Below are 72,089 nucleotides of genomic sequence, written 5' to 3' on the forward strand. Positions count from 1 at the left end.
TGATGACTCTCGATTTTAAAAAAAATTAAGGTGATGGGCGCGAATAGCACACTATTTACACAGACAGTCATCACCATGACAATGATGCACCAAAAAAATAACAAAAAAAGGAAGCGAAATGAGAATAAGTAAATGATATGTGAGTAGGCAAGCATAGTACACGTCTTAACTGCTACTTACAGAGCAGTAGAGCACACGCAGCCTGGTGTTGTCGTATGACAGGAGAGTATGGTCAAGTTAGCTAAATTTCCAGTCCGAAACGCCAATGCAGCCAGAGTTTGCCTGGCACGAGATACTCCCCCGGTGAAGGCTTCATTTGGAATCACATCTCTGGAACTGGCAAGTGTCAATGTTTATCCTTGCTCTTCTGCCAACTGTATTGTTACGTTTGGCAACGCTGTCGAGCGTCTCCTCACAGATTTGAGTAATTTCATAAGCGGTGGGCTTTGTTGTTAAATGGTTGGTTAGCTGGACAACTTAGAGGACATACTGTGTACCTGTAAGATGGGCAGAAATATGCACTAGTAAAAGAGTGTAGCGGTGTTTCGGATACTTCCCTACAGTGTGAGCATCTATTCGCTCAAAAAATTAATTGAAAACGGATAGATCACTTCCTAAAACAGTTGGGTACTACTAACATGGAATTGAAGTCTTCGAGCCAAAAATCAGCTCAAAGAAACAAACGTCAAGCAAAAGTGTTGGAGGAGAACTTCTGGGATTGTTCCGTGTGCACTTACAGAAATACCGCGGAGGCATTTAAGTGTCTAATGTGCGACGTTCGTAAGGGCACCACTACCAGAAAACCGAGGATAAATCCGCAGCTTGTAGCCCAGCAAGTTGCACAACAATACACGTCGACGGCGCCAAAAGTCGCGAAAAAGGAGGGAGGGACAAAAGAAGGAGGCACGAAGGACCCACCTCCCAAAGAAAAAACGGAGAAGAAATCCGGGACCCCAGAGAAAGCCTCCAGGAAAAGCGTGCCACGGATCAAAAATATTGACAGGACTACTGGCGTGACAAGTGAGGTCACTGTGAACGATGTTACAGTATTTATAACAGAGTACAAAGCAAAAAAGCCCCCAGAACACTGTAGTCAGTCAAGTACCGCGTCCTCGGAACTGGGAAGCCACTCAGAATCCAGCAATGACGCTCGGAGTAGTGATGCAGGTACGTTCAGCACTGCCCTCATTCCCCTTTCACTATTCTCTTAACTGTGATCATTACACTGTAATAATACATTTGTTCCATTTCTGAGTTGTGCCCACAAGTATTGTAAAATAAATTTTACTTTATTAATTGTTCTTTTAATCCCTAAAAATTACTGCCCTCAAATAAGATGACACCACCAATGTTCAATGACAGTTTACATTTATTCTTTTAATACTTTTAATTTTAAATTTTGCAGAAAGAAACTGCTTATAGCTACACTGAAACCATTGTTCCTTTCCTCTATCAATGCAACACCCATCTAAATTGTGTGTGTGGGGTGGGAGGGGATTGTAGTAATGAAATACTGATGTATTCCAGGTAACAAGAAAGTTTTCTGTGCATTAATTCAGCCTGACAATTTGGTAACCCAGCTTTTAAGAGTCAAGAGGTTTTAATTATCAAAAGAAGCTAGTATACTGAAGGCTTAGCAACGTTTTTATTGAACTTTGATGTGTGAGAGACAATTGTACATACCTGGCTACATGATATTCACCCAAGAAAATATTCTAATGTACACTGAATTGCAGAACATGGCTTAAGGCTAGGTACACAGAGAAAACACCACATATTGTGTAGACAGTTAAGTGAAAGTCCTCCCCCCCATCCCCCCTCCCCCTTGCATTTTTCAGTATTGCACAGATTTGCTACCAGTCAAATGTTATTACAATCAGATTTTGTGCTTTCACATTCACCAAATTCGCTGACTCACAACTAGATTGTTACCTTTCATCGTAACCTAGGCCTCAGACTGCACTACAGATCAGTCTGTCATCACAACCAAAATTTTCAGGGGTTTCGGTCCATATGTAACTTTAGCTGACAGTTCTGAAATAACAATATTTGCTCTCATGAAATACGTTTGAACCAAGAGACAGTTAAACTAGACATGAAAATAATTTCCATAAGCTATCATATATCTTTAAATAAAGTTCAGAGAATTGTGATGCAGAATTGGAGACAGTTAAGTGGAAAGACTCTTAATGCATTCGGAAAGATGGTTATCCTTTTGTAATGAGTCTCCAGTTGGTTTCTTTGTGCAGCCTTTAAAAGTGCCATAGGCCTACATATGTCACTGGAATTTGTTTACATACAGATGCTATGTATGCAGTGTTGCGGACAAACAGTAGTGAAACATATCATGGGAAGTAGCGGACTGAGACGCTTATTTTTTTGTCCTGCTTATTACAGACTAATAAATTCCCCTGATTGACACTGACAATAGTCGTTTAACTTTTCCTACAGAGTTTATAAATTTTGTTGTCATAACTTCGTAAGTAGACAGTCATGAATAGACAGACTGGTAACATATATTTAAGACTGCAGCTGTAATGTGATGGTCAATGCAGATCCTTTAAAATAGTGTAATTATTCATTTCACTCTGTCTCACTGCAGATACTGGTAATACACTTTGCTTGGTAATTGCCTACATTTATCACTATTTTACCTGTTTTACATCTCCTTCCATAAACAACTACACTGAGAGCAATGAACAGTATTTGATGATATAGTGGCCTACATAATATGCTGTAGGGTACTATCAAGAAGATATCTAGCTTCTCAGTCATCTAGAACTTTGTGTACGTGTCTTCTACCCAAATTGCACAATACAAAAGACAAAATACAGCATGAGGGCCCACAGTTGATAATCTACTGGCATAAAACCAGTGCTATTCAAAAGTGTGGTACTACTAGCATGTATGTCTTTGTTAAATTCACATTTCTGGTTGACTGGTTCCACTCCAAAGTTTTAAAATTATGTACATTGTTATAATGTTCATAGTTGCATCGTAGCTGGCTGTTGAATGAACATGCTGCTGTGTTGTGTTCTTCAGTTTCTATTGGACGTAGAGGACTTGTGAGACTTTCATAGAAGTTTATGAATAATATCCACACACGCCCCTCATCCTCAGACTATCCCCAGGAACCAGCTGCAAAGGAGCACCCTCCTAGTCACCCAATTGCATAGAAGAATTTCTCTTATTGGAATGTGTGAAAGGTGGTGGGTAGGAATTGCCCTCGTGTGTATATATTTTTTTTAAATGTCCAGCTGTGCTAACTGCGCTAATATGACATGTACCACACCCATGCTGCCTGCAGTTGGACTGTCACACAGTAAATGACTTCAACTACAGCACTCTCACTGCCAGTTCTTTATATCACTTAGCAGCCACTATTTAAAATACCTGGTAATGACCTGAGAGCTTTCTGCTATTGTTAATGGCCATATTATGGCTTTATATCATTGGTAGTAGTGGAAAGAGGTCAAGTATTTTGTAAAATAAATTTTGTTAGTATTTATTGTTGTGCTCCAAAATACTTTTCTTAGTTGAAATAAATTTTTGTGACAGTGTAATTACACTGTTGTGGCTGGCACTCCCAGTCCCTCCCAGCCATCATCTGCCTACCTCCTACCCTCTTCCCCCCCTCCCCTCCCCCCTTTCTTCACCTACTCCACCCAGCACAGTTCCTCACCTTAGCTTGATTTAGTCAGCTGAGTCCATGTAGCTGTGCAGGAGTGTGTGCTCTCTCTCTCTCTCTCTCTCTCTCTCTCTCTCTCTCTCTCTGTGTGTGTGTGTGTGTGTGTGTGTGTGTGTGTGTGTGTGTGTGTGTTTCTGAAGAAGAATTTGCCCAAAGCTAGCAACGTCTTATTTGTGCCTTTCAGTGATTCAGCATATCAGCTACTCACTGAGTTTTTATGTGTACTCCTTAAACTATTTTTAGACACAAGTTTATAATGTATTCTTACAAAGTAAGTTTCCTGCAGATAGAAGTTTAATGCCCTTTTCACCACTCACAAGTGTATTGGTTTGTCAAAGATGCCAAGCTACCCGAAACCCAAGCTGGGAAGCACACTCCTGCTTTGAGAAGGAAGAAGTGGGAGTTTCTCCTCCTATAAGTTCTGATGGACCATCTGTCCACAAATTTAACTATATTCAAGATCACAAAATGTCATAACACATGTTGCTCTGAAGGCTCTCTGTTTCAACTTCTCTTTGTGTGTGTCAGGCACCATTCCACAGAAAAAATTTGATGGCTTTCAAGGACAAAACTCCTGTCACTACAGTAATTTAACAACATTGAGGCTGCAATAAAAACTTGTTACTAAGACAAAAAAATTGTAATTCATTGACACACTTTCATTTGTTGACATTGATACTCTAAGCTCTGCTGCTGTTTCTAGGAACAAGGTTATATTGTTCAGAGTAACTATCAAGAGTTCTAGAAGGAGCTTGCACTCTGTAGTCAAGCAGGAATTGACATGTGCCTGCTATTTTAAATCGGGTATCTAAAAACAATCCTGTTTCTAGCCACTGATTTTCATACACAATAGTCAATATCAATTCAGGCAGGCTAGGGTTATTTTTTAATTTGAAAGATAATTGCTTTATGATTACAAAGAAATACTCCATTTGGACTAATCTGTCAAGTTCTTTTACTATAGTGCTCAGAACTTTTTTGTTTATAATTTATGGAACTTTTTTTATTTATTTTTTTATTTTTTTCAAAAATGCCAATCCATAACATTTTGATTTTTTTGTGGTGATTAGTACCCTTAGTACTACATTTCCTGAAAAGGAGAGCTTCCACTTTTACGTTGAACTGGTTTTTATAAACTATCAAAATTTTTGCCATACATAAAAACTGGTTTGTTACTACATTATCACATAAGAGGCTCATAAAACAAAACTTAGCCATATTTAACATAATTTCACTTTTGGAAGATGAGCAAGAGACTCATTTTTCAAGTATTTCAAATGGTTCCAAAATGTATGTGAAATGTCCAAAGACTTAAAAGGTTTCAATTTATACAACTTCAGTGCACTCTGTTATGTACTGAAATTAACCAGTCAATGAACTAAAAATGTGTTCCACTGCTTCAGTATCTTCCTTTGATGTAGAGTGATGCCTTCCTGTTGAACCAATAGGAACTGTAGCACTTAAATCTTCAAAACATTGTGAACAGGAAGTGAGCACTGATGGCGTTGTTACTGTCCTTCAGTTGGAAACCTATATTCAGCAGCTGGTCCATGTGGTAGCATAAAGTTCACTACAGTTTTGTTTCTCGTAACTGGTGTCTATATCTCTGCAATCCACCAGTCACAGCCCCCCCCCCCCCCCCCACACACACACACACCACAAACATCCACCTTCTCAAGTTGTGAATCTGAATATAATCCTGCTGTTTGTGAGGTGTTGGCTGAACTAATGAAATTTCTTCTTTCTTGCTCTTTAAAGTGCGTTTAATATGGTTGCCCATCACTTTGAGTCCAAAAATGTGTCTTATGAATTCCTTTCACAGGAGTAGTTTGTTTGGACCATTCTTTTTTTTTCTGCTCACAGAATTCTTCGTTTTCTTCTTTGTACAAAAGAATGAGGACTGTGGATGTGTAAGATTTCACAACTCTCATAAAATCCTCAGCATTCTGAATTGAAGCTGTATTTGGTCTGGAAAGATTGTTTTGTAGCATGGTGCTTCAGCAGGTCTCCTACACAATCACAAGGCCCCTTCCTGTGACCAGTAGCACTGTATACCCAGTCAGTTGGCACAAGCGACTTACTCAATTCAAACAGCTGGTAACGTTTTTTTTTTTTAAATGGCTAGGAGCAGCATTAGAAATAATGATGACTTTCTCTGCCTCTGTTTGCAGTTGAAGAATTTCACACATTGCTAACGAAGCATGTGCTGAGTCATGTCCTGTGTCGTCACTTATAACTGCAATACTTGTGCTCCTGTTTTGAAAATACGTCACTCCTGTAAAAAAGCTGGTCATTACTACAATGATACCCTTGTACTTCTTGTGGGAGAATTACAGACCAGTTCTCAGCAACATCACAGTAAAGCACTAAACATAGTTCTTCAGCCTGTACACTCCCTCTCACTTCTGCAGTGTGTTGCAGTTTTGTCAGATGCTGGTGTGTTCCTGCTTTCACTGGCTATTTACCCAGTTCATCAATGAAACTGTCAAAGGCAACAGTTTTCTTAATTAGTTTATTTTCCTCACATGTCGTGTATGTAATTTCTGCAGAGTTATCTCCTACATCTTCCAGGACAAGTGCCTGTAAAGACAGTCCTCCCTTTCAAAGGCAGTCTCCACATTCTTGGAACAAACAAGTCTCTTGCTTTATGTCACAGACTACAAATGACTTCACTCGCCCAACCAAGGTGTCATATATCATGAGCTCCAGTAAGTTCTTCAAAGTTACCATACAAAGTTCAAAATTCACACAGTACACACAAAACAGACATCTTTAGGTGGGTGTGGAACTACCCACTTAGGTCACAGTGCATAAAATATTGATCTTCCAATATGTGAAGTTGTATAGTTGCACTTATAAACTGCAAAAGTTTCTTTAACACTGCGAGTCATGTACCTCTTCACTTTTACAACTTTTTGGCCTTCAACTGTTACAGTTATAGGCCTAATGTATTTTTTTGTTAGCGCTCTGGCGAGAACAGTCCCATTTATCTTCCAGATAAAATGACTGCACCATTTGAACTTGAACTGCTTCTATAGGATGATCGTAATAGGGATATGGTCTTCCAAAGTCTCCTTTTACAGGCCTCACTTTTCTTGATTTTTCTACCATGTACTTTGATACTGATGGAAAGTGCTTCAAAATTGTTTTCTTTCAAAATGTCTCTGGGATAATAGTTAAACTTGTACCAGTTCACTGTAGGATGCATAGTATTCAACAGGTGGATTGATATTTGTGAAAAATTCCTGACACGAGGTGCAGGAGTGCTTTGGTTCATTTTCTTCTGAAGATGTAATTTCTACTTTGAAGAGTGTGGTCAGTTTTACTGTAGTGTATTCATCCATAGCTTTGGTAATTTCTCGGCGCATTCGTGATGCATAAGAGCTTATGACAACTTCACTGACCTCGGTTTCTTAACAAGACTAACATCTGTAGTTGACTGATTCAGGGTATTTAATTCTTCCTCTATTGATGCAAAATCTGCATCATCTGCACCATGGGAGGCTTCACCTTGTTCAGGTACTATCATTGTTGTTGTTCTGTCAAAACATTTAGAACACAAAAAAGCTGTCACTGGAAACATCTTCGCTTTGGAAGAGTGTCTTCAAATGAGAACACTTATTTCCATCCTGATCAAAGTCTGTTCCTTTGTTTGTCTTATATATCACTCTTTTATGGCTATGCAAATAGTCAGCACACTTCACATTCCTGTGGCCCAAGTCAGAAGACATTTCAAACAGTTCTTTTCACAAAATACAATGCAACAGTGCCAACTGGCAAATTCCTCCTGAAAACACAGAATTCACTGGATGGTCTCAGATTTCTTAGAAGCCTCTGCAGTAAACGAATTAACACTGAACAACTATAGTACAGAAAGCTGCAATGAACAACCACAACAAAGAAACTGACAAGAAACTACAACGAAGTGTAAGAAATATCTGCAACAATGAAAATCAAAAGAAATAAATGCTGCAAAAAAGAAAGTGATAAGAAATAGCTGCAACAAAGACAATAGAAATAAACATTGTAACAAAGAATTTAGTAAGAAACAACTCCAGTGAAGACATACACCATGTGATCAAAAGTATCCGGACACCTGGCTGAAAATGACTTACAAGTTTGTGGTGCGATCCGTCGGTAATGCTGGAATTCAATATGGTGTTGGCCCACACTTAGCCTTGATGACAGCTTCCTTTCTCGCAGACATATGTTCAGTCAAGTGCTGGAAGGTTTCTTGGGGAATGGCAGGCCATTCTACACGGAGTGCTGCACTGAGGAGAGGTATCGATGTCGTTCGGTGAGGCCTGGCACGATGTCGGCATTCCAAAACATCCGAGAGGTGTTCTATAGGATTCAGGTCAGGACTCTGTGCAGGCCAGTCCATTACAGGAATGTTATTGTCGTGTAGCCACTTCGGCATAGGCCGTGCATTATGAACGGGTGCTCAACAGTGTTGAAAGATGCAATCGCCATCCCTGAATTACTCTTCAACAGTGGGAAGCAAGAAGGTGCTTAAACCATCAATGTAGACCTGTGCTGTGATAGTGCCACGCAAACCAACAAGAAGTGCAAGTGTAGCCTTGATGAGAGCTTCCACTCTTGCAGGCATACGTTCAATCAGGTACTGGCAGGTTTCTTGGGAAATGACGGCCCATTCTTCATCAGAAACAGTGGACCTAGGGATGTTTAGGAGTGTGAAAATCTCAAGTACAGACATATGACACAAGTGACACCCAATCACCTGACCTTGTTCAAAGTCCATGAGTTCCATGGAGCGCCCCATTCTGCTCTCTCATGACGTCTAATTACTACAGAGGTCGCTGATATGGAGCACCTGGCAGTAGGTGGCAGCACACTGCACCTAATATGGAAAACATATGTTTTTGGAGATGTCCAGATACTTTTGATCATGTAGTGTACATTACCCTTGAAAGTTAAAAAAATGATTTTTTTAAAATGAAACCTGTTGAACTTAAAAGTGGAAGCTCTCCTTCACAGGGAATATACTACTGCGTGGTACTAATCAACAGAAAAAAATAAACTTTCCTGTATTGGCATTTCTGGAAAAAAAACTGTAAATTATAAAAAAAAATTCAAAAGTTGACAGTAAAAGAACGTTGAAAGATATGTCCAAACGGAGGATACCATTGTAATTATAAAGCAATTATCTGTCAAATAAAAAAACCTATAACAAAATCTCTAGAACTGTTCACGAGATACAGCATTTTAAAATTTTTACCAAATTTTGCATCTTCCAAATGGTATGTACAGTGTTATCTTTGGAGGGCTGTATCTTGGGTCAGGAATTGTTGTGGAGAAAACAAAAAATACGCGTTCTTTACTTAGTCCTTCATTTTGACATCAATAACATCTGAGACTATGAATGTAAATCCCCCACCCCTTTTCTGAAGTGACACGGATGATGCCTGCAGTAACAAGACAGTTCAAGGACACCTACCATACGGGATGGCCCATCAGTTTAAGACATTGAACTTGGGTTCAGGTGATAGGGGATTCAGACCTCTGCTTGGTCTTCCACTTTCTGTGGTTTCCATAATTTGATGAAAGTAGGGAGAGAAGGGAAGATATGTCCAAACGGAGGATACCATTGTAATTATAAAGCAATTATCTGTCAAATAAAAAAACCTCTAACAAAATCTCTAGAACTGTTCACGAGATACAGCATTTTAAAATTTTTACCAAATTTTGCATCTTCCAAATAGTAGTATATTCCCTGTGAAGGAGAGCTTCCACTTTTAAGTTCAACAGGTTTCATTTAAAAAAAATCATTTTTTTAACTTTCAAGGGTAATGTACAGAAGTGATAGAACTAAGTAGGAGGATGAGCCACAACACTGTGGGGATTTACAAGTTGGGGTGATGAAGCTGAAGGTAGTTGAGAACTTTAAATAATTAGGATCATACCTCTACTGTAGGAATACTATCCAGTAATACCAATCATGAAATCAAGGTCTAATGTCAACAAAAGTTAAAATGAAGGCAAATAATGTAATAATTGTGCCAGTGTTGCTTTACGGCATTGAAACATCGAATAGTATCGAGAGCAGTAGAAGAAAACTGATGGTGTGTGAAAGAAAACTGATAGTGTGTGAAAGAAAGATTTAAGAAATATTTATGGGCCAGTGTAGGAAGAAAAAGGGTGGAGGGAACAGAGGAATCATCTCAGTATTGTACAAAAAGCAAAGGTTAAGTGACTGCAGTGGGCTGGACATGTTGCAGGGATTCCACAAGTAGGGGAGGTCAGGGAAAGCATTTACAGGGAAGACCGAGAAAAAGACGGGAGGATCAACTGAAAAGATATGCAACAAGTAGAATCACAGGAAACAGGATGGAAGGTGCACAGAACAGCATTTGGTGGAGGCAGTATGTAAGTTCAGTGCAAAATTTGCAAGGTCTCCGATTGCCAGTTAAGTAAGTAAGAGAATGAAATGCAGGCAGCCTATTTCCTTCTCTTATTCTTTCCCTGTGTGAGTTTGTACTCCATCTGTAATGACCTCATTGTTCATGGGACCTTCAATCTTAATATTTGTTTCTCGTTTTGCCTGAGCTCACCCTTACTTCAATTCACAGCATCATTCTGCCAGTAGCGCCCTCCATGGAGGAGTGTGTGGCGGAGGGTGGCTTATTCATAGCCTAGAAACACAGTCTGAATCTCCCAGTTCTCTTTTTTTTCCGTACTCTCTCCCACTATACTTTTGGCTACTCAGTAATGTTGACACTCTGGGTATGTCTGTAAGGTTATCACTCTTGTCACCCATTAGTATCTCAAGGAACAATAGTGAAAGTTAGAAAATTGTATAGTATGTTTATAGTACTTGAAATGAGAATCAGTTTGATAAAAAGTAGAAGTCTCTAACGTAGAAATATTATTGTTATTCTATCCATAGCGGATCTTGTAGAACACTGCAGTTGTAATTCAATTAAGGATTGTTGGTGGAGAATGCAGTTAGTCACAAATACTTTTAAGAAACGTAATTTCACTGTCCTCACCAGTTTTGAGCCGTTGTGATCATCTTCATATGGCTACACTGTGTTGTAGCACAGTATCAGAATCGTGAGCAGAATGTCATCTGCTTATGTAATGAATGGTTAGAGATATCAGCCTATGAAAGATCAAAAAAATATCATGGAAAAACTTAATATCTGAAAAACAATCAAGTTTCACAAAGAAATGATCAAGTATTGCCAATATTTTGCATTAAAAAAAAAAAAAAAAAAAAAAGAAGACGAGAAATCAATAGGGAAAGCCATCTTGCTTTTATAGATTATGAAAAGGCATTTGTTAATGTGAACAGGGAAATGCTATGGAATATAATGGCTGAACAAGATTATCCTTTTCAACTCATAAATATTATTATGGGTCTATACACAAACACATAAATTGTATACCATGGATATGGGAACTATAATCACAAACCAATGGATACAAAGAAAGGGGTAAAATAAGAATGTTGTATTTGCAACCCTGTACGCAGGTGACCTAACACTAATTACAGGGAATAAAGGTACGACCTTCAGATGGGATCTGTGAGTTATAGCACATAGCCTCAGAATGCAAACAAAAATTTTCTGTAGATAAAATGATGGATTTCAGAGCATACAACCTGTAAAATCGAAAGTAGTCTTGAATGATAAAATCTTGGAGTGGGTTAAACATTTTAAGTGTCTAGGATTGGACATCACATAAGAATACAACCATGACATGGAACAAAAATTAAATAAATATACTTGTATATGTGGAACAATACTACTAAATTTGCAAAATAAAAGAACTCTGAGGTTTTACAAAACTGTAGCAGCTCCAACCCTTATTTGTAGAAGTGAAGCATGGGTGACGGACAAGACACCAAGAAAATAGACTAGAGGTTCAAAAAAAGAGATTTGTAAGAAGATTGGAAGGACTTACAAGAGAAGATAGTAGAATAAATTAGGATATAAGCGCACAGTTAGAGATGTGTAGCCTAAATGAAAAAAATAAAAGCAAAATGACAAAATGGAGGAAAGATGTAAATGGCGTAGGTGGAGAAAGGCTTCTAGCAAGAGCTCTCAATTATAAAGGCACTGGAAGAAGAAATATAGGAAAATTATAGAAGATATCGGTACCATAACAGGCAATTTGCCTAATACATGAAATGAAGGTGTTTTGCCTCATTTTAGTCCATTTACATTTCTGTGAGGACACACAAAAAAGTGTGTATATGTAAACAGCATGCACATATTCCACAAATCCCTGTGACACAGGGACACTTCATACTATTTTTCATGATAATTTACAGTTTGTTTGTTTTTCATTTGTTTATTATTTATTTATTTATTTGAGCAAGAGTATCATCTTGTTGACTGTGAAATGTGTGGGCAGCTTGTACTTTTTAAATACTATCTGATTCCTCCTAGAAATATTTAAGGGAGCATAACAAGACAAAACACTATTCACTAGAACAAATTACTGTAGCAGACGACATTCTACTGGTGATTTTGATACTGTACTAATACACGTGTAGCCATGTCAAGATGGGAATGGCCTGGAACTTCTTAAAAGTATTCACGGCTGGTTGCGTTCTGCACCAAAAATTGTTAAAAAATTATGGTTTATTTTTCATTTTTATTCCATCATTAAACAACTGTTAGGCTGTGTAATCTGCTTAGAACGACTTTTTGAAGACGTCTGCTGGCCTCACAAATTCTGTGTAAATCTGTGTTCTGCCCAACATATGGGGGTATAATCTTTTATTTAGAGATGATCATTAGGCCAGTTGCAAAGTATTGCATAAGAGAGAAAGACAAAGAGGAGAGTGGGGTGAACCTAGCTAAACACATAAAGTGTGAAATGTGCAAATACACTTTACTGCTCAACCAGGAAAGTCTTAGTCTCATCACTTGTCCATAGAACTATTTGCTGCTGATAAATGGAAAAGTCATCATTGACATTAAATGTAGGGAGTGGTGTTCAATTTGGTGCCGTTCACCATCCAAGCAATTATTTGAAACTTGCTTCCATATCAAAACTGTATGGTGGACTGGGTCACAAACCAGGGACCTTTGCCTCTCTTGAACTGACTCGTCCAGGCACAACTCACAAGCCACCATCAAAGCTTTGTTTTTCCATGACATTTTTTCTATTTTCCTAATTTCAGGATTGAATAACAAACCACTCCTCTGTATTTTACGGAATGAAGGGAAGTTACTGTAGTGGTAGTGATCTCTCTGACAGATTGGCACAATAAGCTCAGCATCGACTAGCAACAGGAGTGCACAACTGCTCACCAGTTATGTAGCACACTTTTGTAGTGCTCCTGAGCATCCGAATTACCATCTCCTTTTCCGCCCATGGCAGTCCATCTCCCGCATCGGCGGCCCAGGTCGGGGCTAATGATTGTGGTTCACGTGTGGTCCCTTCTCTCCGAACTGGAGTCTTTCCCTTTACCATCTCTACTTGCGGTCCGTTCACGTATGCCTCCATGGTGTACGCCTCGGTCCCAGCTTTGTCTGAACCTTTCACATGGCCCTAAGGACTTTGTTAACCCTGCGGCTCCTCGCCGACACTTCCTCTTGATTCTTGACGTATTCTGGGGCTCTGAAATGGTTTACACCGGCGGCTCGACAGCTGGTGATCGCATTGGCTTTGCCTACGTTCACGGTGGCCATATTGAACAGCATTCCTTACCCGATGGCTGCAGTCTATTCACTGCAGAGCTGGTGGCCATTTCTCGTGCACTTCAGTATCTCCGTTCATGCCCTGGGAAGTCTTTTCTTTTATGAATTGACTCCTTGAGCACCCTGAAAACTATCGACCAGTGCTACCCTTGTCTTCCTTTGGTACTGTCCATCCAGGAGTCCATCCTTGCCCTGGAACAGTCCAGTCATTCATTGGTCATGTTGGAATCCCAGGAAATGAACTTGCTGGCCAAGCAGCCTACACAGAAACCACTTCTGGAGATGGGCATCCCCACAACTGACCTGTGTTCGTTATTACGCTGCAACGTTGTTCAGCTTTGGGAGACGGAACGTCAAAATCTCAGTACGCACAACAAACTGTGAGCCATTAAGGGGACCACAAATGTATGGAAGTCCATGATGGGGGCCTCTCACAGGGCTCCGTGGTTCTCTGCCGGCTCTGTATTGACCATGCCTGGGCGACCCATGGCTGCCTCTTGCGCCGTGAAGACCCACCTCAGTGTTGGTGCAGCACCCAGTTGACAGTGGCCCATATTCTTCTGCTCTGTCCTTCTTTGGCTGCCCTGCAACTTCATCTTCGGTTGCCGGACATGTTGTTGATTTTAGCAGACAACGCCTCATCGGTTGATTTGGTTTTGCCTTTCATCCATGAGGGTGGGTTTTATCATTCAATCTGAGATTTAATGCATTTCCTTTGTCCCTCTGTGTCCTCCACCATAGTGCTTTTAGGGTGGAGGGTTTAATGTGTTGCAGAGTGGCTGGCTTTTCCTTTTTATTTCCGTGGTCGGCCAGCCACTGTAATCTGCTTCCTCGTTTTACTCTCTTCTAACTGTTTCTTGCATCTCTCTGTTCTTCTCTTGTCCTCTTTTGTTCCATTTAGTGTCCGTTGCCTTTTATTCGTTCTTGTGGTCTTTCCTTTCTTTCTGTTTTGTGTTGTATGTCTTGTCTGCTTTATTCTCACACTTGTGGCATTGCGTTATTAGGAACAAGGGAGCAATGACCTCGTAGTTTGGTCCCTTTCCTCCTCGTTTAAACCAACCAACCAATAAGCTCAGCAACTTCTTTAATACTATACAAGATTAGTAAACCATGTTGTGGAATTGAGATCCCCTACCCTGTCTTCTCTCTCTCTCTCTCTCTCTCTCTCTCTCTCTCTTTCTCTTTCTCTTTTTCTCTTACCCCCTCCCCTCCCTCTCGTCCCCCTCCCCCCACAATTTTAATGAATAACGCAAAATGCTGTTCACTATACACAACACTTCAATCTCATTTGTGAAACGTACAATATGTTTTACCTACTCAGCAAATGGCAGCAAGCAAAATACATACAAAAGATGTGTAAATGTGTGAACTTTTGGAGTCTGTTGCTTCTCCTCCTGGCAGAGGTTGGAGAGAAAGGAAGAGGGATGAAGGAAAAGGACTGATGGGATTTAAAACATGAGAAGACCTTACTATCCCATCCAGTAAATCTTCCTGACCTGGGGTTCTGAGTGACTTCTCGGCAACTCTTTCCATTTCCTGAACCTCACCAGTACTTTTCCTTCATCCCTCTTCCTTTCCATTCAAAACTTCTGTTAAAAGAAACAGCCACTGGCTCCAAAAGCTCACACGTTTCTATTAAATTATCATTTATTTCAGATGCACTTGAGTGCAGCATTTGCATACTGCATGAATGAGTTGGGACTGCCAGCAGCAAGATTGTAATCATATTGTCACAAAAATTTATTTTAATGGATAGAAGTATTTTGTGGCATGATTATAAATACTTAATAAATATCTGTTTCAAAATACTTGACCTGTTTCCATTTAACAAATGGAAGAAAACAGTAATTTGTCCATTACCAATAGCAAAAAGCTCTCAGGATTGTGTTTCCATAGATTTTCCTGGCGTCTTATATGTTTATGCTCTTCACGAGTATGCTGCCGGATATGATTGTCTTCACTGCACGACGGGAGTGCTGCAGTTTAACTCATTTTCTGAACAACAGTTAGGCTGCTGGCAGAGTAGATGTAGCGGATGGTGTGTATCTCATATTATGACAACAACTGGAGCTGGATGTTTGGCATTAGCGGCAGCAGTGCTCGAAAGCCAAGCCTCATCGATGTCGTCATCGATGTCTCTTCTGCGGTGATTCTAGATGAAGTCTCTATTATCAAATCTCATCAGGAAGTGTATAATCTGCTGTCTCAAAGTTAACTGTCCCACACTGAAAGGATCTGTTCCCCAGCATTCTACATTCCCTGGACATGACCGTGCACCCATTTGGCCAGCTCATGTTCTTACTTACCTGTTGTGTACCACACAAAATTCTCACACAACCGGCAACAAAGTCATTGCTAGAAGGTATTTTGTTGCTCGACAAGTTTTGTCTCATCCTTAGAGTGTTGACATCCTGTGTCCTGCAAATGTGTCCGTTTGTCACCTCTGCCATTAAAAAGCACATTTTGATCTGCAGATATCTGCATTCACTATGACCTTACAGTATTACTGTCAGTCAACGTCAGGTCTGTTACCTGTTTGGACACACAATAGAGACTGTGGGAGTGCCCCATGGCTTTCCTTGACCCCAAACTGCACAGGTGTTTGTCGGCTCCGTTGCCAGGCAGCTGTTGTGTGTGGGCAACAGTGTCGAGTGATTCATCTGGCTGATATATTAAATCTTAGCTGACAGTACCGTATGATGTATACATCTCTGAGAACTGTCTCCCTTATTTCTTGTTTATCAACAGTGCTTTTGTGAAAGAACACGGGCAACACTGGACCATCTGGATCAAGAGAGATCGCAAAGTGGTAAGAAGGTGGATTTGTGTTTGGAAGTACGGCACTTCGAATCTTTCTCCTTGGCTGTCCAGATAAAGGTTTTCTGTAATATCTGTAAATCACTTGGAGCCAGGTTTGGGGATGGTTCTTTGAAAAGTGCACAGCACAGCTGATTTCCTTTCCCATGCTTCCAGAAATTGATGATCTCAGTTGAAAAGATACACATTTATGGATTCTTCCATCACTTCTTAGGAGAACAATTTTATATTTAAAGTTGAAAAAAGCTGCATTTTTGTTGCATTAATTTGTTTATTATTAAGCAATTTTCAGCTTTTTGGGGCATCATCAGGATACAACTGACTAGCATCCACAATAGATACTAATGTATAAGCAATGAAACATTAGAAACGCGGGTGCTGTAAAGACATGCGGAATATTTGATCATGGCATTAGGTGAGAAATGTCAATTTTGAGCATACATCACCCGTGTTATGCACGAAACATGTTAAATTTCAATTTTTGAGCTGAACAGTATCATACACAGTACATAAAATGAAAATGCACAATATTAAAATATACCAGGAGTCGACAGCAAGTACTTCTTAATGTGTGCAGCCGTGAAGAACAAAACTGTATTTCAAAATAGAAGTTACCTAGAGAAAATTGTTGTGTAAATAAGAGAACATTGCACAGTACGGGCCAACTGAATGAGGCAGTACAGTTGTTAAGACACCTTATATTTGGGAGGATGGAGATTTCTCTCTCTCTCTCTCTCTCTCTCTCTCTCTCTCTCTCTCTCTCTGTCTCTCTCTCTCGCCATATTGATTTAGGTTTTCTGTTGTTTTTCTAAATCATTTCAGGCAAATCAGAGCCACTGCTGGTTACCTGTCATGTGGCCTAAAAGCATATTTCTGTATGCCGTATGAGTACATATTTTGAGCTATTTATTTTCATTGTTTTTTTCTTTAAATTGTTTATCTTTAAATTAAATCGGTTAAAAACAAATACTAAATGTGTGTACCACAAGTAAGTGCAGTAGAGCCATATTAAGGGATAAATTGTCTTCTGGGGGTGTGACAGGATGAAAGGGAGAGATGATGTGTGTGGTAGAAGCATGAGGTAAGGTAGGTGACAGGATTGTGTTTATGCTTTCCTGTTTCATAGGTCTGCAAATTGAAGATTGAGCAGCTGATTCCCCACTCCACCTACCCTCTACTTCACAAAAAGCAAGTACAGTATGTCTCACAAAGTTACACCAACTGTCCATAGCACACCTTAGGAATCTCTGGTGATGCAGTGTGCAGATATGCCCAGGGAATGTTTATTTTCTATACAATGCATTAATGATACATGGAATGCAGAAATGAGTTACTAACAACACTAAAACAAGAAACACATTTGGACCGAATTTACACTGTCAGAGGGGAAATTGATTCTAGCAACCTGTATAGTAACTGAAGCATTCCGGGAAAGGCAAAGTTCCCCGTCACGCACGCAGCTTGTTTTTCATTTTGCAGGCTGACTATACCTTCTCAGCATTTCCTGTCTGGTTCTCTTATAAGAGTAGACAGAATAACTTCACTGAGCATATGTAGTGCCGGAGTTATTTTCAATTTGAATAAGTACTTATTTGCAGTTGTTAAGTGAACTGTTATGTAAGAAAGCATAGCTGTCAGCTGCCTACCGCACTGCAGAGCCTGCCCCAATTGTAACATGCTGTCAATATGTGTTCGACAATGTTGATTTCATTGTCTCCATTGTCACTGTCTGGAGTACGTTTCACAGCATGAGGCGCATCAAATGCATAACCACAGCCTCTGCTCTCACATCTGAAGAGGCCCAGAGGCTTAAATTGACCTCTTCTGCAACAGGAATTGGTCACCTAGATGTTACAGAACTTCAGATGTTTCAGTGCAAGTCAGAAAGTGTACTACAACAGATTACGGTACTGTTCTAGACTTGAACGTAATCAGTCCCATTCCATCAGACAGATTCACACCCATCTTGAAAGATATACTGTGTATGTGTGTAAGTGGCTCCACCCAGTGCAGCACACTCTATGCCTGCCTGCAACTCCTGAACAGAAGAAAATTATGTAACCTATTAGTAACACAATTAATGGCAAGAGAAGTGCACTAACTTTCTGGTCATTCATTAATTCACCAACAAGTGACTACAGCATAATTACCTGGCTTTACAATACACAATCATCAATAGACAGCAGCAAGGTGTTGTATTTACCAATCCAGTCCCTCCAGAATTATGTGGCTTTACAATATGCTCTCATCGATTGACAGCAGCAATGTATCTTATTTACCAATTCAATCCCTTTCCCACCAGCACTACGTAGGCCACTGACAGTATCACACTTAACAAATTAATGTATGTATTTTACATAATAGCCCACTTAACACGGGCAAAAAGGACTCATTTAATAAAACTAAAATAACTCCACTGCATAAATGCGAGCTCAGTGAAGTTATTTTGTCAATCCACATAGGAGAACTGGACAGACTGCTGGGGAGATGTAGCCTGTCTGTAAGCTGAAAACCAAGCCGTACTCGCAGTGTAGGAAATTGCCTTTTTCGGAAGAAGATCATAGCTGCCGTACAGGATGACAAAGTAACAGTTTCCTCTCTAGCAGTGCACAACAGTGTGCAGAGATTTACATAGATTCTGTCCATATGCATTACTTGTGGTAGCATTATTAGTACATATGTGCATTCCATGTTGTGTTAATGTATTTTGTGGAATATAAATACCCCCAGGCACGTCTTTGCAATGCGTCCCCAGTGCTTCATAAGGTGCGCTGTGGAGTGTCAGTGTAACTTTGCGTGATATCCTGTAAATGCTTCTTATGACATAGTGGGGTAGATAAGTGTGGGGAATCACTTAACCACCTGTTCAGTCTTCTGTTTGCAGACCTTTGAAGGAGGGAAGTACATGAACACAATCGGGTTACCTACCTTCCCTCACGGTTCTACTCCTCAGATCCCCGCTTCACGCTGTTACACCCCCAGAACACAATTTATCCCTTATACGTCTCTTCACCCACTTCATTTACAAATAAACAATAATTTTATTGTGTCGGAACAATATTTTTAATAATTCACAATTTTTCCCATCCCCTGCAATGCAGAAATTATTAGTCTTGCAGGAGAAAGTGAATAGGACTTTTTTGTATGAAATTTAATGCACTGCAGTTTAATTTTGCAGTAGAAATCATGTTTGCTAGGAGCTACTGTTTTCAAGAAATGTACGTTTTTGAACATTTAAAACAAGTTGCCAATCTTTATACCACTTTGTCCAAAAATTTCAAAAGTATTTGGAGATGTTCACATACTGCCGACACTCAGAAGCCATCATATGCCTCTAAGTAATAAGCAACTAAGAAAAGTATTGTTCAAGCCACCGTATCATTATAACCACAAAACTATATGTCTATATCATGTCACAGTTGAAGAAAGTGTGAGATATCGTATATATCTCTGTGTGTGTGTGGGGGGGGGGGGGGGGGTTAGGTGTGGGTCTGTGTATTGTGCATCATTTGAAAAAGATGTATTTTTTCCTGTATTTGTAGGAATGGCAAGTATTCCAAACTCACAACTGTTTGTCTAGCAACTGCTGTGATAGTCATCTGGCAGCCACATGCGTAGTTGCTCTTTCTCATTCAAGATGACTTCAAGCCCTCCCAAACATGCATGTGAAGTCACAAGTGTCTGAAGTGAATGAAACTAGCCAGGTCAAAATCTCTCTTTATCATGTATTGAGAATAAAAATCAAAGAAATGGTGGCTAGTTTTGTCAGTTGTGCATCTTGCTAGTGATTCGTGCAAGATAGGTGGTTAGTTTATTATTTTGAGGGATATGCTAGTCTCTGAGTGTCTGCTGTATATGAACCCCTGCAACAGAATATAAATATTTTTGAGATTGCCAAAACTTTTCAGACTACATAAATTGAGGGGCAGTCTAACTGTAGCACGGGGGAATGGGGGAGGGGGAGGGGGAAGGCTACAAAAGTCGTATTGCATTGTAGCCACACCAGAGAAACATCTGGGCAGCTTCACATCTGTTCTAGAGGTGAATACCATGTTTCTTATAATCTGAAGTCTAGTGAAGGGGTGAGTAATGTAATCTGTGAATTTGGCTCTTTTTCAAAATACTGTGTACAGCTCCAACTCAACATCACCCTCACAGTTGATGACATCAGACAATTAACTGACCAATGTTACTTTTCAGGTAGTTTCACAAGCTCTGTTTGAAGGATTCCGTTGAACAGTAAATGCAAAACTTGGGAAGTTCCTCAGGAAAATAGGGAAATCAAATATGGGTGAAAGGGACCGATGACCGTAGCAGTCTGGTCCCTTTATTCCCACAAACCAACCAAATATGGGTGAGATCACACCTCACTACATCATATCATACATGTCAGTCTACTTCTGTTGGATTTGGCTTTAAGTTAGTTGCTTAGCTTAATGCTGGAACCACATTACTGCTAAACCAGTGGTCGATCTGAGCAAAACATTGTTTTCATTAGATCTTTGCTATCAAAGGACAGAGCTACAATAATACTAGTGCTCTCATTTGAAGGAATGTGTAGGAAAGCAAAACAACACAGCTTGGACAACAAATAGTGTTTGCTTCACTATATACTGCCAAAACATTAGGAGTCTCTTAAAATAAAAAGGTTTTGTATGGTTTCCCTAAACCAAGGATACATCTCTTCCTCATCTTGTCCAGTTTAAGTGTGTACCCCATCTTGGACATCATTGTCAACAGAATATTAAATACAAGGGATGAACCTACAAATTTCAGTGCTGAGAAGTGAATGGTTAAATGTTGTATTTGTAGACACGTTCCAGCATTATCGGAACATCATTTTGAACTATGGGAAATTGATTGGATGTGTCTTTGGAGTTAAAGGTTAATATCACACTATTATACAACAAAATTTTACGAAAGGTGGAGTTGCCTTGTACAGGAAAGTCAAATCGTGTCAAGTACCAGCCCCTGGAGCTTTGTAAGCATTGTGTTGAATATCTCAATGACTTCTTTGCCACATTATTGGTGTTGAACCCTTTTCATTCGTAGTCATAACTGTTTTCAAGCCACTACTATTTTAAAGCTTAATCAGGTAATCGAAGAGGGTGTTAATAAGGTGGTGTAAAAATAATGCAAGTGGCTTTCCGTGCCTGCCTGCCATGTCCAGTTGCGTAACGGGTTGAAAGAGTCCAGTGGAGGTTCCCCTATAACTGCAGTGTTGTGGGTGGCAGACAGATGTACGTTTTTAGGCCACCTATTGTGTGCACTTCCTACTGCGGAGACAAATGGAGAGTGATAATCAGCAGCACTCCAGGTCCGTATCTGAATGTTATCATTTTTTCCCTGCAAGATTCTGACAGCTTCCCTACTAATCATACTTTAGTGTATCAATCGAAAATCTCAGTTGCTTGCTGTTTGGATCTCGATAAACTGCAAACTGCATAGGATGTAGTTTATACCAGTTTTTTGTAATGGAGACTGTATTTTGGTGTTGTCAATGTCATAACAATTGATGTGCTCTCTTGGGGTGTTGTCTGTAGCTGATAGATGTGATTTTTGTAAGCAAATTTAGTGCCACCTCCCAAAATTTACTAAGATTAACACTCTGTTGCTGTTAGTTAAATTATCCAACACTCTAATCTCACTTGCCTCCTTTATTAAATTGTCTCAGATATAGGTACCTGCATAATAATGCTGACCATTTTGTGCGCACGGCTGATACTTTACTTCACTGCTGCTGCTATATTCGTGAGCAAGTAGGAAGGCAGGTGGTGGGGTAATACACAGTGGCAAGTAGCACTGTGCCATGTAACGCTCGTCATTATACTAGGTCTTGAGTATAGTGCACACTTTGTGGTGCACATGGAGCGTTTAGAGTCATTTACTGTGTTAGTTTAGATATGGTGGAGATATTTAGCTACTGTAGTGTTCATTATGGGTGGGTTAAAGGAAGCACTAAGCCACCCCGAGGAAAATCAGTTTGGATTCTGGAGAAGTGTGGGAACATACAATGCAATATTGCTCCTATGATTTATCTTACAAAAGACTGAAGAAGGCAAACTGATGTTTAAAGCATTTGTAGATTTAAAGAAAGCTTTTGACAGTGTTTCCTGGAATACGTTTTGAATTTATGAAGGAAGCAGAAATAAAATATGGGCACAGAAACCAGACCACAATTATAAATGGCAAAGGGTGTGAAAGGGAAGCAGTGATTGAGAAAGCAATGCGACAATGTTATAGCCTATCCCCTGTGTTAACCAGTCTGTACACTGAGCAATCAGTAAAAAAATAAAAATAAAAGAAAGGGAAAATTTGGAAAGAGAATTAAAGTTCAGCAAGAAGAGATAAAAACTTTGTGGTTTGCCGATGACGTTGTAATTCAGTCAGATACAGCAAAGGGCTTGGAACAGCTATTGAAGAGAATGGATGGTGTTCTGAAAGAAGATTATGAGATGAACATCAACAAAAGTAAAACATGGGTGTTGGAATGTAGTTGAATTAAAATCACATGATGCTGACAGAGTTACCTTAGTAAAGTAGTAGACGAGTACTACTTTTTTCGGCAGCAGAAAAACTCATGATGGTCGAAGTAGGAAGGATATAAAATGCAGACTGGCAATAGTAATGGAAGCGATTTTGAAAAGAGGAATTTGTTAACATCTAATATAAATTTTTACGTTAGGAAATCTTTTCTGAAGGTATTAGGAGAGTTGCCACATGTGGAAGGGAAATGTGGATGACAAGCAGTTCAGATAAGAAGAGAACAGAAGCTTTTGAAATGTGGTGCTAATTTTGAATGCTCAAGATTTAATGGTTAGACTGAGTAACTCATGAGCAGGTAATGAATCAAGTTGGAGAAGAAGGTATCAGTTGATGGACACATCCTAAGATGTGAAGATTCATCAATTTAGTAATGGAGTGAGGTGTGTGTGTGGGGGGAAGGGGGGGGGGGTAAATATTGTAGAGGGAGACCAAGGGATGAACACAGTAAGCAGGTTCAAATGGATGGAGATTGTAGTAGTTATGCAGAGATTAAGAGGCTTGTACTGGATAGAATAGTGCGAAAAAATGCATCAAACCTGTTTTTGGATAGAAGATAACAATAACAACAACCACCACAATAATAATAATAATAAAGCAAACAAGACAGTATTGAGTTAAAAAGTGATCGCAATCATTTTCTGAGAAAATCAATTTTTCCTGGTAGAGTCAAAAGCAGAAACAGTGGCCCCAAAGTGACGTTATGCCTGGTTTGTCACTTAACGGAGAAGGTCATGGGTGGAGAGTGGGAGGTGGAACAGAGATGGAGACAACTTTGGCAACACACGGTATGCTCCATCACTCTCAGTGCTCTCACCTTTGTAGTCGCATGCCACTGTATAGAGATGGGGGTGACACTGATATTGCTTTTGCTTTGAGTCCAACTGTTCTGCCTTTTGTCTGCTGTACACTTCTCGTTTTTGGAGGCCTGTGTCACCTGTAGCAGACCTGTGAGGCTTACACCCAACACACGTGAGGGAAAATGCAGGAAAAGCTGGCAAAATATTGTGGGCAAAGTGGTTGTATTCACTCAGCTGTAAACTTAGGAATCTGAAGATCATCTATTCTGCCAAAAAAAAGGTTTGAAGATCAAGTCTGACTCGCAACTTATGGAGGCCCAGTGGAATCGGATTAGGGCTTAGTTGGCAGGAACAGTGTAGCTTCTGAACATGACAAATTACACACGTAACATGAAATGTTAAAAATTTTCTGGACTATTATACCACAGTCGACCACTGCAAAGTAACTTTGAATACAGTACTCTGTGATTACGTTTCCATTATGTCAGATCTCTTGCAGAAAGTGCGACAGATTTTCTGCATATGCACCACACTTCAGTGTTTCCATTTAGTGTTAGCTTAAAAATGATAGTGCCACATATATTTTGTATATACACTCCTGGAAATTGAAATAAGAACACCGTGAATTCATTGTCCCAGGAAGGGGAAACTTTATTGACACATTCCTGGGGTCAGATACATCACATGATCACACTGACAGAACCACAGGCACATAGACACAGGCAACAGAGCATGCACAATGTCGGCACTAGTACAGTGTATATCCACCTTTCGCAGCAATGCAGGCTGCTATTCTCCCATGGAGACGATCGTAGAGATGCTGGATGTAGTCCTGTGGAACGGCTTGCCATGCCATTTCCACCTGGCGCCTCAGTTGGACCAGCGTTCGTGCTGGACGTGCAGACCGCGTGAGACGACGCTTCATCCAGTCCCAAACATGCTCAATGGGGGACAGATCCGGAGATCTTGCTGGCCAGGGTAGTTGACTTACACCTTCTAGAGCACGTTGGGTGGCACGGGATACATGCGGACGTGCATTGTCCTGTTGGAACAGCAAGTTTCCTTGCCGGTCTAGGAATGGTAGAACGATGGGTTCGATGACGGTTTGGATGTACCGTGCACTATTCAGTGTCCCCTCGACGATCACCAGTGGTGTACGGCCAGTGTAGGAGATCGCTCCCCACACCATGATGCCGGGTGTTGGCCCTGTGTGCCTCGGTCGTATGCAGTCCTGATTGTGGCGCTCACCTGCACGGCGCCAAACACGCATACGACCATCATTGGCACCAAGGCAGAAGCGACTCTCATCGCTGAAGACGACACGTCTCCATTCGTCCTTCCATTCACGCCTGTCGCGACACCACTGGAGGCGGGCTGCACGATGTTGGGGCGTGAGCGGAAGACGGCCTAACGGTGTGCGGGACCGTAGCCCAGCTTCATGGAGACGGTTGCGAATGGTCCTCGCCGATACCCCAGGAGCAACAGTGTCCCTAATTTGCTGGGAAGTGGCGGTGCGGTCCCCTACGGCACTGCGTAGGATCCTACGGTCTTGGCGTGCATCCGTGCGTCGCTGCGGTCCGGCCCCAGGTCGACGGGCACGTGCACCTTCCGCCGACCACTGGCGACAACATCGATGTACTGTGGAGACCTCACGCCCCACGTGTTGAGCAATTCGGCGGTACGTCCACCCGGCCTCCCGCATGCCCACTATACGCCCTCGCTCAAAGTCCGTCAACTGCTCATACGGTTCACGTCCACGCTGTCGCGGCATGCTACCAGTGTTAAAGACTGCGATGGAGCTCCGTATGCCACGGCAAACTGGCTGACACTGACGGCGGCGGTGCACAAATGCTGCGCAGCTAGCGCCATTCGACGGCCAACACCGCGGTTCCTGGTGTGTCCGCTGTGCCGTGCGTGTGATCATTGCTTGTACAGCCCTCTCGCAGTGTCCGGAGCAAGTATGGTGGGTCTGACACACCGGTGTCAATGTGTTCTTTTTTCCATTTCCAGGAGTGTATGTACTACATTTTGCCATATGCTGTAGGTAATGTTGCAGTGCCCAAGCTGGTTGTAAGCACTACTACAGTGATGCTCTGTAAGGTTTTGGCACCCATATTTTGGATACCAGCATGTAGCAAGGCTGCAGACAAGTCATCTGCATCTACTCTGTAAACCACTGTGAAGTGCACAACAGAGGGTACCTCCCATTTTACCACTTACTGGGGCTGCTTATTTTTCCACTCACATATGGGGTACAGGAAGAATGAATGTTTAAATGCCTCTGTTCTTCTTCGTAATTTGCTGTCCCTCTTCAAAGGTTAGTTGTCATTCTAGCTAATAATGTTCTTGAATATGTTTATCTAAACAGTTGTTGGGCACACACCTGAATCACATCTAACATTCTGCAGTCACAGTGTTCATTGTCTTCCTATCGATCTTTTCTTTACGCCTTTTCCTTCCATTATGAGAGTATTGTACCTTTCTTCTCTCATGATATGGCCAAGTATGTTGTAGTTTTATGGTTTTGATTGTTTTCCTCAATTCCTTATTGTTATTAATTTGCAGTAAAACTGCTTCGTGTCCAGGATATTTTCACACTTGTTAACATAGTCACATTTTGAATGTCTCCACTTTCTTCATTGTTGCCATGCCTTCTTTCCGTAAAAAAGTACTGGGATTACAAAACATTTTATCATTTGGAGTCTCAGCTGCAAGATATATTATGGTTGGTAAAAAAAGAATCTCATGTTAAAAAATACAGCTCTAGCTTGTTCAGTTCAGCTATTGATTTTCTAGGTCTGATTGAACTTATCATCAATCCAAGAACCACATAACTTAAAAGAAATGCCCTCTTTAAGTAATTGTGCAAAATCTTTCCTACAGAATTAAGCATAAATAAATCTTAAAATCCAGATTACTGTGCTTTTATGTTATGCAGCAAAATGTAGTAAGGAAAGAGGCTTTATGATAAATAGTAACTGCATTAGCACATTACGTAGTATCATTATACTATGCACTCAATTGTTGAAACAAAAGCTGCAGTTAATGAAGTAGACCATAGAAACACATTCCTCCAAGTGCACATATTGCGCTTGCACAATTCATCCATCAGATCTGGATTTCTTGGATTGGTGTCTGTAGCTGTGTTTTTTTTTTGCCAGTACTAGCGTGTCGACATAGTGTGTATTAAACTTCCTGGCAAATTAAAACTGTGCGCCAGGCCAAGACTCGAACTCGGGACCCTTGCCTTTCGCAGACAAGTTCTCTGGCATCAGAGCTACCCAGTGCTAGTTCTGCAAAGTCTGCAGGAGAGCTTCTGTGAAGTTTTTAAAGGAGATGAGATACTGGCAGAATTAAAGCTGTGAGGATCAGTCATGAGTAATGCTTGGGTAGCTCAGATGGTAGAGCACTTGCCTGCAAAAGGCAAAGTTCCCGAGTTCAAGTCTCAGTCCGGCACACAGTTTTAATCTGACAGGAAGTTTCATATCAGTGCACATTCTGCTGCAGAGTGAAAATTTCATTCTGGATAGTGTATATTGTCAATGACATTCCCATTGATTTTTATACCTATTTCTATGTTTGATGCCTCTATACGCACTGTAATTAATCTAATTGTGTTCTCACGAAACCTACGGGACAATATTTGAGAGGTTGTATTATATTTCAAGATAAGTCATTTAAAGCTTATTCTTGAAACTCTGTAAATAGGATTTATCAGGATAGTTCGTGTCTATCTTCGAGAATCCATGGCAATTCATGCTGCCCTTCTCTTTTTATGTTTAATATTCCCTTTAGTCCTTTTTGGTACAGGTCTCTCATACTTCAACAATATTCTAGGACAGGTTGCATGAGCGATACATAAGCAATCTCTATACAGAATTATTAGAATATATAGAATTATTGAATATATAGAATTATTGTATTTTTCTAGAATTCTACAAATCAACTGATGCCTGCCACCTGATTTGCCTACACTTGAATATATATGATTGTTCCATTTCATCTCCGTATAAAGTGTTACACTCAGGTTTTTGTATGAATTGGCCAGTTATAACATAGACACTGTAGTCATATGATATGAAGTTTTTTCAGTTTATGAATTGCAGAGTTTTACATATTTGAACATTTACAGTAAGTTGGCAATCTCTGTACCACTCTGAAATCTTCTCAACACCTGACTGAACTTTTATGCAGCTTCTTTCAACAGTACTTCAATATAGATAACTGTGTCATCTGCAAAAAGTCTGAGGTTAATATTAATATTGTCTGCAAGGTCATTGAATACAACATGAACAGCAAGGGCCCCAATCACTTCCCTGGGGCACAGCCGAAGTTACTTGTAAATCTGTTAGTGACTCTCACTCCATTTTTGGAAATTGAGAAATACTGCATCTACGTGACTGCCTTGATCCATTGCTTTCAGCATGTTATGTGAGGAAAGTGCTCGGTGGGTTTCACATGATTGATGTTTTCAGAACCCATGCCAACCAGCATCCTGCTCATGATACTTCATTATATTTGAGCTCAAAATAGGTTCTAAGATTCTACAACAAATGGATGTCAAGGATATTAAATGGTAGTTTTCTGGATCACTTCTGCTGCCCTTCTAGTAGATGGGTATGATCTGTGCTTTCTTCCAACTACTGGGCACAGCTTTTTCTTCAAGGAATCTATGATAGATTATAGTTAGAAGAGGGACTATGATAGATTATAGTTAGAAGAGGGACTAATTCAGCCAGAAATTCAGTATAGCTCTGTGATAGGGATTCCATCAGACCCTGCAGCTTTTTTTAACTTCAGTGTCTTCAGCCGTTTCTCAAAACCACTGACACTAATATCTACATCACTCATCTTTTCAGTGAGAATTAAACTGGGGCAATACTCTTGGGCTTTCCTTTGTAGGCAACATTTGAAAATAGGTTTAATCATTTCTGCTTTTTCTTTGCTATCTTCATTTTCAGTCCCTGTCTCGCCCTTGGCTGAATGGACATTAACTGTGGTACTACTAACAGCCTGTAATATAACCAAAATAGCTCTGCTTTTTGAGAGACATCATTCAATAAAAATCTGCTACAGTAGTCACTGAAGGCTACCCACTGCTCTCTTGATAGCCAAATGTGTTTGATTCAACATCTTCGTAACTCTAACCATAGCTCTGCACTTTGTTTTACACCTGTTATACAGTAATTTCTGTTTCTTTACAAACAAGTTCCTTTAGAGTTACTGTGTACTGTGGAGGGCTCCTCTCTTATCAAGTGCATAGTCAACTGTCCTAAACCTGAGCCATAGTTCCTAAACCTTGTGCTCCTCTCCAGGGCTAAATGATTTGAGTTACTTATTGAGATACAGCACTACTGCCATTTTATCTAATTTGCTAAAAATATAAATTATTCTTCTTGATTTGTTGCTCTTTGTACTTTGTTAGTAACTGTTGTTACAACTGCATCATGGTGACAGATAGCAGTGTCCATGTGGACATCCTCAAAGAGGATTACAGACAGTCTTATGTCTGTAATTGTTGTTGCTTGAAGCAGTATTTTTGTTCTTCTTTGTTTTCTTTTGTTTTTCAGTTGCGTTGCCTTTTCGACTGATACGTTAACTTGTTTGAGAGTCTTTTTTGTTATGCCTGTCTTTTTGTTATCTCCACTATATGGTGAGTAGCAGTCTGTTCTTTCCATAATATTGCCCTGTAATATTTTTTTTATTTTTTTTTTTATTTTATTTAATTTTTTTATTGGGGTAAAATCATGTAGTAGCAAATTTTTGCTCAGTGCTAGGAGGGAGTGTCCTGGACAATATACTAAAAATCACAAGCATTGGTGTGGGGATAGGACTTTAAAAGTCACTTTTTTATGTTTCTTTCGAATAATATAAAAAGCCACAGGTGGTAACAAAAAATTTCCCGTACAACATTAAATTTTCTACACAAAAGGTCTTATTCACTTTTTCTGTAGGGTCAATAGTTTCCATGTTTCAGGGGAGGAGAAAATTACAAATAATTAAATATATTGTTCCAGCAAAGTGAAATTATTGTTCATTCTTAAACAAAAAGGATTAATTAGAAATATTAAATGTGTGTACCACTTCTCAGTGGGGCAGAACCATGTTGAGAGATAAACTGCGTTATTGGGGTGTAACAGTGTGGGTGGAGATGTATGGGGTAGAAGCACATGGGAAGGTAGAATTTCGGGTTGCGTTCATGAAGTTCCCTCCTTCACAGGTCTGCAAACTGAAGGTTGAGACGGCAATTCCCCACTATATCTGCCCTGCTAGGTCATAAGAAGAAAGTACAGCGTATTTCACAAAGTTATACAGCCCCTCCGAGCATGCCTTTTAAATCATTGCTGACACAGTGTGCAGATGTGCAGATATTGTTGTTGTGGTTTCTTGCTTTTTTTCCCCCCACCAAGTGCTTTAATGCTATATGGAAAGCAGATATGACTTACTAATAATAACTCGATTATATAAACACGTGCTCAGTGAAGTCATTTTGTCTATTCGCATAAGAGAACGGGACTGGAAATGCTGGGGAGGTATAGCCTGCCCATAAACTGAAAAGCAAGTAGTGCTCGTACTGTAGAACATCATCTTTCTCAGAAGAATCCTCCAGCTACCGTACAAGATGACTAAGAATCAATTTCCTCTCTAGAATTTTAGAAAAATGTACGGAGATTTACAGAGATTCTGTCCATGTGCATTACTTGCATTAGTGTTATTAGTAATTCATATATGCGTTCTATGTGGTATTAATGCATTTTGTACAAAAGTCCCCCAGCATATCTGCGCACTTTGTCACCAGTGATTCATTAGGTGTGCTTTAGAGGGTCCATATAGCTTTGTGAAATACCTATAGTTGCCTCCTATGATTTAGTTTGGTGTATAAGAGTGAGAAATCCCCTGAACTTTTATTTGCAGTCCTATGGAGGAGGAAAGTGCATGAATACACTCTAGCAATCTGCCTTGCCTTTCATTTCCATCCCTCACATCTCCCCCTCTCCACACTCTGGAACACAATTTATCCATTAATACGGCTCTACTACACTTAGATATCGCACACAAGTTTAATATTTGCATTTAACCCATTTTAGTTAAAGGTAACAATATGTGATCTTTTTCCATCGACTGTGCAAAGAAGCTATTAATTCTAGAGAAAAAAAAAAGAATAGGACATTTTTTGAAGGAAATTTAATGTAGTTTAATTTTGTACTGGGAAACACTTTTGCTAGGAGCTGCGGTTTTCAAGTTATACCAGAAAAACATAAAAAAAGTGACCTTTCAATTTCCCACTCTCCCCTCCAACTATAACTCCCCTTGTTGACCCACTGATCCAACCCAACACTCACAGCTAACTGGTCAGGATTTTTAGTACGTTGTTCCTGACACTTCTACCTAGTTCTGTGTGAAAATTTGTGATTGCAAAATTTTGTCCCCTAATTTTCCATCACTGAGTGAACTAAAGACTGTTGTGGGTAAGTTGTCAATTTTAGAGGTTATCGGGGCAGGCTTTCATCCTCCTCCCGTTTTTATTAACCTTAAAAAAATTAAATTGAATTATTTTATATCTGAATATTGAAAATTGAGCTATAAATCAAATATATTGTAGATATATAACTTTTTAGTGGTTCTTGGATAAGTAAATTTATAAGCCCTGCATCCATGTTGTATAATAATTTCCCATTTACCCCACAATACATCCTCTCAGGTCTTCCTGTATAATTGGAGGATGCCTAGTGTAGGGCGTCTCAAAACAAAGTTTATATTTGACGCGTCAGAATAAAATAGAGGTTGAAGTCATCAACAAAATCTTTTTTATTATTGAAATATACAGTTTAGTAATTTGCTTCTTAAAAATAATGTCATTTAAATGCAATCCAGCATGCCAATGGCACTCATTTAAACAACAAACAAAATTATGCATGATGACTCGGCATGTGGACACGGGGATGGCTGTCACTTCGCAACAGATGTTGTCTTTCAATTGCTGCAGAGAAGTAGGATTATTGACATACACTTGAGATTTGATGGATCCCCATGAGAAAAAAGTCCATGGGGCTCAAATCTGGACAGTGTAGGGGCCAATTTATGTCACTCCTCCTAGAAATCAAGTTAGCAGGAAAAATTTCACGGTCTCTCATATAGACGCATTGGACGTGTGTGGAGTGGGTCCGTCATGCTGAAACCCATGTTCTTTGGTAACAATCAGGAAAGTTTTGCAGTTCAGGCACCAAAAAGTCATTTGACATCGTCGCATAACATACCAAATGCAGTGTAAATGCACGACTGCTCTTGTCCTCGAGAAAGTACAGGCCAATTATTCCTCACGCCAACATTGCAGTCCATACAGGAACATTTGGTGAATGAAGGAGTTTTGTATGCTTCTGTTTATGATTCATTGCACTCCAGTAGTGGCAATTTAGCTTACTGACATGCTCGTTCATGTGAAAATGAGCCTCATCAGAAAACAAGATGTTAAATGAAAGGCACTCAGCCACATCATTAATGAACTGCAGCCTTTGTCTTGCATCCTGAGGTTTTAATTCTTGTACCAATTGGATTTTGTAAGGGCGCAGTAATGATCTACACACAATTAAAGAACTTGCACGCTTACGACTGGAGAGGTTAGGATCATCACAAACCGACTGAATTACGAACTCCGGAGATTCGCCCATTCTTGAAGACGTTGATTGTGTGGATTTTGCTTTGGCTCGTGTTGAACAGGTCTCTTCAAACATTCATTTGCGGATTAGGGGAACACATTATGCAAATCCACAATCACTGCAAAATTTCCTCTGTGCTACAGTTGCCAAATCACCGATTTTGTAAAATGCTTGCTCACAGAACGTGTGGTCCACCCCTGAGAAATGCTCAATATCAACTGAATTTGTGAAGACCAAGCAAGCGATGAACACACCCCCACTCTCCTCCAATTTGTTGCACATGTGCAGAGAGCTGTTCAAATATAAACTTTCTTTTAAGACACCCTGTATAATTAGTGCAGTGCAGTCTCTGCTTAGAGCAGCCTGCATCCTTGGAGAAGCCAAACTGCCTTTTCATGTTCATTCAACCAACATAATAGGAAATGATTTCTGCCCCCCACACTCCTCCCACCCCCACTCTGCCTGAATAGTTAGGAAGAAATGGAGAGCTCTTCGTGGCAAGTTGGACTTTGTGAGTCAGTTGGTAAAATGTGCACAAAATTGATAGATCATTGCACAGCTACAAATGGCTGGCGTCCAGGTCTGAGAGACAGTACTCGTTTTGGATGTGTCACAATGAAACATTTTGCAATATTTCTTTACCAAATTATCATATAAACAATTACTACATGGTTGTGAATGGTGCTTCTTAATGATGAAGATAGTTTCAAAGCAATAAAGTGTGTTTGTATTGACAATTGAATTGTTTGGATTTTTTTACAATTTGTGTTACATTTCTTGTACTAGCCAGGAACAACTTGACATACACGGATTAATAATCATTTGTAATTCTAAATAAGTTTTATTAACTAATCTGTAGTGAGGTGAAGAAAACAGTATCAGCCCTTTCTGAGATGTGGCCCTAATTTATGCTTTTTTTTAGTTTGGAATGATCACTTTAGTTTTGAAATTTCTTTGCTTTTATTGTTTCTGCTTTTGCAGATAGTATGCAGTTGATCACAGCTGAATTAGCCTCAACATGTACAGTTCTAATAAAAAAATATTTTTCAGCCTAATGGATTCTGAAGGTCGAGAGAGAATCTTTTCAAAGAAACTGCCAAATGGTGCTAAGGACAGCAGCATCTATTTAAAAATCCTGGCAGCTGCAGGACAGTAAACTCAAGATTTTAATATAAACTTGTGAAATACACATATGAAAAGTCATACTGTATTTAGAACAAAGGTAGCAGACATAATGATGTAGTAAAACATATTTAAACATATGAATGTCTATATAAAATAATATTTTTGTCATCTATTATTCTTGTTACACTAATGTGTCAAGTACAAGAATATAAAATTCTTTTGTAAATTAAGACACCTGTAAGGCGTTCATATTTGTTGATACATATGATGGTTTAAGATTATGTTTGGAAGAACATTGTTTTATAATTGGATATTGATTTATTTGAGCAAAATCAAGAAGGCTTACTGTCTGCTTGAACTATGTTTGTGATAAAATATCTTTTACATTTGAAAAGTATATTTATTTGAGTCAATTTGAACATTGTTTGCATTCAGTGGCGTATATTAATTATAAAAGGGCACATTACTTCGTGCATCATTGTTGTGACTTCATCTGCACCTATATTATGTAATACGTGTTAGGTACGTGGCAGGCAGCATATTGTAACAGCACTGTTGACTGTATTCATTCGTATTTTGAAGTATAGATTTTCTGAGTGACACCTGTGTGTTATGGATATAGCAGTAGTACTTTTCTTAATTTAATAATATACAGTTTGACTCGAGTCATTTCACAGTGAAACTGTGTGGCATTGTATTTAACATTTCAACCACATATTGAGCATTGTTAAACAAACTAGTCATAGAAGCAAAGATCTTCATGGATACCATGTGCCATCACCTTTTTGGTTAACGACTAGCTATCTGTATCCAGTATTAGGACATTTTATATTAAATAAGGAGTTGCTGCTTCTGGTTCTTAGTAACAGCCGTATTCACATTGGATTCATAGCATATAACAGTTGTTGGGACCTACACAGCTCTGCTCCTAGGGGTGCCAGTACAGAAGAGACAATAAGTCATTGTCACAAATATAAATTACCATATGCTGAAAACTCTCAAAGGAACTATTTCTGGTTCATCTCACCATGTAAGATTTTTTGACTTAATTTGTGCACCGCAGTAAGTTTAACATACCTAGAGACCTAGTCCTTGAGACCCATATCATGTAATAAACTTATAAATGTGAAGAAATCTGGCTTGGAAGAAAAAAGATTCATGTTGCGCAGCTATAATTAGCAAAACTGGGTTTTTTCCCCACAGACTGTTATCTGTGACCCCTCCGTCTGTCTATCTTTGCATCTATCATCCAGCTGTTATTGGCCCGTACAGCCTTCAGAAGCTGCCTCTGGCTCCTCCAATATAAACCTATCTTCTCCCAGGGTGTTGAAATGCTCACCTCAGTTAGGTCATTTTCCTTCCCCACCTAATATACCAGTGACACAAGTTTCCCATGATTTTTCTCCTCCTCTCGGTGTGGGAATTACTCCTTGTCACATGACCTGCAACCAGATCTGCTTGCTTCCCATGATGTTTGCAATATGTTATCCCTCCCCCTTCACATGACATACTTCTTTGTTCACTGTGTTCTTTGTCCTCCGTCTTTGACAGGTTCAAAGATTTGCTGCACCACTATTCAGTCTTCTTAGCTACCCAGGTTTCAGAACAAATGAGCGAAGGATTGTATCATAGGTTGTACTCTGTGTGGCATACATTATCTCAGCCTATTTTGCAGCTTGATGAAACATATATCTCCACATTATACCTTAGGTCCAGTTCATTACATGTGGTTAGCCAACCTCCCAGGAACCTAAATTTCTGATTTGTAACTTAAATCTACTTGTGAAAACTCATTATGGCCTTGATCCAGAAGACACGAAAATCTCAGTTTGTCTTTGTTTTGGCTCAGCAGCATAATGTCATTTGTTAAGGCTCCTCATTTGTTTTCATTTAGTTCACTTTTGCTTACTTGATGTTTAATATTTGCATTATAATACAACACTGGTAAAGGTGCTTCCACACATTTTACTTTGAACCTATAGGACACATTTGCATGAAACACTGAACAAGCTGGTTGGGTGAAGGCAGTTGACTTGTGTTTGGGAGTAGTTAGTTTCAAACCCTGTTATGGCCATTCATATTTAGGTGTTCTGTTGTTTTCCTAAATTGCTTATGGCAAATGCTTGGATGGTACATTTGGAAAAGTTTTGGCCAATATCATTCCCCATATTTGCCCTGTCAAAGATCATGCTTTGCCTCTATTAATATCACTGATAGCTGGACTTTAAGCCATGGTCATCCTTCCTTACACCACATGGCACTGTATTATTAGGTCCAAAAGATACCGTCTTGTTGAGTTGATAATCTTGTTTGGATTTGGCTCTCTTGATAAGACTTTTCCATAAGAACTAATGTAACATGACTAAAATACTCTTCTCAGTTTCGAAAGTTTTATAGTGGCATTTAATCTTTTACTTACTTACATTTATTTTATGCAGTTACTGTTGAACTGGTATAATACCAATATATTCATATTGTGCAAGTGTACTTTTATATTGTATCAATAATGTATGCAGTTACTGTTGAAGTGGTATAATATCAACATTTTCAAATTGTGCAAGTGTACTTTTATATTGTATCAATAATGTATATGTTATACATCATAAACTGTATGACTTTTGATATTTACTTTGTTTGTAAAACCTGGTTTTTGGGACTTTATTATTTTTATGACACGCAAGAAACGACTGTAGCCTAAGTGCTATGGAGTGCGTAAGATTTCTTAACTGCTCAGTTGCGAAATAAGTCCAGAACTCTGCAGCGGAATACATATCCAGTACGGAAGTGTATAGTGACTTTGTGCTGGAGGGGATTTGAACCTGGAACCATTGCATTCTCTATGCAGATTTACTGACGACTATGGAGGCATGATTCATTACCCATGTGGATTGCGTAGCCAGTAGAGCATTTGTCTTAGAAGACAGTGGTTCTGGGTTTGAGTGCTGTCGTGGTACACAGTTTGAAAGTGTTAGGAAGATTCAAAACAGCCCACATTCCGCTTCAGAATGAAAATACATTGTGGACACATCACAATATTTGTTTCTGATAGCTCTGTAAATTTACCTGAAAGCTTTGGAGGGATCACCAGGGACAAATTCCTTCCCTGCAGTAATAGACCAGTATTGGCTTGTGAGACAGAGATAGGTGTTAGAGTTGGACAGACTATAGAGGAACATCGAATGCAGTTTGTGATCACGATATGCTAAAAGCTGTAATCTCTGTTGGCTAGAATGATTAATAAGAGCACACATAAGTGGCAAATACTCTGCACTGATTATATCACTAAGGATTGCATATATACTGGGTGCATGATGAAGTATTTAGTTTGTTGGACTAAGGTGTAAAATATTAGGAAATCTTTATGCCGGCTGAATGCATCTATTCGAGCATATGTTTAAAGTAATGCTTTTTGTCTTTGTTTTATAATTTGTTAATTATGTGGAAGCATGCTGTATCACGCATTGATGGTGTTCAAAACCATGTAGTTACAAATTTCCAGACTACTGGGTGTGCATTTATTGAAATTGTAGATACAAGTGTGAAACTGATGTATCCACTGACCATCTTTTTTTCTTTTACCTTTTCTTAATTTCAGATGTGTATGTGTTTCTCTACATTGACTTTAACAAGTATAGTAGTGATGTATATATCTGCTTCATACAAGATATTGTACATTGTCTTGGTAATCTGTATTTCTCCCCGAGTCAGCATGAAACAATGTGCTGTGGAAGAATAGTCTACGATGAGTGTTTGAATTTATTCTTTATTAGTGCTCAAAGTGACTGTGTACCTTTGATTGCAAGTCAAAATTATCCCAATTTATTTTGGCAGGAGTAAAATGACTAATTATTTGTAATTGCGTGTCACACGACGCGTTTGTGTCCACTGCCATACCCCAGTTCCTTGTAGATAATTGTGGGAGCATCCAAATAATTGTAATTGTGAAAAGTATTTACAGTTCAAAAGATTTATTATGTGGGACGAACATGTCTACAGTGGAATTATATTGTGTGTGTTTGTGTGTGTGTGTGTGTGTGTGTGTGTGTGTGTGTGACAGAAAGAGAGATGTTTTAAATATATTTACTGACATACATTTGAATAAATGTAATGTTTAACTCTCTGCTATTTTATTATTGTTTAATGTAATTTTAAACTGAATAAAGTGAGTATTAAATGAAGCATTTTTTCCTGTACAAGGGAAATTAGTTTTTATATTTTTGTTAATTAGGCTGCTGAATAAAAGAACAAAAGCTTTAGTTAAAGTGTGTTCGATTATGATTAGCATCAAACATGTATGCAATGTGATTTCCAGAAAAAGTCTCACATGGCTTACACTGTAATTTATTTCGAGTTACTTGTTGCACAGCTTCACATTTATACAATTAAATCCTTTCATGTACTTCACAATGTTTTACAGATAGTGTATAATGGCAGTTGTTGACATTCTCTGTGCAGGTTGTCATGATGTGGTGCTATTGTAGGAGCTACTAAGATTTCCAACCGTATCCATTCTCAAGGTGTCTGTGACATTTTGATAGAATGATTTCTACATGCTAGACAATAGGATGAGGCATTGTTTTTATGGAAATGTCACAAGCACCACGTAAATTATCTAGTTAGAAACTGGAGAAGTATAGATATTTACTGTTCCTTTGAACTAACCTTTGTGACCTTCATGAATGCCATGCAGTATGTTGTTTACATGTAAAATATACAGAATTTGTGAAGAGAATTTAGAAACGTTTGCAGTAACTCTGTACAGATTGACTGCCTCAAGTAGACAAAGGACACTACCTGAGTGCTTAAGTCATGGATTAACAACAGAGATAACTATCCAAAGTAGTATTTCAAATTATATGAAATGACTGTATGGCATTGTTGCCCGGGAGGCTCCATTTGGGGAAGTTCGGCCACCAAATGCGAGTCTTATTTCAACCGACACTGAGCAACTTGCGTGCTGATGAGGAGGACAAAACAACACGAGCAGAGAAAATCTCCAACTTAGCCAGGAATTGAACCTGTGCCCATTGCACGGGAGACAAACACATTACCACTCAGCTAAGCAATTACAAAAGTCCAGGATAGAAGAAAAGCAATCTGAAAAGGATAGGTTCATACTCGCCATAAAGAGGATGTTATGAGTCACAAACCAGCACAACGAAAAACACTGCAAAAATATTAAGTTTTCAGACAAGGTGTTTCATCAAAATAGAACACACACACACGGAGCTACAGCCTCCAGCACCCAGAGCCTGAGTGTGCCTGTGCATTATGCATGTATGAATGTGTATGTTTTCTATTTCAAAAGGACCACCTTGTCTGAAAGCTTAATATATTAGCAGTGTTTCTCGTTGTGCCAGTCTGCAACTCACCACTTCCTCTATGTCTCTGATCCCCTATTATGAAGGGCCCTTGTTAGTTTCCAACAGCCTCTAGCTTAACAATATACAAGTATTTACATCGTCAATATATGATATCTCCCCAATGGGAAAAATTTGTTGGCAGTCACTTGGCAACAGTTGTGTAATCTGAGTTCTGTTGTGGTAAAAGTATCATAGTTCTAAAAGTGACATAATATTCATTCTTGGTTAATCAATTTTGTTGTTTTTACATTTTGCATTTTGTAAAGTTAAGTTTTCACTTCATTTTTGCACACTGGTAAACATTGATATAAAACATTGTTTCATTTTTAACTGTAGTTATATACACACAGATAGATATGCATAGAACCATAAATGTAATTCCTTGGTTCATTTTTCACTGTACTGTACAGATACATAGAAACATCAGTATAAACATTGATTTGTTTTTCACTTTACAGGTACATTTGTTTTTCACTTTACAGGTACATACAACAAAGATAAAATATTTTTGCCGCTCCTTTTTTCCATGTTACATAAACAAATCAGTATTTATTTTTCTTCACGTTGCATGTACATAAACACGCCAATACAGAACATTACATATCATAATTACAATAATAAATCTGAAAATGAACACACAAGATCCTTGTTCACATTTTCCTTATGTGATTCACACGATTTCCAACATACTAAGGGACTTTTGCAGTTTCTTGTGTTATCATTGATCTCTGTGTGGAGCTGGAATAGGTAACGAGGCTCGTTCTTAATTGTGTTCAAACATAATGGAGCTTTCATCTCACTCTTCACTATTTCCTCTCCTTGACCAAAGAGGCTGTGTACTACGAATGCGTGGCATCTTGGACCCTCACATATGTTTACTACAGTCGTCCTCACACACACTCTGCCACAACAATCACCACCCATGCCTTCCACATGTCCTTAAAACAATCTCTGAAACACTGCAGTATTTGCACAAACAACATATAAACATAATGGGTAAGTATTACAACTCTTAAGTAGGATGAGAACAATTAATGATACCAAGGTATTTCTGAAAATCTGTGCTGCTCTTGGAAAGCTATTTCCTCTTCTATTTCTGCTGTTTTATGACCTGCTACTTTAAAGTCATATAAATGTTGTATTACATGTTCCAATGGCAGGTCTAACCATAACTCAGAAATGTTTCTCTTTTCCTGCTTTATAATACGGCACTCAGTCTCCATGTGTAAAGCTGGCACTGTGCCCAGTGGTCACATTAATTCTTATTATTCATTAAGGCTATATGAACACCTTTGCTCCATACTCTATACATTTCCCATAAAATGTTAGTTTCCCTGTATCTTTGACCAGTATGTCTGTTGGCTTCTTGTCGTTACACAGAATTGTCAAGTCTTCCCTGTTTGGAGCAATGAGTAACCATTGGTCCTGACTTAGTGGAGGCCAAACGTATCCTTTAGTGTCGCAAACTTCTTAATACTATGCTTGGGAATTACCATTACGGATTGCAACCTCCTAGCTTCTCAGGTTTCGTGATCATATGTGGACAGTAAAACAAACTTTTGCTTAGAAATTTTGAGAACAGAATTTATTTCTTTATACAACAGTTGTTTGTTACTCAGTTTCCCATAGTACTGCTTGTATTCATCAATTAACAAATATTCTTTCTCTGGTTGTATGGACATAAATAAACTTTGATTTCCACCAACTTCAGAAGGTAAGGGTAATACTCTGTACGAATTAAATCGCTCATTTTCTAATAAATAGAGATTCAATACACAGCTTATATGGCCAGATGGAAATACTTCAACATCAATGATTGATACCAACTGGTATCCGCTCTGTTCCATGAGAGCAATTGGAAACTTCTTGCCTTGAATATTGTCTCGAATTAAATGCAAGTATTGAAGTGTTTGCAGTGCATTAGTTATGTTAGGTTCACCCACAAAATTTAAACACCTCGTTTCTTACATGTGTCATGTCTTGTTAATTGTCCAATTAACTGGATCTCTACGACATGCCACTACAGCTGTACACTCTTGATCAGTTATTCCCAAGCACTGTTAACTTCTGTTTACAAGTCTTTGTGTCATCAGTTTTTCTGTGAAGTTCTCCCAGATATATATAGCTAACAGTTTTCCACGTCATACTGTAGATTTTTACCTTGCCAGTATTATCATCATATAAACCCAGTGCTGAAGGAAACTTCTCTGTGCTAAAATCTTGAAATTATCCAAGTGTGTACATTGTTGCAATACAGCATACCAGGTTCAACATTCCCGTCACTTTCCTCATCTGAAATTCAAGAAAAAGTTCTGTGTCAGTAGAACTCTTTTAACCTCTTGGCATGCACTGTTAAAAATTTGTTTCTCTTTAAATGAATGACCACATTTGGGCCCTTTGTCCCACACCACTGCATTCCTACTTGACAACTTCTGCCTCTTCTAATACTTTCCTTGTACAATAGAAATTGATACCTCTTTTAAAATCTTTTAGATTCTGGTCTCTATCACAGTACTCTTTGTTCTTGTCTTTACACTGTTTATTATAATCCTGTGGCACATTGGTGAATCTGCCTAATTTTCTCCTCTAATTTGTGTACATTATCATTGTAATTATAAGTAACCCCTGCAGGATTCTTTGCAATGTACCTTGTATATTACATGCAATACCAAAAAATAACTCGTGTGGTGTATGACTTGTGACACCATGGGGTGTGGTATTGTGCACAAATACTGTGAATGGAAGTCAGCCGTCCCAGTTAGATCGAACACTATTTGATATATTATCACAGGAATTCTATTATGGTTTGGTGTGATCTTTCCAATCCTCCATTCGATTGGGGATGGTAACAGGTGGTCTGCACCCTGTCAGTTATTAACAATCTGCACCCACTCTTTAGTGTGTCACTCAAAAAAGTGCTACCATTGTCACTGAGGATTACTTGAGAGTATCCCAGATTTTAGAATTATTCTTTCCACCAGGACATGAGCCACTGTATCTTTGTCCTGCTTTTGTATCGGTTCTGCTACAATGAACTCATTAAAGCATCCTGGAATGTTAGTATATATTTATTATTTCTGTTTGTTACTGTCACGGGACATGATGTTTCCACATCACACCTATCAAACACTGCACCTGGTGTCGGTGTTACATCCAATTGTATTTTTGTCTTATTTTATATTTTCTTCTTTTTTTTGACAGCTAATACATTTTCTGATATAACACATTTTACGGGCTCTAAGACACCCTAGTTTTGGAGCAGCTTTTTTTAAATAACATTTTTATTGTTAGAGTTTATGAAACCGAACTGACCTTTAAAATCCACGAAAATCATCATCTGAACTTGCTTCTTCTTCTTCCTCTTCATCATCATCATTGTCCTCTTCATATATAAGATGGTCTTCACTGCCATTGAGAGCATCACTTGTGCCACACTTCCTGAAAGATTTAACAATAATGTCTTCTCTCACTCTACAACAAGACTGCTTTATCCACTGAAACACTTATTTGATTGTAGGTTGCTTTAAAGCTCCCTTCGATGTGAACTCTTGTTGGGTTTCATCTATTTATTCCATTCCTCTCTCATATACACTTTAAGTGGTTTATTTATCGACACATCAAGAGATTGCAATTGCGAAGTAAGTGCTCCTGGAATAATAGAAAGCTATGTATTTCCCTTTCTCGACTTCTCTTTCACAGAATTTTTCAAATGACTGCTAAACTGCTCTAACACAAGAAGAGAACTCTTCTTCAATAAAGCACCGTTCCATCTCTTTCACACTGTGATAATCCGCAATTTCATACCAGCCTCGTCCGTCCGAACCTTTCCATGTATGTGAACAACAATACCTGGCAGTACTTCAGAAGTTTTTAGCATTATTTTGCACTTGAAAGTGATCATTGGATTAAGTTTAGTACCGCCAGCACAACATGAAAGGACAACAGTGCAGTGCATTTTGTCATGTCCACTTGTTTTAATAGTTACAGTTTTAGCACCTTTCATGGCAACAGTTGTGTTACTCGGCTTATCAACTGTCAGAAGAGTTTCATCCATATTCGCTATTTGGCTTAGTTCCACACTGGTTTTCTTTTGATGTTGAATAACAAAGCCAAGGAAAGAAAATATTTTCTCTTCACACTCTTGTGGCATTTTTCTGGCATATTTTTGGTTTTGGTTTGCATGCTAAGTCCACTGTAGGACTAGCTTCCAAGCGTGTATTGAATCTTTTTTGTATTAATTCCAGTACCATTTCGATGGTGTCCTTAACTCCACTGCAATAATCCATCTTCCAGTTTTGCCCATTTTGCATTCAGTCCTCTTATCTGCACATTTAGTCTCCCCCCCCCCTTTTTTTTCCAGGCTGCCAATTGCAAATGGTTTTCTCCGTTGATGGTGAGCAAAATGCCACTCAACTGCTCTGTTTCCATGTTGTTCTGCATATGCTATTACTTTCAATTTATAGCCCGCATCATATGAATACCATTTAATTTTTCCACTATGATACTAGCTACTAACAAAAATATTGTACTGTTACTGATAACACAAATCACTTTCAATATTAGTTCACTGGCTGTGTAGACTACAGTGATGTATCGAGTTCTGGGTTTAACTGATGGTGGAGCAGGAGGGAGATAGTTTTAGCAAGCTTAAGCCTTTGAATCCCCACAACTCATGTTCGTCACATTGGTACACTGCTGCTGTCAGTTGAATCCAATGTTGCCAGGTAGAGATAGATTTCCTGCGGCATCAAATATTTCGCCATTTTTAAGACTGGTGGGAATTTTAAAGCAAACACTGGACATTTTTATATTAATTTCAAGTATAAGATGTATGTGAATTCTGTAGGCAATTTTTCGAAGAAAAAAGTGCGTCTTATAGTCCATAAAACATGGTATTCCTCAATATCCTCCTTCATACCTGACCATGTTTGGTATTTCCTGATTTGATCATAAGTTCTCACGATCTTTTGATGACCACGTATGGGTCTGTCATGGAATTCCCGTAAAATTTCCGCCTTTTGTTCAGCAGTTATCTCTTGCTGTTCATCTTTCTTGACTACCACCCCTTCCTTATTTCCATTTGCTCCAGTCTCAGTATAAGCTGACTGTACTTTCCTTATTCTCGATAACGCATCCGCTACACAGTTGTTCTTGCCCTTTTCGTATACAGTTTCAATCTGAAAATCATTGAACATGAGGACAGATTGCTAATATTTCCGACCCACTGCACTGTTTTATGATCTGTACAAATGGTAAACTTACGATCAAACATATATGGTCTGAAAAGTTTGACCACCCAAACTACTGCCAATAACTCTCAATGGTGCTATCATTTTGCTGTGCCTGGAATCATATGAAACTGAAAATTATTTACCTACCTCCCCTCGCTAAGAACTGTGCCAATAGCATCCTGGCTCACATCAGTCACGATTAAAAACTTTTTTGAAAAATCTGGATGCTGCAATGCAGTGGGATTGAGTAGCTTCTATTTTAGCACTTGAAACACATCTTCTTGCTTGGTGTCCCATTCATACTCAAATCTTTCCTTCAGCAATGCATGTAGCAATTTTTTCACTTTACTGAAGTCACTTAGGAAGCACCTATAGCCCCCAACTAACCCGAGGACACTTTTTAATGATTTTATTGTATTGGGCTGGGAAAAGAGAATCCATATGATGGTTTATATGGGGGGGGGGGGGGAGAGGCAAGTCTTGGGAGTATGGAGTGTTTTTCATAATTCTGACGTTGAATGGCAACTTTGCACACCCATAAAAAGTTGCAGTAATGGCCCTCTTATAAAACTGCGTAATACCAACTTTTAAATCACTTGACTCCAATATATTTTTCCTTTCTCCGAGAGCTGTGGCGGTGGGGGGGTGACATCTCCATCCTAGAACCCCCTCGCCTCCCCACCCCTCCACCCACCCTTGCTTCCAGGTATGGCCGCCATTGCTTTTAACTTGTTTCGATCTGGCATTAACCCATCATCCTCAGTTAACACAAGTCCCAGATGTGAGATCTCTTTCCTTAAAAATTCATATTTATCCATGTGTAACTTAAAATAACTTAAAATTGTGTTGCCTCAAGTCTTTCAAAAACCTCGGCCAAGCAAGGATTGTGTTTTTCCAGAGATGGACCAAAAATTACTACACTGTCTAAATAAATAAACAAACATTTTATCACCCTGTAAACCCATTAGATCCAAATTCATCAGTTTTTGGAATGTGGAGGGTGCAGAATGGAGTCCCATTTCATTCTTTCATACATATCATGAGCATACTGTGTACTAAAAGCTGTAAATTCTCAGTTTTTTTCATTTAATAATATCTAATAGTATCCCTTAACCAAACCAAGTGCTGAAAAAATTTTTGCCTTGCTAATCTGTCCAAAATTTCATCAGTACATGGGAGTGGGAGGACTGTGTTGATGGCAACAACATTTAGTTTTCTGTAATTAGCCAGCACTCTCCATTTATTTTTGCCAGAGGCATCTATCTTTGTGGGAAATGCAATTAACTGGAAATTCCCGGTGCTTGTTGAAGGTACTGATTTATCTCCTGTTGTAATGCTTCCTTAAGTGCGAGAGCAAATTACTCTTCCCTCTGCTTATTCCCTGGCAAATGAGAGATATCGGTAAACCCAGAACACATCTCTATTACGGACAGTTTTTCTATGCCATTTTAAACGATCTGGCTCGATTTTTTATTCAATCGACACCTTGTCTATCTTCTGCTCAATCTGCTTTGGAATTGGATTAAATGGCGAAACTTCTTTGACCTTAACATGAGGCATCTCAATAGAAACCATTTCCTCATATGTATTTAACACACTAACGAAACGAGAGCTTTTTCGTACTCTCACCAGTTTATCTGGTAGGTACACGCCTTCCTGCAACTCCTGTTTTTCAACAGTGCCTTCTCTCAGGCTAGTATCTGCAATCTTTTATCCTCTCCTGACGAGAACCTACCTTTATTCTAACCCTGTGGCCTGCCTTAGCTTCCATAACGTCCGTTTCCTGTCGGTGACACGTCCATTTACGGGTAATTTTTTTCGGTGTAATTTGGTTAACTGGTTTCTCTGAATTACCCAAAACTGTGAACTCTACTGTATTCACGTCTTGCAGTTTCAAAATCTGTTTGTGGTTTGGTAAGTCCCTGCCCCTGTGTACTTGCACCTTGTGCTTCTATCTCCGTACACAATTTAATGGGCCTACCCCGATCGACAGGATTCCCTTGGCATAATCAGTTTCTATCCCAAGTTCTGAAACTTGTCCCATACATTATTTGTGGAGTAAATTCACGGACGTCCTGTAGAAACCTCTACAAAGAACTGGGTATACTAACTACTGCCTCTCAGTATATTTACTCCTTAATGAAATTTGTCCTAAATAATATATCTCTTTTTTCCAACAAACAGCTCAGTTCATACATACAATACCAGGAACAAAAATGATCTGCACAAGTACTTAGAAGCACTTACTTTAGTTCAAAAAGGGGTCCACTACTCAGGAACACTCATCTTCAATAATTTGCCAGCAAACATAAAAAAATTAGTTGCAAATAAAGATCAGTTTAAAAGGAGCCTGAAAGACTTACTAGTGGCCAACTCCTTCTACTCCATTGACGAATCTTTTAATAGAAACAAATGATGTGCTGTATATATTCATACTTTTAGTGTTGTTACTTCAACTTAAAAAAAATTGACATGGTCCACATCCACATAGATCTCCTCAACATGGATCTATGGGATGAAAAACTAATCTAATCTAATCTAATGACTGGGCTTGTAATACCTTTAATCTTTTTACTTCCTTAAGGTCTGTACTTGACCTGGCTTCACAGGTACGTCATACTGAACAAGCTAAATCTGTGCTGCATTGTTAAGAAGCAATTTTAACGGGCTTTATGTACTCTGTAGGCAATCAAATTCAATTTTACAAACTCATTTTTACTTTCTCTGTCGACTTTAGATATCTTTCCCAATTCAACATAAGGCGACTGTAATCATGCTTTTCTTTTGTTTCTCTGCTTATAATTTTCACAGAAATACTGCATTCTATAAGTATTATGCTTTTACGAGTGAATATGAGAATACGGATCAGGTAAGTAACACCATTTCAAAGCATTAAGGCAAAAAAATATTTCCTCACATATTGTCTGGCATGTGAACAATGGCATTGGTGTCTGAGATCGTGCGTTTGCTAAGTATTTTTGCATTACCGTGTGCCTCGCAAGTTCCCAAAACAAAATATGGGACTTCTTGCAGTAAAATTGCCGTGAAGATTGACTTACAGTTCTTTTATTCTAGGATTTTATATAATTTTCCATCAGATTGCACACAAACCTCTGCCATGTTGCAGTTTCAGGCGACTTGAGTCAAGACAGCCCCACCACTGAAAGCTATACAATGCACTACATTAAGGTGTAGGCTGTGCCAGCCTATTACCCACTGCCAGCTGCTCGCTTCCCACTGAAGCTGCTGCTGCCACCGCTCAATTACTTTTTCTTTTCTTTTTTTCTCGTATTCAATTAATCCGTATTGTGATAAATCACAAGGATGTGGAATGAGTCATGATTACATACAACAGATATAATACACATATATAAAATGACAAAAATGTACCATAAGATTATGAATAAGTTTGTAGGTTAAAATCAAATCAAAGGTATAGCTCAAGTAATATAAAACAATACCTAAAAAGGAAATATAGTACATTTTCCAAATTAAACAAATAATACACATATATAAAATGACAAAAATGTACCATAAGATTATGAATAAGTTTGTAGGTTAAAATCAAATCAAAGGTATAGCTCAAGTAATATAAAACAATACCTAAAAAGGAAATATAGTACATTTTCCAAATTAAACAGTTAATGTGATCTATAGCAAACAAATTTTTATCAGTATAAAAAATCATTGCTTTATCTGTAGATACTCATCAAGAGAATAGAAGGAATTTACCATTAGGTATTCTCTCAATTTACATTTAAAAGTAGGTAAAACATTAATGTGATCTTTAATACCTGATGGAAGGGAGTTGAAAATTTTTGTGGCTGAATAATGAACACCTTTCTGAACAAGATGTTTCAGATCCCTGTGTAGATCATTTTTAGACCTAGTATTATGATCATGACATTCACTATTAGTTTTAAAAAGAGATAGGTTGTTAGAAACAAAAATCATCAAAGAAAATATGAATTGAGAGGTAAGTGTTAATATTTGTAACTTATGAAACAGACTTCTGCAAGAATATCTTGGATGAACACCACTCATGATTCTAACAGCTCTCTTCTGTGCAGTAAATATTTTTTTGGCTAAAGGCTTGTTGCCCCAAAATATTATGCCATACGACATGATAGAATGAAAATAACCAAAGTAGGCAGCTTTAGTAGCGTCCTCATCACCAATGGGGGTGATTACACGCAGAGCATAAGTTGCCACACTGAGCCTTCTATGTAGGTCTAAGATATGCTCAGACCAGTTCAGCTTGCCATCAATTAGAATGCCCAAGAACTTAGATGATTCACAGTGTAGTATATTTTGGTTACCACAGTTTAAGTGGCATACTTCATTTTCTTGTTGAGATGTGTGAAATTGCATATACTGAGTTTTCTGAATGTTTAGAGTTAGTCCGTTGCACTTAAACCAGTGTAGGATGTCAACGAGTACAGCATTACATTTATTTTCTAGGTCACTGTTAGTTCGACTTTCAAGCAGAATAGTGGTGTCATCGGCAAAAAGAGTAAATTTACACTCGGTGTCTGTGCAAAGTGGGAGATCATTGATGAAGATAAGGAAAAGCAAAGGTCCTAGGATGGACCCCTGAGGCACACCACACTTTAATGTGCCCCAATCAGAGGAAATGGGACTATCATTGGCACCATTAATTATCACCTTCTGTTTTCTGTTTTGCAGATATGATTCTATCCATCTACCAATGCTACCTCGCAAGCCATAAAAATTAGCCTTATGTAAGAGAATGTTGTGGTCCACACAGTCAAAGGCCTTAGACAAGTCACAAAAAATTCCAATAGGTGACATTTTATTATTTATTGACTCTAAAATTTCATTAGTGAGAGAAAAAATAGCCTGCTCAGTTGATCTACCTTTTTGGAAACCAAACTGGTTTCTGTTGAGTATGTTGTGGCTGTTAAGATGTTCTACAATTCTTGCATACATTACGTTGTCGACCAACCATTCCCATGACCGCTTCTCGTGAAATCGTGTAAACAGGACTGCCCTGGCCACATCTTTCCTCGTCTGGCATCAATCTATGGATCTCTGTTTCTTTGTTCTGTCCTTTTGGTTGCACAACGGAAGTCGCTGTCTGAGCCTGTGGAGTGAACACTGATAGAAGCAGTGAAAACTGGCAGTATTTTAAGTACAGACTTTGAGAGCAGCAATCCAAGTGAGAAAAACCGATTTTTTTTAGAGCTTGCTGAGGCTGGCAATGAATGAGACAGTTGGCATCCCAATCATCTTACTGTGAACTCTGTGTGAAAACAAAAACATGGGTTTTTAAAGGATTGTGGTGGTGCGGCACTTGACATGGTTCAAATGGCTCTCAGCACTATGGGACTCAACATCTGAGGTCGTAAGTCCCCTAGAACTTAGAACTACTTAAACCTAACTAACCCAAGGACATCACACACATCCATGCCCGAGGCAGGATTCGAACCTACGACCGTAGCGGTCGCGCGGTCCCAGACTGAAGCGCCTAGAACCGATCGGCTACACCAGCCGGCGCACTTGACATGGTTCAGACAATCTGACGAATGTCTCTGCACCTCTGACAACATTCTGATTCCTTCCCCTCTCCGACTTAGTAGGTAGGGATGTATCTGTACTTCACACACTCACATTGTGGTTCTTAGGGGCAAGTATCAAGCTTGCTATACCTGCTACGATATGCCTTTTTGCGACTATCTTCTACTGTGACGTCTTACAAAAGTGTCTAGGTGGTGGACGGAGTTACCAGTTAATTCTTCGAAGTGAAACTTCTCTTCTGGGACAGCTATCCAAAGGATATGCAGTTCACAGGGTGCCTAGCGTTACTGTTGACCTCCGGTAACCTAAATGCTTTACTGTGTTCACCATAAGAATAAACCTTTTGTAAACATGACACCATGTATTCTTCCGAATTTTCTGGAATATCGCTGAATTTCTTTCAGAGTTATGGCCGTTTCCTAAAATTCCCGCAAACGTGACGTCATTTTGACGTCACATACAATATCGACGACTTGATGATCAACTTTCGGTAACATTCGATACGGGCCTATCAAAAGATTTCATGTGCGTATACGGGATATTTACAAAACACATCATTCTTGGAATAATTTATTATAATTATTGCTATAATAAAATGTCACATAATGCTTTGTCGATGGTTAATGCCTTTGCATAAGAGTGCCCCCTCTTACGAGTGAGTTGTTATCGTCAACAATTTAAAAATAAAGAATGAAACACACTTGTTTTATAATTTGCAGTATGTCGTTTCAGTGTAACGGAACATTGAAAATTCATCACAAACACACACCATTATCACTAAATGTCGCTTTATAACGTGTCAATGATACAAGCTTTCAAGACAGAATATTATAACCAAGACCAGAGTTCAGCATCACAGACGTACATTACTACACTGGCTTAAATGCATCTGTTAATGAAGCCAGACATTTTGGTGAGATAAGATGGTGGCGGCAGCAATTTTGCGCATTATGCTACCAAGATTTCCCGATACCAAATGACGTTGTAGCCTTTACAAAGTGGTCTAATAAAGTTCTTTAGTTGACTAAATTTTTGTGTACTAGTTGAATCATGCATTGCAGAATCGTGTTATGAGAAGGACATCAAGTTGCATATACATGCATTTGAAGCAGACGGTAGTTTTTATAAGAACACTTAAATGAATAAAGACACTTGTTCTCAAGGACAAATAGCACGTTCTACTTATAGGAGCACTTTCATAAGGAGCATACTATTCGAAGAAAAGCCAAAGTTGATCAAATCTGGTTAAAAGCATATCGTTAACCAACGTCTATTAATGCTAGATTGATGTAATCCCCTAAAATGTACATAAACTATTTAATCATTGTCAATATTTCAGATAAGACAAACTGTAATGTAATTATTTAGGACTACATACAGCACAAAAGCAAAAATGCCTAAGATGCACCTAATTATTCTTGCATTGCGATATGTTTCTTTCCTTGTATCTCCCATCTGCTGTACGCGAAATTAGAACCAAATACGACGCATATAATAACCATTCTGTCAAAACTCCAAAGGTAACGTAGTTATATCCGTTTATCCCCATTTATTGCGACTGATTTATCAGTACATAAACAGATTTTTACACGCCATATTGCTGTGCTAAAGTGCTGGCTAGCTTCAGTAACGCCGATGATACTGTACACGGTACTGCCAGTCTATTAATGTTTATGTCTGTGTGTTAGCATAATGAGTAATGTCATGTTTCTGGAGTCAGAAGTCGTTGGTTCGCATCCACTTACATGCAACTTTTTTATGTTAGTGTTGTTAACACGTTCTGTTACTTCCTTATGAATGTAACACAAGTATGTTCTGCAATACTGGATGTTACTTGCATTCAGTCTGATCTGAGAACGAAGAATGAAATAAATATTTAGCGATTTCCGAGTAAGTGGTCAGGACAGCTTAAATTGCTGCGAGTGAATCGAGGAGCAATAATATTCATATTTTTCCGTGCCACAAAGTTGACAGCCGATCATATTGAGAAATTAAGAGCCAAATATTTATGTAAAGGTAAACTATGAATTTTATTGCAGCTCGATTTAGTCACAGCATTTGAAACTGTACTCTCAGGTTCCTGCCTAACCACACATTCGGAAATCGCTACATATTCGTAAATAAACAGCGAGATATTTGTGACACGGAGGAATATGAATGTTATTGCTGTTCTTTCATTCACAGTAATTTAAGCTGTCCTCTTAGGATCCTGCCTAACCATACACTCGGAATCTCCAAACAATTATGTCAGCCTTCGTTCCCAAATCAGATGGAATATAAATAACATCGAATATTGCAGAACATACTTGTATTACATTCATAAGAAAATCCCAGAATGTGTTAACAACGTTAATACGAAAAAAATAAAACATTTGCATGTGGTGATTGTCTACTGTCTTGGTTATCATATTCTCTCTTGAAAGCATATATAGTTGATGTGTTATTAAGTGATGTTTAGTGATAATGGTGACATGTTTGTGATAAACTTTCAGTGCTCCATTACCATAAAAACTACATGTTGGGAATTATAAAACAAGTGTGTTTCATGCTTAATTTGTGAATTATTGACGATAATAGTTAACACCTGAGAGAGTACTCTTATATGAAGGCATGAACCATTGTGTAACATATTGTTATAGCTTTGATTATGGTAAATCATTCCAAGAATAATGTGTTTTTTGTAAAGATCTGGTACATATGCATTGAAGAGGGATGTAATGGATTTTGGTCCAAAAAATCGATTTTTCAAAAACATTATTTTCTTGATCTACATAGTTTAATCTATTTTGTGTGTGAATTTTATCGTGATAGCTGCTTTGAAAGTGCCTTTAAATTGTTAAACTGATTAACTCTGCACTGGTGGCCACTCCCACCTTTTCCAACATTTGGGAAACTGCTTGCTTCAGCGGAATTTTTGTCAGTGTGAACGCTATTTTCTTTCGATACCTTTGACTGACATCTATATCGATGGCTGACATCTATATCTTTGCCTGAAAACATTCTTGCATGTCGATTATTTACGTTTTGACAATACTAACTCATATTATTAAGTGGAAGGTTGAATTAGCAAACCTTTACGCAGAAGTCAAGATTTATGCATAATGGGTGGTGGAAAAACTGTGTTTAGGAAATGAAGTTTTCATGGAAATCGATTTATCAACAAAAAAGAGGAAGCAGCTCGAAATGAAGAACATAAGCTCTCAGCTTCAGCATCAGAACTTGGGACAAGAGAACCGTACAGGTGCATGAATGATGTTGATATGGATTCCACTGGATTTTAGCTGTAACAATACAGAATGCACAATTGTTGAAGAAAGTAGAGTGGGAATAGCTTGTGATTTTAAATTAATTTGTAATTCGTGTGGCTATGAATTTTCATTTTCCTCCTCCAAAAAAACTGACACTGGTACCCATGAAAACAATTTTAAGTTAGCATATGCTCTGAGATGCCTTGGACAGGACAGGGAATGAGATAATTTATTGTGTGGTTTTCTGAACATGCCTCCACCTTATGCAAGGTTTGAAAAAATAAATAAAACATGTCTAATGCTAATTGCGATACTGCCAAAGTTTCTATGAAGAAAGCAGTGGAGGAATTGGTGGCAATAAACCAAAAGGAAATAGATCCTGGGGTAGATATTCATGACAGTGAGCCTCCTGCAAATGTTACTGACCTGTGTGTGTCTGTAGATGGGACCTGGATGAAAAGGGGTCACACATCTCTGTACAGAGTTGCATCTGTTATTGGTATAGACTCAGGTAAAGTTTTAGATGTAGAAAATATGTCTAAACACAGCCACCGATGTGCAGCAAGGAAAATGTCCACCAATGAATACAGTGAAAAACATGCAGAAGCATGCTCTAGAAATTTTAGTGCCTCAAGTGGGGGCATGGAGGCTTTTGCAGTTGTGAGGATATTCTTCACATCTGAGGGCCAGTATGGTGTTAGATATACTAAATACCTTGGAGATGGGGCCTCCTCTTCATTAAATTTGGAATTTGTTGGTCACATCCAAAAGAAGCTTGGTAGTAGGCTTCATTGCTTGCTGAAAGAGAAGAAAGGTGAAGTACTTGAGGATGGAAAACAACTAGGAGGAAATGGTAGGCTTACTCTGAAGGAAATTGATTCTCTTCAGTTATTTTATGGGAGAGCTGCCAGGAAAAGCACACATAATTCAGAGGCAATGAGGCCTGCTGTGTGAGTAGTTAATTTCCACAAATTATCCACTGATCAAACACCAATGCACAATCTGTGTCTGAAAGATGATTGGTGTAAGTTCAACAATCGAAATGAAGTGTATTCACATAAACATTCATTATCAGAACCTGTCATGAATGCAGTTAAGCACACATTCAGGTTTCTTGCAAACCCTGATTTATCGAGGAAGTGTCTTCACGGAAAAATGCAAATGAAAGCCCCAATAATTTAATTTGGATTAGATGCTCAAAAAGGACATTCTGTGGACTTGAAGAGCTCAGAATAGGTTTCTATGATGCAGTTTTATGTTACAATAACGGAAATAATGGCAGGACTGAAGTGCTGAAGAGAGATGGTATAGATCCTGGCATGTTTACAACAAAAGCATTTTACACCATCGACAAGAGCAGGACCAAAAAAGCTAACAGATCAGCGTCTTACCTGCAAATACAGGCTGGGCAGATTCGAAGAGGAGAGAAGAAAAACGTGAAGGATGAGGAGTAACAGTATGGAGGATTTTAAAATTGAGGTAAGCTTATTACATGTGGAAGTACCAGAAGGTAATCTTTGAACCTCATTTTCTCTGTTTTACATTTTTTTGGTTCTTAGAAGCCTTTTCTCAAAAAGTATATGTGCTAAGGCTATGAAATTTTCAGGAACTGTTCGTAACATGTTGCTGTCTCCCTGGAACTAAAAAATACGAGATCCTACAATTGCATTCTGATTTTTAGATGATTGTATGTAGAAAAATAGTTAATTTTGGGTGTGCAAAATTAAAAACTCTGTTAATGATACAATTTGTGCCGTAAATCAATAACCTTCTCAGGACACTACAATAAAATTTTCAGATTAATTGCATGATTAGAGTCTGAGTTATGGCACTTTATAAACAAGACAATTAAAAATTCATATTTCTGGCAAAATATTAATCCTGCATATTTTATTATATTTTTCCGTTAAATCACGGCTCATCTGCTTTACACATGCAAAATTTTAGATTTGTACATTAATAAATATGGCTGTAATGTTTTTTAAATAAATGTTTACATTTTCCATTACATCTCCCTTTAAGCCTTGTGAGAGGCCCGTATTGAACGCTAAAAAAGCCAATCAGGTGATATTGAAGTGACGTGAAAATGATGTCGCGCATAGCTGTCACATTTGCGGGACCTGTTGCGTTGTGTTTCATGTGGAGTGGAAGCCAAGATGGCTTGAGTGCAGTCAAGTACGATAATACGGATACGTTTTATGCTATGCTTTACGTGTGTATCGACTGAATGATAATACGGGACAACAGCTTTAACAGCGCATTTAACTGGGACAGCACTGGGTAGCCAACTGGCTAACCTGCCACGATGTGAGAAGTCTCAACTCTGACGTAAGAAGAGATGAGCAAAGAAACAATATAGCTTCGAACGTCATTCAGTTTTTAAAGGGAAAGAAATAATATTCACAAAACTTCGGCAACATCGCACTCTTCTTAGAGGACCAGACGGAGATGGTAACATGCTCTTTTCGTAGCTAACATACACCCCGTATACATGGCGCCCCAAAAACCGGATTTCGTAAACCAGTTTCCCAATACCGCTTCTTGGTATTCAAAATCGATTTTGGAAATCTGCTTCTGGTTTTCCAGTTCCGCAATTGATTTCTGGTCTCATGTAAGCACAGCTGATTTTGAAATGTGTTTCGGCTGTCAGCTTTCGTTTGTTTTGAAAAGTATTCAGCCAATGTGGACGAGGTTACTTTTTGTACAGTGAATGATACTAGACTGAAGCTGTTTACACCTCGTCTAACTGAAGAGAAATATCGATTATGCTGACTAAATCGTAAATTGTATCAGCTGTTTTCCAGGCGCAATAATTAATTGTGCTAGCATATCCGCTTCTGACCTTAAAATGTGAACACAACAGTGAAAAACGGTTTCCAAACTTCGGCTTTCGTCTCTCGGAAGATGTGTTGCATGTAAACGCAGTGATAGCATAGCAGTAATGAAAATTTCTAACTTAAGCACAGGGTATTTGTTCTGCACGAGATATGTGTGATGCAAAAGCGTATTGCTTTGATTTCACCGTCTATACTGAGTTTAAAATTAGTTGCGACTTCTGACGTTTGGCTCAGCAGTGGGGACATGTCGCCATTGCTCAGGTAACGTCAATGGCGAGCCGGCTTTCCCCACCACGCCACCAGCAGTTTGCTTGGTACAGTGCCCCTGTTGCCACGCCATGGATAAACAGTACCACGTGCTGTCGCGCTTTAGAGGCACCTAGCCCAGTAGCTCTCATAGTAAAGTGATGTATTCTGGCGTTGAAGTGTTCTACAGTCGTCAGGTGTTGTGAACGAGTGTTTCGTGTTGGTACTGCCTTAATAATAAAAGTACAGCACTTCAATAAAAGTGGTTGTTCTAGAACCGGTTATCGACTATGAATATAATTCCTACGAATTCTACAAAGCAATGGTCAAGTGTAATACCACTCGGTTGTGCTGGATAAAGCTCCAACGCAGCAGAGGAAAGCGGCTATTTTCCTCTGGGTACAAAGAAATGTTCGATTGGATAAACTGAATCTCGTTTGTGTAAGGTGAAGTTAATGGAACTTGTAGTACTGTACAAGCCAAGAACTCCACGCTACCAGATAGACGAACAGGCTAACGCTAAAGGGCATAATTTAATCAGGCTTCCTCTGTGTCATCCACATTTAAATCCGACAGAGAATATATGGGCCTAGGTGAAAAGTAATGTGACAAAAACAAGAAATTTACACTCAGTGAGGTTGAAATGCTGACAAAAGAAGTCATTGCAAATGTTACATCGCAGGACTGGCCTCAAGTTGTGAGCCATACCAAGAATGTGTTTAAGGACACATGGATTCGTGAAGGACAGTTTCGATTTTTGAGTAATACATCACTTCTCCTGTTGCTGTGTTAGCAACTACTTCTTTTGCCCAAACACAGCAGACTTTACAGATATGCATCTCACTAAGATTCTACTGCAGTTGAAATAGTGGTTTTGCTGCTGTGGTCTTCAGTCCAGAGACTGGTTTGATGCAGCTCTCCATGCTACTCTATCCTGTGCAAGTTTCTTCATCTCCCAGTACCTACTGCAGCCTACATCCTTCTGAATCTGCTTAGTGTATCCATCTCTTGGTCTCCCTCTACGATTTTTACCCTCCACTCTGCCCTCCAGTACCAAATTGGTGATCCCTTGATGCCTCAGAACATGTCCTACCAACCGATCCCTTCTTCTAGTCAAGTTGTGCCACAAATTCCTCTTCTCCTCGGTTCTATTCAGTACCTCCTCATTAGTTATGTGATCTACCCATCTAATCTTCAGCAGTCTTCTGTAGCAGAACATTTCGAAAGCTTCTATTCTCTTCTTATCTAAACTATTTATCGTCCACGTTTCACTTCCATACATGGCTACACTCCATACAAATACTTTTGGAAAAGGCTTCCTGACACTTAAATCTATACTCGATGTTAACAAATTTCTCTTCTTCAGAAACGCTTTTCTTGCCATTGCTAGTCTACATTTTATATCCTCTCTACTTTGACAATCATCAGTTATTTTGCTCCCCAAATAGCAGAACTCATCTACTACTTTAAGTGTCTCATGTCTTAATCTAATTCCTCATGTCTTCATCTAATTCCCTTAGCATCACCTGATTTAATTAGACTACATTCCATTATCCTCGTTTTGCTTTTTTGGATGTTCATCTTATATCTGCCTTTCAAGACACAGCCCTTTCCATTCAGCTGCTCTTCCAGGTTCTTTGCTGTCTCTGACAGAATTACAATGTCATCAGCAAACCTCAAAGTTTTTATTTCTTCTTTATAGATTTTAATTCCTACTCCAAATTTTTCTTTTGTTTCCTATACTGCTTGCTCAGTATAAATAATGAATAAAAGAATCATAAAAAGTGTGTTATTAAATTAGCAACAGAGGGCGAGACAAATCATTAGTTATAAGAAAGCCCATTCTCAGTATAAAAAGAAATATTCAGCTTCATTTACGTTGTTGCAAAACGCACAGCAGTTTTTGTTTTCACCTGCTAGTGATGGTCCTTGAAAATTTCATTTAAAATCTTCTGTAGCTGCTTGAATACCGCGGTAGATATGGAAGTTTCGCATATTAATCATATGGCAAAATGCTCTGCTCCTTGCGTGCTATCATTTGCCAAAATCTTGTTTGGATATCTCAGACCGTTAATGAGATACGAAGGCTTTATTTCATTCTGGCTTTTTCAGTGGCGTGTGCATTCGTGATGGAAACCTTTACACGCATTCCATTTTCGGGATATTGGAGATAAATAGCGATATCCTTCGAGGTTTAATAAATAATTCAACATGTTACCTCAATGTTATGTGCAGCGTCATATGACCTAACTCATCAAACGAAGATTCGTTAAGAATTTCTCCAGTAGTTTAGCTAATACCGAAATATCGTAATAACTGTGACCATTAACGAAATAATAGGTAATTGATCAGGAAGCTGACGTGTGAAGCTATAAGGTGTGCGAGACTTGCAGTTTATTATCTTATAGTTTCTCCAGTGCTGACACATTCAGCACACACGGGCAAGTATGCTTTCGGTGTACTGAACTGTCAAAAGTCGCAACTAATTTTAAACGCGCTCTTGTTAAATATTGAACCCACTGAAGGTATTGCTGTCAGTCGTCTGGTATTCTCTCAATCTCTTCCATATCCGAATCTGAGAAACACAGTTGAATATTGTTACTGTCATCTGCGACACTGATTACGATCAGAGCAAACAACGGAATCCACGAAGCCAACCGAGCGCCCCACTTTCTCCTTTTATGATGTGACGTTTTGTATCCTGTGAACGTTGGGCAGTGACGTGCGACAAACTTTAGTGTTTTAATGCCAGTACGTGTGGCTGCTGAAACGTCTTGTTATTTATCTCGATAAATTGGCTCCAGATTAGCTTTTTTGGCTTCATATTGCAGTGGTTCGGTGGTAACTATAAAAATCTGCGTTTTAAATGTATGCTAAAATCTGTGAAAATTATTGTTGTCCCCGTTTTCACGGCGCTTATCACTCTGACTCGTGTGAGACCAAATTTACAATATGCTGGACATTTGGTTTTTCATTTTTGTCCTAAAAATTTATGTTTTCCTAATTTAAACAACCTTTATTAACAATCTTCTATAAAATATCGATAATTAAGAACTTATATTTGCACTGAAAACTCAAATTTCCCGTGCAGTATGTAATTACAAACAAGAACACGTGTGTCTTTAATTGAATGATGATTAGGTAAGAGTGCATATATTTGATGCATTTTACATTTAATGGATGTAGGTATTCCAACGTGAAGGAAAAAAAACGATCACAGGGATGACTGTACCTGCGATCAATGAATTGTAAATACGGAAGCGTCCGATCCCACCCGTCTGCTTTGACCCATGACGTCACAATTATGGCGGAAACGACCATAAACCACGATTCCAATATGGCGCATATAAAGTCGTTACGTACACATTATGAGGACGAAAATACATCGAAAAACAAACACACACACGTTCTACAAAAAGCCTAATGACACTAATGGGACAAGTGCGGGAAATAAGGGGTTTTTGGGTGGGGACAAACTAAATATGAACAAATTCAGACACCCACCCCCATACAAAATCACACAAAACGACGAAAAAACCCGACAAAATCACGCAAAACGACGAAAAAAACCGACATCACAAATCTCCCCAAATACCACTAAACACAATCATCTGGAATCGGACACTTCCCTTGACCTATATAACTCGCGATCCCAGAAATTGGGATCGAACACTTCCCTCGACCTATATAGATCAACAGCAGCGCCCGATCTCATAAATTAGTACCTAACACTTCCCTTGAGCTATATAGCTCAAAAACACATCCCGATACTAACATTCACAGCCATGCATTGGGATCGAACACTTCCCTTGACCTGTTATTCTTACGACATCTCCACATACAGCTGTCCATGGTCCGAGACGTCGGAACTTTAAGTAAGCCTCATTTCTTCACGACATACTGAACAGTTCACGACTTCATCCAAAAATCCGAATAGTTGAAGAAATTTTACTAGAGACAACACTCTGTCCCCCATCATAGCCGACAACCGAAAATTGTTGACCCTGTCAGTCATATCCATACCTAATAAAGACATAAAAAAAGCAATTTAGCAAAATTCACACATGATGCCACACCCGCAAACTAAACAAAAAACATCACCTAACACACCACCAGAGAGCACCACCGATCGCATCAAAACGACACCTACAAACACGCCACTCTTACAAACTAAATTCTGCGCAGTTGTGACGTCACACACGACAACAGCCTTACGTCACGGGTCAAAGCCGACGGGCGGGATCGGTCGCTTTGGTCGACCCTAACATTACTATTCTACAACTCTAGTTATACAGCTGTACTTCCCATGCTTCAGAGGTCCTCGTCTTTCATAAATATGGTTTCACGGAGAAATTCAAAGCTGATTTTTTTTCTATAAACATATGAAAAACATTAAGACCAACTTGTTTTTCGCCACTTTCTAAAACCGCGTACATACTGCTGCTCATAACGTGTTTCTGTCGGAAACATAGTTTTCTGCAATGTTTCCGACTTTGTTTCCGTCCACACTGGCGGCAAACATTTCTCGTTGTGTGTTCACGCCGTCTGCAGTGCTGCTTGTCTTATTAAGTTGTATCGTCTGCTGCTGCGTTATGTCTGTTGCCGAGGAAAATACAATGATATGTGATGCTACATTATTAATACTAGAAGGTTTACACCAACAAACTGAAAGGCGTCCTCGTCGTTGGTGGAGAAAAACATTCTGTAGAAGAACTGGCGGGAATAACTTGCTGCGTGAGCTGAATATGGAAGACGGCTCTGGCTTTCGTAACTTCACTCGGATGTCATCTACTGATTTTGAGTAACTGGAAAATATGATAGCACCATTTGTTTCAAAAAACGACACGAATTTCAGGAAAGCGATTTCATTCAACCAGAGGCTTGCAGTTACTCTTCGTTTCTGGCAACCGGAAATTGATTTCAGAGCCTTGCGTATTTATTTCACAAGCAGTATCTCAAATAATGGCTGAAGTATGTGGAGCTCTGGTGGAAGTACTAAGGGATTATGTAAAGGTACGTAAATGAAAAACATCGTTAAATATCCATCTTAACTAAATATTATTATTTGTCAATTATATTATAGATGTCATCAAACGCAACTTCTTCAGTTGTGTTTCCACTGTCTACCTAACTCGTAAATGTGTCAAGGGAATTACTGCCACATTCATACCCACTGTCGAATGCTGACTTTCCAGATGTGCTACATGCTGTTTCTTTAACACTTCATTAAGTAAAGCCATTGTTTTTGCTCTTTGAAATTCTGGCAATTTCCATAACACTGATGCCACATACTGTCATTATGTGCTACATACATAGTTGTTGTTATCTTCTTGTTTTTGCAGTACTTTAGTTAATAACTGATACGCAATCTTGTAGGGTTGCTGCATAGTATCTTTTTTTCTCGCCCACTCCTCTGATTTTTCGTGGTGGAGCACTGAAAGGTCCAGCAACATCCTCTTCGTCTTCACTTATGCCTTCTGGCGAATGAACGAAAAATTTATTTCTTTCAGATACCGGCGACTGAAAACGAATGGCGTGAAACAGCATGTTTGTTCTCACACAAATAACAAAACAAACAATAATTAATTATTTATAGTGCATACTATTTTCATACATTTGTTTTTCAGATATGACTTATCATTATCATTGACCACTATAGTAGAGGATAACAGAACAAACAATAATTAATTAATTATAGTGTGTACAGGCAGATTATTTTCATAAATTTGTTCAAATATCAATTATCATTATCATTGACCACTATGAATAACAGAACAAACAATAATTAACTAATTATAGTGTGTACAGGCAGACTATTTCCATGCCAGTTACAACTTGTTGTACGCAGATATCCGCTGCCAAGGCAGAATGGTGGTGTGTCCAAAAACGCGAGCATAAGTGAGTTAATTAACAGAAAGAAACTGAACTTGCCCCAAGCTGAATGCTTACCAGATGGCACAAAGGCCCTACCATATGTTTTTGTAGCAGATGATGCTTTTCCTTTACAGGCAAATATTATGAAAACCCTACACAGGAAAACATGTTATAGGTTCAAAAGCCCGCATCTCGTGGTCGTGCGGTAGCGTTCTCGCTTCCCACGCCCGGGTTCCCGGGTTCGATTCCCGGCGGGGTCAGGGATTTTCTCTGCCTCGTGATGGCTGGGTGTTATGTGCTGTCCTTAGGTTAGCTAGGTTTAAGTAGTTCTAAGTTCTAGGGGACTTATAACCACAGCAGTTGAGTCCCATAGTGCTCAGAGCCATTATAGGTTCAAAAGAGAGAGCTTTTAATTACAGACTGTCTAGGGCCAGAATGGTTGCTGAGAACACTTCCGGCATTATGGCTTCAGTTCTTCGTGTGTTTAGAAAACTTATGTTGCTTCAACTGGAGAAGGCAAAAACTGTCACATGTACGGCTGTGAGTCCCCGCAATTTTTTAAGACGAAATTCTGAGGCAAAGAACCAGTACACTCCACATGGAACCTTCGATTTCTACGATTTACAAACAGATGAGATGGGGACGAAATGACACTGCATCAGTTTTCATTGCAGCACAGAATATACCAAGGAAAGCTGCTTCCACGAATAAAAAAATTCGAGACGAGTTTGCTAATTATTTTTTAAGGCCACAAGGAAGTATACCGTGGAAAAATAAGTATGGGTGAGTGTGACTACGTGCTATAAAATACAAATAAAGACAAACAAGCCTAATTTTCGTACTTCATTTTCCACAGTATCTGTTGCCTCCTCTGGCTCATGAACATCGTACAAGAACTGAAGCAGCCGACAGCCGAACCAGTTGGACTCATATGCAGTGTCTGCACCACTACCAGACGGTCTGCTGGAAATCATTTTTCTTTTCTCACGTCTGTAAGCAACCACGAGCGATAGTATTTTTTTTTCTCCACACTTTCCTTGTCCGTGCCAAAAGCTACTGCAGTTTTTGCAAGTGCATCATGTTTTTCCACACTGTTTTTATATTCCTTGCTCGGGACGTTACATAATCAATCCTCCGCCTGGTACATGGCAATTAAATAAGCAATTTGCTACCTTGACCACTCCATTGTTTTAGAAAAATAAAGCGAAAACGACACGATAGTAAACACAACACCACTGAACAGTAGACGACACACAGACACACGCGCGAGCGCTAGCGCCGTGCTGCGGTGACAAGTGGTAGCTGTTTCCTTTTATCTCTACCGAAACTGCTACGGATAGACGTTCCTGCGTTTCGAAACATGTTTCCAAATGGTTTAACATTAAGTAGCCAGAAACATGTTTTGAAAAAAACAGTTTCAGGCTCAGTGTGTACGCAGCTTAACGGTATTCTACAGGCGTGTTTCCCTAATATCGTTAACAAAACCGTTGACCGCTGTTACTATATTTGAATATCTTAAAGAGTCATTTATCGTAACATAGTAATAAGGTATGTATTACATAAGTAGGACCTACTTCCAGCGTGACAACACCAGTGTACGTGTGCTACGGCTGTCGCATTTGATTTCATCATGCTTATTCCTATTGTAACAACAACAACGTTATACTATTGTACATATAATAATTTTTGCTTCTGTTTTTCGATAAATTAGCTGATTTCATTTCTTTTTTATTTCATGCCATTATGTTAAAGGAACTGTAAACAATTTTCGATGTAAATATTAATGTTTATGTCAAATGTTTAAGCAATATTATAACAGAATTGGATTGTAAGAAACGTTGAAAATATTGTAAGATGTCAAAGTTCTAATTTTGCGTCTGGTCCATACGTAGGCAATGTATTAGGATATGTGGAGTGCAAAACCTTTGGTGAATACCCTGTCTGTAGGGGAGCGATAAAAGGTGGATGGCAGGCGAGCGCGGGAAAATGCACACGGGCGCGGCACGGCATAACGGGCTCAGCAGTAGTAGTCGGAGTTGGGCTTTGATCTGAGCAACACGTTCTGGATCGAGGAGGCTCTCCTGGAAGACGTAGTTTCATTGAGCCTTGGATGTGCCGTTTCCGACAACTATACAGCATGGCAAAATTACATAGCCACTAAATGGAAAAATATTGCGACGCTATGAAGAAGTAAAGTGCCGATACATCAAGAGCCATAGCTGTGATTGTATGTGTGCTCTGCGCCTCGCCATCTCGCCGCCCGCCAACCGCCACATCGATACAAACAGGTTGAAACTATTAGTACTGTATTCGTGTGGACCAGTGTTACGTTTGTTCCTTACTGTTCAATAACAACTTAACTTTTACCAGAACAGTCCTATCATTTAATTATCCTAATCACTAACCTAGACAGGGTCCTTTCCACATGTTGTGCAATCCGAGTGTCCCGAGATGAAGATTTAAAGTTTATGTTAATAATAATTACCTGCAGACCTATCTATGTTAGAATGATGTTTAAAGAACTTTGTTGTTAATGAATATATAGGCAAATAATATAGGTCTGACAAAGTTGGAAGATAATGTTGAAATTGGTTTAGTAATAAAGTTTAATTAATTTGAGACAAGATTAATGGTAGTTAAATGAGCAAGAAATGAGACAAAAAGAGTTGTAACTCATATATTGGAAATCTTGAGTGCTTAACGATTTCATAATCAAAATTTTCAGTACAGTGATCATAACAGTTTCAGGATTCCCTTCCCCCCCCCCCCCCCCTCTTTTTTCTTTTCTATTCATTTAAATTCTGAAGTGTACTGAACTGATTTGACTAGCAAAGTTAAAGTCAATATAAAACCAAAATTTATTTGTGTTTCACCTTTTTCAAAATTGACATTGTATGTGTGTTTCGAAAGTGCTATTTCTAGGGTAACCTATGCCCGATTTTAATCAGATCAATAGACAGTACGAAGTTCGTAGTAAACATTATAGTGTATTGTTGTGTATCTTTGGCTTGTCCATATTAGTACAGAAAGTGAAATTATTAGTTCAGTAGATTTTCTGGTTCTAAAATTTACCATATTATGCAGTGGTATTACGTGTTGTTTTGTATGAACGTACATCAACTTGTACTGGGAAGAAACCCAGTTAATGCCTAATTAGGCTGGCAACCGTATTATTAACAATTTGGCAGCATCTGCTGTGTCGTTTCTTGTCCGTCCTAACGTGTAGTTGCACTTCAGACTTGCTTGACGTATCATTGTTGTTACTGAGTGGGTGGAAGTCTGATTTTGCCTCCATTCAGGTACACGCGGTCAACATATATACCAAAATCCTTTCTTATAAGGTGAAGCCCGTCAACTTACCATAGTATAGGCTTTAATAAGTATCGTGTGCAGTAGCGTAGTGTTACACTATGACGAAGGAAGCATAGCACTTTCGCCAGCTACATCGTAAATATATGACAACTGGAAGACTGCTCACACACAGCTTGTGTCTGTTATTCTCCTCCTTTTACTGGGAAATGCTTCTGCTTGTTCTGTCTACAGTGTTCACATCTCTTCTTCGTCTGGTTGGATAGCAGAGAGCTGCCTTTCTGGCTCTGGTATCGTCCATCCTGTCAAATGTGTTACCCACCTTAATCTTTATTCCAGCATTCTAGTGTTGATTGCATTTACTTTTTAATTCATGTTCATATTTTACAGGTTAAGACCTGTATTTCCTTACAGATACTAGCCGTATTCAAAAAGTATCGAGCTTTTGGTTACAGTTACTGATTTGGAGATTCAAAACTTTAATCTTCTTTAAATTAGTCTCCTTGGTAATTCAAACGTTTCTTCCAGCATTCCCACCATCGGTGGACGCACTTCAGAAATGTGTCTTTTGGTCTTTTTGACTGCTTATCAACTGGACAATTGTATTCCATATGATGTCTTCTCTTGACTCAAATTGTGCTTCTTTCAGGGGCATTTTCAGTTTAGGAAATAGGCAAAAGTCATATGGAGCTATGTCAGGGGCATAGGGAGCCTGACCAACCACAGGAGTGTTGTGTTTGATTAGGGAAGTCTGAATCAGATGCACATAATGGGTGGATGCGTTACCATTATGGAGCTGTCAAGCTTTTGTTGCCTGCAGATGTAATCATATGCATACACAGCATCACAAAGACCAAAAATGACAAATATCAGTTTGATTTTTACATTGTTGTGGCCCTGCTATACTTGCTTGCTTTTTCTTCCTCAAGGATGGTTCCACCGTGGCAACTGTATCTCGCCAGCTGGAGTAGCCGAGCGGTTCTAGGCGCTACAGTCCGGAATCGCGGGACCGCTACGGTCGCAGGTTCGAATCCTGCCTCGGGTATGGATGTGTGTAATGTCCTTAGGTTAGTTAGGTTTAAGTAGTTCTAAGTTTTAGGGGACTGATGACCTCAGAAGTTAAGTCCTATAGTGCTCAGAGCCATTTGAACCAACTAACTGTATCTCTGTTTCTGGGTTGTATACAAAATCCACGCCTCATCACTTGTGATCACGGTGTACAGAATTCTAGGATTATTGTCTGCATTGTCCAGCATATCCAGCACCATATCCAGTTGACATTGTTTCTGCTCCATTGTTTCCAGTTTCAGTTGAATTTCACAGACACATCACTTGTGCCAAAATGGTTGGTCAAAATTGAATGTGCCAATCCAATGCTTGCCTCTGTCTCATTAGCAAGTTCTCATATTGTGAAACGAAAGTCTTCCCTGATGAAAGTACACACTTGCTCAGTGACATTGTCATTTTGGCTTGTTAAGGTTCTGACTGAATGCAGTTAGCTGTGATCTGACATGTGGCCATCTTTGAAGCAGTTCAGTTCCATGAGTTGCTCGTGGAATCATACCCTGCAAGTCTGATGAATCTTGTGAATGGCTTCCACTCAGCTATCGCCAAGCTTTTGGCAAAATTTGATGCAATATTGTTGCTCAGTTTCTTCTGTCATTTCCCAGCTTACTGGAATCTGACAAACACTCACCACACATTGTCACTTGTAAGCCGACTGCCAGTGACTGGCACTTTCCGCTGACAGGAAAAAGTTTACAAATGATGATGAATGTTACACGCCACATCTCAACCAAATAGTTTTGTCTGGACCCTGGGTCAGATCGGGATCCCGGGCTGGCTGGCCAAATTGGCTACCAGCAAGCTGCCTGTTCAGATTGGTATTCTGGAATCAGACCTTTGATCGGTATTATGCCATCAAATTCTAAGGATGAGGAATGCAGAATGGCGTAGTCTGACTGCTGAACAAACTGTGGGCAATAAAGGAGACTGTAAATTGGTGGTCAAAATTGAATGTGCCAATCCAATGCTTGCCTCTGTCTCATTAGCAAGTTCTCATATTGTGAAACGAAAGTCTTCCCTGATGAAAGTACACACTTGCTCAGTGACATTGTCATTTTGGCTTGTTAAGGTTCTGACTGAATGCAGTTAGCTGTGATCTGACATGTGGCCATCTTTGAAGCAGTTCAGTTCCATGAGTTGCTCGTGGAATCATACCCTGCAAGTCTGATGAATCTTGTGAATGGCTTCCACTCAGCTATCGCTGAGCTTTTGGCAAAATTTGATGCAATATTGTTGCTCAGTTTCTTCTGTCATTTCCCAGCTTACTGGAATCTGACAAACACTCACCACACATTGTCACTTGTAAGCCGACTGCCAGTGACTGGCACTTTCCGCTGACAGGAAAAAGTTTACAAATGATGATGAATGTTACACGCCACATCTCAACCAAATAGTTTTGTCTGGACCCTGGGTCAGATCGGGATCCCGGGCTGGCTGGCCAAATTGGCTACCAGCAAGCTGCCTGTTCAGATTGGTATTCTGGAATCAGACCTTTGATCGGTATTATGCCATCAAATTCTAAGGATGAGGAATGCAGAATGGCGTAGTCTGATTGCTGAACAAACTGTGGGCAATAAAGGAGACTGTAAATTGGTGGTCAAAATTGAATGTGCCAATCCAATGCTTGCCTCTGTCTCATTAGCAAGTTCTCATATTGTGAAACGAAAGTCTTCCCTGATGAAAGTACACACTTGCTCAGTGACATTGTCATTTTGGCTTGTTAAGGTTCTGACTGAATGCAGTTAGCTGTGATCTGACATGTGGCCATCTTTGAAGCAGTTCAGTTCCATGAGTTGCTCGTGGAATCATACCCTGCAAGTCTGATGAATCTTGTGAATGGCTTCCACTCAGCTATCGCCAAGCTTTTGGCAAAATTTGATGCAATATTGTTGCTCAGTTTCTTCTGTCATTTCCCAGCTTACTGGAATCTGACAAACACTCACCACACATTGTCACTTGTAAGCCGACTGCCAGTGACTGGCACTTTCTACTGACAGGAAAAAGTTTACGAATGATGATGAATGTTACACGCCACATCTCAACCAAATAGTTTTGTCTGGACCCTGGGTCAGATCGGGATCCCGGGCTGGCTGGCCAAATTGGCTACCAGCAAGCTGCCTGTTCAGATTGGTATTCTGGAATCAGACCTTTGATCGGTATTATGCCATCAAATTCTAAGGATGAGGAATGCAGAATGGCGTAGTCTGACTGCTGAACAAACTGTGGGCAATAAAGGAGACTGTAAATTGGTGGTCAAAATTGAATGTGCCAATCCAATGCTTGCCTCTGTCTCATTAGCAAGTTCTCATATTGTGAAACGAAAGTCTTCCCTGATGAAAGTACACACTTGCTCAGTGACATTGTCATTTTGGCTTGTTAAGGTTCTGACTGAATGCAGTTAGCTGTGATCTGACATGTGGCCATCTTTGAAGCAGTTCAGTTCCATGAGTTGCTCGTGGAATCATACCCTGCAAGTCTGATGAATCTTGTGAATGGCTTCCACTCAGCTATCGCCAAGCTTTTGGCAAAATTTGATGCAATATTGTTGCTCAGTTTCTTCTGTCATTTCCCAGCTTACTGGAATCTGACAAACACTCACCACACATTGTCACTTGTAAGCCGACTGCCAGTGACTGGCACTTTCTACTGACAGGAAAAAGTTTACGAATGATGATGAATGTTACACGCCACATCTCAACCAAATAGTTTTGTCTGGACCCTGGGTCAGATCGGGATCCCGGGCTGGCTGGCCAAATTGGCTACCAGCAAGCTGCCTGTTCAGATTGGTATTCTGGAATCAGACCTTTGATCGGTATTATGCCATCAAATTCTAAGGATGAGGAATGCAGAATGGCGTAGTCTGACTGCTGAACAAACTGTGGGCAATAAAGGAGACTGTAAATTGGTGGTCAAAATTGAATGTGCCAATCCAATGCTTGCCTCTGTCTCATTAGCAAGTTCTCATATTGTGAAACGAAAGTCTTCCCTGATGAAAGTACACACTTGCTCAGTGACATTGTCATTTTGGCTTGTTAAGGTTCTGACTGAATGCAGTTAGCTGTGATCTGACATGTGGCCATCTTTGAAGCAGTTCAGTTCCATGAGTTGCTCGTGGAATCATACCCTGCAAGTCTGATGAATCTTGTGAATGGCTTCCACTCAGCTATCGCCAAGCTTTTGGCAAAATTTGATGCAATATTGTTGCTCAGTTTCTTCTGTCATTTCCCAGCTTACTGGAATCTGACAAACACTCACCACACATTGTCACTTGTAAGCCGACTGCCAGTGACTGGCACTTTCTACTGACAGGAAAAAGTTTACGAATGATGATGAATGTTACACGCCACATCTCAACCAAATAGTTTTGTCTGGACCCTGGGTCAGATCGGGATCCCGGGCTGGCTGGCCAAATTGGCTACCAGCAAGCTGCCTGTTCAGATTGGTATTCTGGAATCAGACCTTTGATCGGTATTATGCCATCAAATTCTAAGGATGAGGAATGCAGAATGGCGTAGTCTGACTGCTGAACAAACTGTGGGCAATAAAGGAGACTGTAAATTGGTGGTCAAAATTGAATGTGCCAATCCAATGCTTGCCTCTGTCTCATTAGCAAGTTCTCATATTGTGAAACGAAAGTCTTCCCTGATGAAAGTACACACTTGCTCAGTGACATTGTCATTTTGGCTTGTTAAGGTTCTGACTGAATGCAGTTAGCTGTGATCTGACATGTGGCCATCTTTGAAGCAGTTCAGTTCCATGAGTTGCTCGTGGAATCATACCCTGCAAGTCTGATGAATCTTGTGAATGGCTTCCACTCAGCTATCGCCGAGCTTTTGGCAAAATTTGATGCAATATTGTTGCTCAGTTTCTTCTGTCATTTCCCAGCTTACTGGAATCTGACAAACACTCACCACACATTGTCACTTGTAGGCCGACTGCCAGTGACTGGCACTTTCTACTGACAGGAAAAAGTTTATGAATGATGATGAATGTTACACGCCACATCTCAACCAAATAGTTTTGTCTGGACCCTGGGTCAGATCGGGATCCCGGGCTGGCTGGCCAAATTGGCTACCAGCAAGCTGCCTGTTCAGATTGGTATTCTGGAATCAGACCTTTGATCGGCATTATGCCATCAAATTCTAAGGATGAGGAATGCATAATGGCATAGTCTGACTGCTGAACAAACTGTGGGCAATAAAGGAGACTGTAAATTGGTGGAGGCCCTCCATGCAGGCCTCTCAGAAGGACTCCATTATCGTTTGCCACCTCCACCTAAGCTGTACTTCGCTACTCATGGTTATCTCCTGCATGATGAGGATCCATCCACTGTCATTGTGGTGCCTGTTTGACGGTGGTCCACATTTTGCTGGACTGTTCTACCATAGCCACCATGCAGGAGACACTTGGTCTTCCTGACTCACTACCCCTGGTGTTAGCGGAAGGTGCCTCAGCGGCTGACCTGATTTTATAGTTTATTTGTGAAGGGGATTTTTACCATTCTCTCTAAGAAATGGCACCTCAGCCTTGTCGACCCATTTATGGGTTGGCAGGACATCTTATTGCCTCCTCTGCCCCAAACAAGCAGCGGCACTGTGGTTTGCCCCAGCCCTTACTCTACCCGCTAGTTTGCTCTTCTCCCCCTTTTTCACAATGCTCCAGGGACCTACAACTGCATTCTGGTAGCCCTTGGGGATTTCTTTCCTTGGTTTTCACCCAACAGGCCCTTCTTTGATGTGTAGTTTTGTTGACTTGTCTGTTCCATTAGGAGGGACTGGTGACCTCATAGTTTGGTCCCTTTATTCATTAAACTAACCAACCACATTTCCGTCATAGAAAGTCTCCCTCACATTGTTGGATTATGCAGAGGTTACATACTTTTTAACACACTTTGTATATCCTTTAGTTCTATCAAGGAATCTAATCTCAAAGCTCTGCACTGTCTAGTGTAATTGAAATTACTTGCTAGTTGACATTTCACACTTCAGAATTCAGTTCCTCCACAGGACTTTCAACATGAAATTCCTTGATGAAAATCGTTTACTGACACATAGCAAGTTTAGGTTCAGAAAGTATCATTCTTCACTCGCATGAAGTAATGAGAGTTGTTGACAGGGGACCTCAAGTTGATTCCTTATTTCCAGATTCTCGGAAAGCTTTCGACACTAATCCTTACAAGTAGCTTCTAATAAAATTGCATGCCTGTGGAGAATAGTCTCAGCTGTGTGGCTGGAGTCATGATATCCTCTTGGGAAGGTGACAGTTTGCAGCAGTTGCCAGGAAGTCATTTACTGACACAGAGCTTATATCCAGAGTGCCCCAAGAAACTGTTATACACCTCCTCCTGTTCTTAAACCATATAAAAAAAAATTAGGAGACATTCAGAGCACCCCTTTTAGTCTCTCTACAGATGGTTGAGTAAATTCATAATTACAAAATTGTTTGGACAATATATATGTGTAGCGAAAAGTGGCAATTGACTGTGAACAAAGAAATGTGTGAGGTCCTCCACATAAGTACTAAAAAAAATCTTTTAAATTTTAGTTACATGGTCAGTTACACAAATATAAAATCTGTCAGTTCAACTAAATTCCTAGGCACTCCAGTTACATATAAATTTGAAGCATCACATAGAAAATGTCGTGGCGATGACAAGCCAAACAGTTCATTTTACTGGCAGAACAGTTGGACAATGCATCAAACCTACTAAAGATCATGTCTACACTAGGTTTGTCCATTCTCTTCTGGAGTAATGTTGCCTTGTTTGGGGTCCTTACTAGAAAGGACTGACAGAGGACACAAAAAGTCGAAGCATGAGACACCATTTTGTATTATCAGGAAGTAGGGGAGAGTATATCACAGATATAAGCAGGTTGGTGTGGCAGTTATTACAATAAAAGCATTTTTCCCTAGTGGTGTGTTTTGAGACACCAACTTTCATCTCTAAATGACAAAATATTTTGTTGACTACCACCTAAATAGGGAGAAATGGCCATTGTAATAAAACAAATAAGAGCTCACATTTTATCCACATGCTGTTCCAGAATGGAACAGTACAGAAGTAGTCTGAAAGT

General features: G+C 39.3%; 1 protein-coding gene across 1 annotated transcript; it reads left to right on the forward strand.

Moving 5' to 3' along the window:
* The first annotated feature begins 375 nt into the window (after positions 1-375).
* On the forward strand, positions 376-37,482 carry LOC126424858 (YY1-associated factor 2). Its single transcript, XM_050087672.1, has 2 exons — positions 376-1,167; positions 33,230-37,482. Exons 1-2 carry the CDS (start codon positions 639-641, stop codon positions 33,232-33,234), a joined length of 534 nt encoding a protein of 177 aa, XP_049943629.1. The 5' UTR covers positions 376-638; the 3' UTR covers positions 33,235-37,482.
* The last annotated feature ends 34,607 nt before the right edge of the window (positions 37,483-72,089 follow it).

This window comes from Schistocerca serialis, chromosome 10, assembly GCF_023864345.2.
Source record: "Schistocerca serialis cubense isolate TAMUIC-IGC-003099 chromosome 10, iqSchSeri2.2, whole genome shotgun sequence".
Taxonomy (NCBI): Eukaryota; Metazoa; Arthropoda; class Insecta; order Orthoptera; family Acrididae; genus Schistocerca; species Schistocerca serialis.

Bases quoted from the DNA above. Each gene is read 5' to 3' on its own strand.
- LOC126424858 (XM_050087672.1), top strand. From the start codon at position 639: ATGGAATTGAAGTCTTCGAGCCAAAAATCAGCTCAAAGAAACAAACGT.